The following is a 60,948-nucleotide window of genomic DNA, read 5'->3' on the forward strand; positions in this document are numbered from 1 at the left end:
GTGAAGAGGCTGTGCAGGGCCCTGACAACCGTGGCTGAAGTCACATCCGGGCAGGGGATGGCAAAAGGGAATCGGGAGTACTCATCTATAACGTTGAGGAAATAGATGTTGCGGTCAGAAGAGGGGAGGGGCCCTTTGAAATCAATACTGAGGTGTTCAAAGGGGCGGGTGGCTTTGATGAGGTGTGCCCTGTCCGGCCGATAGAAGTGCGACTTACACTCCGCGCAGACCTGGCAGTGTCTGGTTACAGACCGGACATCCTCAACAGAATAGGGCAGGTTACGGGCCTTAATAAAATGGTAGAGCCTGGTGACTCCCGGGTGACAGAGATCATTGTGGAGAGTCTGTAGCTGGTTCACTTGTGCGCTGGCACATGTTCCGCGAGACAGAGCGTCTGGAGGCTCATTGAGCTTCCCGGGCCGGTATAAGATATCATAATTGAAGGTGAAGAGCTCAATCCTCCACCTCAGTATCTTATCGTTCTTAATCTTGCCCCTCTGTGCGTTGTTGAACATAAAAGCCACAGAACGTTGGTCAGTGAGCAAAGTGAACCGTCGGCCAGCTAAGTAGTGGCGCCAGTGTCGCACCGCTTCGACGATAGCCTGAGCCTCCTTCTCGACAGAGGAGTGTCGAATTTCCGAGCCTTGGAGGGTTCGTGAGAAGAAGGCCACGGGTCTGCCCGCCTGGTTAAGGGTGGCAGCCAGGACGAAGTCAGACGCATCACTCTCCACCTGGAAGGGGATTGACTCATCCACAGTGTGCATCGTGGCCTTTGCGATGTCCACTTTGATGTGGTCAAAGGCCAAGCGGGCCTCTCCCGACAAGGGAAAAAGGGTGGATTTGATGAGCGGACGGGCCTTATCCGCATAATTAGCGACCCACTGGGCGTAGTATGAGAAAAAGCCCAGGCATCTCCTCAGTGCTTTGAGGCTGGTGGGAAGGGGAAGTTCCAGGAGGGGACGCATGCGGTCAGGATCGGGGCTGATGACCCCGTTTTCCACTACATACCCCAGGATGGGGAGTTGGTGATAAGCCGATTTAAGGTCAACAGTGGAAAACACCCGGTATTGCGCAATCTGATTGACCATGTCAGATATGCACGGAAGGGGATACGCATCCAGCTGCGTGTACCGATTAATGGTCTGACTGTAATCGATGACCATATGGTGTTTCACCCCAGTTTTGACCACCACCACTTGTGCTCTCCAGGGGTTAGTACTAGCCTCAATGATCCCCTCCTTCAGGAGCCGCTAGAGCTCGGACCTGATGAAGGTCCTGTCCCCCGCACTGTACCGTCTGCTCTTGGTGGCAATAGGCTTGCATTCGTGGGTGAGGTGTTCGAATAGTGAGGGAGGGGTGACTTGAAGGGTCAAGAGGCTGCAAGTGGGGCGCAGTGGGCAGTCTAGGAACTGTGGGTTGCAGACGGAGAGCGGGGGAAGAGGCCCGTTGTCCTGCAACGTGACACTCCTGAGATGGGTCAGGAAATCGAGCCCCAGGAGTACAGGAGTGCAGAGGTGTGGCAGCACCAGGAGCTTGAAATTTTTGTACTCAGTGCCCCGAACCGTCAGGGTCACCACACAGTACCCGAGGACCTCCACCGAGCGGGACTTTGAGGCCAAGGAAATTGTTTGTTTAACTGGCCGCACGGAAAGGGTGTAGCGGCTCACCGTATCGGGGTGGATGAAACTCTCCTTGCTCCCGCAGTCGAACAAACAATTTCCCACATGGCCGTTTACCTGGATGTCCATCATGGACCTGGCGAGTTGATGCGGACGGGATTGATCCAGCTGGACAGCTGCCACCGTAGATCCTGGAGAGTGGTCGGCCACAGTTGCCGGCGTCCAAAATGGCGGCCCCCTCGTCTCACACGCGGCCGATGGCGTCCAAAATGGCAGCCCCCTCGTCTCACACGCAGCTGATGGTGTCCAAAATGGCGGCCCCCTTGTCTCACACGCGGCCGATGGCGTCCAAAATGGCGGCTCCCTTGTCTCACACGCAGCCGATGGCGTCCAAAATGGTGGCTCCCGCGGGTCGCACGCGGCACTGTTGGGCTTCGAGGACGACTTTGCCCTGCAGACTTTAGCATAGTGGCCCTTCTTCCCGCACCCAGAGCAGAACACCTCCCTTGCCGGGCAGCGTTGTCGGGGGTGCTTCCCCAGGCCGCAAAAATAAAATTTCAGACCTGCAACAGCCGCAGCAGTCGAGTCGTTGGTGGGGCGCGGTGTGGCGTACGTCTGCGGCCCTCCTAGATACTGGGATGGCAGCGGCCGTGGTGCCCACGATGCAACCGCATGGTCAGGTGAGTAAGCCTCAAGGTTACGGGACACCACCCCTAAAGATTCAGCGACCACCACCGTTTTTGGTAGGTCCAGCCCACCTTGCTCCAGCAGTCGCTGCCGAATGTAGTTGGACGCGATGCCTGTAACATAGGCATCGCGGATTAAGTCCTCCGTGTACTGCGCAGCAGATACAGCCTTGCAATTACAGGCCCTGCTGAGTACCCGTAGTTCGTGGAGAAATTGGGCACTCGATTCTCCCGGCCGTTGTCTTCGAGCAGTCAGAAGGTGTCTGGCGTAGACTTCATTCATCTGTTTGCTATACTGGCTCTTTAGGAGCTCTAGCGCGTCCCTGTATGTCTCAGCATCGCGGATGGTGGAATATACCACATCGCTTCCCCGGGCGTGGAGCATGTGCAGCTTGTCTGTTTCGGACTGGATGACAGCGGAGGCTTCGAGGAAGGCTTCAAAGCACTTCAGCCAGTGGTCGAAGCTGTTGGAAGCTCCCACAGCTTGAGGATCCAGGTCTAACTTGTCGGGCTTCAAAATTTGTTCCATCCTATGATTTTTGTTTTTTTGTGATTAAAATTGATGCACCATCAATTCACGAGGACTCCAGCGAGTGTGAAATAAAACAGGCTTTTAATCACAAAGAACTGGAACACACCCTTGTAGCTAGCCTGGTCCAGACTGAGGCAGAGGGGAGGAACCACCACCTTTATACCTCGATCAGGTGGAAAGGGAGGAGTCTCGGGTCAGGCGCAGCAGGGGTGTGTCCAGGCATATAATATGTAGTTACAGTGGGTCACCACAGCTCATTCTACCCAATAAGTTTCTCTCGACAATGAGCTTCTATTTGTTTCTTCTCTCCCCTTCCTTCTTTCCCCCAGCCCTAAGGGATCCTTGCTGACCTTTCAATTCCCAGTTCCCACACAGGGTTTATACCCGGAATGTTAACCTGGCTTCTCTCTCCACCCGTGACTGAGACCCACACTCATCGGTTTACAGCTGGCAGGAGGCAGGGAGATGGTGTGAAATTATGGGATGGATCTGTTAGTGACCTTTAATGCTGCAGATTGTCAGCGGGGCTGAGTTTTTCCTGTTGTTACTCAATCCTGGATTCAAGAAGGGAAAGCATTTCTCAGTGAAGGTGTGGGTGAAAGTGTGGAGATGGGACATGTTGTCCGCATTGTAAAATGACACCTGTCCACCCTCATAGTCCAGGAAGTGTCAGGTCACAGCTCACAGGACAGGTCACTACTCACTGCAGCCTTCCAACCTGTATCTGTGTTTAATTATAACTTGACCAAACTTCCCAACATGCTTGACTCTCATTGTCACAATTGCCATTTGTCTGTAACTGCTCACGAGAAACAATACTTTTCACTGTATCCAAATACATGTGACAATAATAAATCAATCCATTTTACAGCTAATATTGCTGTTGATATTGTAGCTGTGGCTGTAAATGTTGTTGTGGCCAACCCTCCGGCTACAGTACTGATCGGCTGGGATGTTGACTTTAATTGGCCAACACATTACCATGGAGAAATGTGATGTAATTGGAAGTATTAACATTGAGAGGAAGGGTTAGCAGTTTTAGCAGGTGTAAAAGTGAATACATCCCCAGATCCAGGCGTGATGCATGCAAGGCTGCTGTGTGAGGCAAGGGAGGAGATTGCAGGGTCTCTGACGTAAGTTTTCAAATCCTCTCTGGCCACTGGAATGGTGCCAGAGGCCTGGGGGACATCTCATGTGGTACCATTATTCAAGAAGGGAAGTATGGAAAAACACATTATTACAGGCCAGTGAGAGGCAAGGATTAATTAAGGATAGTCAGTATGGTTTTGCCAAAGGATGATCGTGTCCAACAAATTTGATTGAATTTTTCCAGGAGGTGGCTAGGTGTGTAGATAAGGTCAGTGCAATTGTTGTTGTCTACATGGACTTCAGTAATTTTGACAAGATCCTGCATGGGAGACTGATCCAATAAGGTAGGAGCCCATGGAAACCAGTGCAAATTAGATTGAAAATTGGCTTAGTGGCAGGAGGCAGAGGGTGAAGCCTGTGTCCAGTGCTGTCCTTTACTGTTTATGATGTACATTAATGATTTAGACATTGTTCCGATTCCAGTTGGTGTCACTACTGGTCAGGAAGATTTCGGAATGGAACACTGGCTCAAAGGTTCATAACTTTTACTTTTTGTTCGAAAACATGGAGGAACAGAGTCATAGAACAGCTAGTTAGTTTTAACAAGAAAATGACATTTATTACACATGAAAAGATTGATTACAATACAATATTCCTTTACTCCCCCCTTTTGCTTCACAAGTGCATACAGTTTTCAAACAACAACAATCCACATGAACTAATTGGCCAATACCACTCAACCGATCTTCCATGAATTTCTCTCACAATCTCCCAGATGATAGTCACATGAGGGGTTCCAAGCTCCATTCCCAAAAAACAACATTTTAAAATCTTTCAAATACCTTCCTTCAGCTGTTTTCATTAAGAATCCTTTCCAGGTTTTCCAGTTTCCTCTTAAAACACAGCTTCCGCTCCACGTTCTAACAAGGAACCCAGCATCTGGTTTTCCATCTCTCCTTCCTGGTTTCCTTTGTCTTAAATGCGTTCACACAAGCTCAGGTACTCAGTCCCCAGCAGAATCCTGTTGCTTCAAACATTGGAAATAAGGATATAAAACCTCTAAAATGCTTCAAATAAGTGGCGTGTCTGTAGCCAAACACATCAGCTCTTCTCTTTCCAGGTCTGATTTTTATTTCCATAAACAAAATCCTGTTCCCAAAGACAGTTCCTCTTTGTTCCTCTAACTTCAGACTTCTTGGAAACTTCTCTTCATTTCTCTAGTTTTCTTAACTAGCTGTTCTTTAAGTTTCTTGCATTTACTTTCTTCAACCTTACTCCATAGTATGGCTTTTCTACTAGCAAAGCTGAGACAGAAGTTCCCTCTCTTGCCTTCTAAAACTAAGTGCCTCCTTTCACATTACGTAGCTCCTAAATCCAGCTAAAACTAAACTCAAAAAGCATTCCTCCCCTGAAGATGCCCCTGTTTGCTAAGCAACAACTTGTTTCAACTCCAAACATTTATTTACATTTCATTCCCTAACCTCTCTGAGCACAATCGAAGTAACTGCCCAAACACCCGAATCTAACCAAAGGTTTATCCTTCCTTACACAGCAACACTAAATTACCCCTTAGTTTAAGTAGTCTTAAAACTACCACTGGTTTCCTGACAACAAGAATCTTGGAGGTGTGATCAATAAAGTCACAGATGACACAAAAAATGTTAGTGTGGTAAATAGCATGGAAGTAAGCTTTAGATTATAGGTCGATATGGAGGGTTGGTCAGATGGGCAAAACAGTGTCAAATGGAATTTAACCCTGAAAAATGTGAGGTGATTCATTTGGGGAGGACTAACAGGGCAAGGGAATACACAACGAATGATAGGATGCTAGGAAGTACAGAGTACCAGAAGGACATCGGGGCGCACGTCGAAAGATCCCTGAAGGCAACAGGACAGGTAGAAAAGGTGGTCTTTATGAGCTGAGATATTGAATATAAGAGCAGGGAGGGTATGATGCAGCTATTGGAGTTTAAGAGCCGTGGGGTTATGCTGCAACTGTACAGGACCTTGGTGAGACCACATTTGGAATATTGTGTGCAGTTCTGGTCACCTCACTATAAGAACGATGTGGAAGCGCTGGAAAGAGTGCAGAGGAGATTTACCAGGATGCTGCCTGGTTTGGAGGGTAGGTCATATGAGGAAAGGTTGAGGGAGCTAGGGCTGTTCTCTCTGGAGCGGAGGAGGCTGAGGGGAGACTTAATAGAGCTGTATAAAATGATGAAGGGGATAGATAGAGTGAACGTTCAAAGACTATTTCCTCGGGTGGATGGAGCTATCACAAGGGGGCATAACTATAGGGTTCGTGGTGGGAGATACAGGACGGATATCAGAGGTAGGTTCTTTACGCAGAGAGTGGTTGGGGTGTGGAATGGACTGCCTGCAGTGATAGTGGAGTCAGACACTTTAGAAACATTTAAGCGGTTATTGGATAGGCACATGGAGCACACCAGGATGATAGGGAGTGGGATAGCTTGATCTTGGTTTCAGATAAAGCTCGGCACAACATCGTGGGCCGAAGGGCCTGTTCTGTGCTGTACTGTTCTATGTTCTATGTTCTATTGTTGTACCTGTAAAACCTCAGATACTTTCCACCAGTTTGCTTACTCCAAGGTTTTATCCCGGTGCCCTTATTTGCAAGGTGGACAAAGACAAACACAAGTAAAGGTTCAATAAGTTTATTAATAACACTATTAACCCTTAAATTACCCCATAAAACAAGAGGATATCCCAGATTCAAGTATACTACCCGCAAAGATGGTTTGATTAAACTGTAGGCCCGATTCTCTGAGTCTCTCTGCTCCGTCGTCACGAAGGTGAGTCTCAATGGCAGCTTCTTCCTTCCTTCCTTCCCTGGTCAGTCTTCTGGATGGTCAAGGTCGCCTCCCTCATCGAGTCTTCGCTGCTGGTGTGTCTGAGATGTGTACCTTTATCCTCCTGCCTGCCTTTCCAGAAACATCTCTGGTTTCCGGCCAGTGAGGTCCCAGGAGTGGGGATCCCAATACCCAGTGGGTTTCTTGATGTCTGCCTGACAGGACACTGGAGCCCGCCCCCAGGTGTCCATCTCCATGCTGTTGCTTACATGTAACTTGTTGCCTGAAAAGGTAACTGCAGGAACTCTAGGTGACAGAAAGTCTGGCCCGATCTGGGCTTCTAACAATAGGCCGGTGCATTTCAATGGGGTGCGATGATCTCCTGCTGGGTCCCAGTAGGGTGCAATGATCTTTGATGGGTGATTGATGAGCCAGGCCCAGACATGTTCCTGTGTCTTTGTATATTTGACTTTCATCATGCCTGAAGTTTGACTGTTTGATTTTCATCTGCCCAATTCTTTAATTTAGGATATCCAATTTAATCAGCCTTAAAACGAGGCCCTGATTATATTACCACACTGTATAAAACACTCTTTAGGCCACAGCTAGAGGACTATGTGCTTTCTGGTCACTACATTATTGGAAGGATGTGATTGCACTGGAGAGGGTGCAGAGGAGATTCACCAGGATGCTGCCTGGGCTGGAGGGTTTCAGCTATGAAGAGAGGCTGGTTAGACTGGGGTTGTTTCTCCTTACAGCAGAGAGGCTGAGGGGGGACCTGATAAAGGTGTACAAAATTGAGGGACATAGATAGGAAGAAACTTTTCCCCTTAGCAGAGGGATCACTGACCAGGGGCATAGATTTAGAGGGGATTTGAGGAAAAACATTTTCGCCCAGAGGATGGTGGGAATCTAGAACCCACTGCCTGAAAGGGTGGTAGAGGCAGGAACCCTCACAATATTTAAGAAGTATTTTAGATGAGCACTTGAAAGGCCATAGCATGCACGGCTACAGACCAAATGCTGGAAAGTGGGATGAGGATAGGTGCTTAATGGCTGGTACAGACAGGGTGGGTCAAAGGACCTCTTTCTGTGCAGTGAAACTCTGTGACTATGACTCTATAACAACAGTGTCTCCACATCAGAAATACATTGTGGATTTTTACATGCCAGACACCCAGGAGGTTGTGAAAGGTGCTATATAAATGCAAAAGTTTCTCACAAATAAATTTGAACCTCACAGTTCCTGTAAATAGTTTCACTGGAGCTGTGATCCAGAATGACACCTTGACTTTTCTGTCTCTTTGTGTTGAACAATAAATGGCTGCAATTATGTCCATGATTCTTACCCATGTTTACCAAAGTGCTTTTTATTTTGCAGTGAGTTCTGTTTGGAGCAGAGGGCAATATAATCTCAGTCCCCACCCATTTATACATTCTCCATCCTCCACTGCCAACACCCCATGGACCTTAACCTCGTGGCCAGGGTTCAATCCTCCCTCCATTTTCTAAAACTGTTTGTCCTTCAACATATTCAGGTTTTGTTTCTGCCTCTGAAAAAGTTGTCAGGACAGTAAATAGTTTTTAACAATAATTCTCGGAGTATTGTCTTGAACTTTATCGGGAAATTGTAGAACTGAAGGTGTTGAGGCATTGCAGTAACATCCAAACTAAAACTGTTTGAATCAGGAAGTGCTGAGAGTGAACATGGCTTCCAGACAACAGCTCCAGAGTTTGAGTGAGGAGGCAATTTGTCCCATTTGTCACGATTTCTTCACTGATCCGGTAACACTGGGTTGCGGACACAACTTCTGCCGCTCCTGTATCACCCAGTATTGGGAAAAGAAGGAGATAAACTCCTGCCCGGAATGTCGAGAGGAGTTTCCGGAAAGAAACCTCAGGATAAATCGGGCCTTAGCGAATCTGGCCGAGAAAGCTCGAAGATTAAAGCTGAATCGGAAAGAGAAGGAAAGTAAACTTCACTGTGAGAAACATCAGGAAGAACTGAAGCTGTTTTGTGAAACTGACAAGAAATTGATCTGTTACACTTGTAGAGATTCGCGAGAACACAAATCTCACAAATTTCTTGCAATTGAAGATGCTGCTGAATTCTACAAGGTAATAAAGTGAATATTTTATAAACTGATAGTTTTATCACATTATCAATATTTTACACTTTCATTCTGTGATTTTCTCTCCCAATCCCAGGATCAGCTGAAATCTTCCTTAGATTCTCTCACAGAGAAGAAATCGGCGGTTCTAGAAACGGAACAGAAACAGAAAGGGAATATTTCTGAAGTTAGGGTAAGGTCTCCCTGTGCTGATTTTCTGGGATCTCGGTTAGTTTTGTTCCCTTTATCGTGGGACATTAATTATGTTTCACATTTCATTGGGTAGGAACAGTCGAGCAGTCTGCAGACCCACATCACATCCGAGTTCACGAAAATGCACCAGATTCTCACTGAGAAAGAGCAGCGTTTACTCAGCGATCTCAGGGAAGAAACGAAGAGGATTCTAGAACCAATGGAGAAAAACCATCTAGAGATTCAGGAGAATTTAAATTCGATTGAGGAGAAACTCTCAAAGTTGCAGAAACAGATGGAGCAAAAAGACAAGCTGATATTTCTGCAGGTGAGGGAATATATTGCGGCTCAGTTCAGGGAAACTTCACACAGTCACTAAATAACTGATGATAACTGTGAAATTAATATAGAATTTACTGGAAAATAGTAGCAGAATTGTGTTCCTTCCTGATCAGTTTTCCTGTTGTCTCTGAACTTCCCGCTCCCACACTGTGCAGAATTTCCGGAATACTGGGCACTTCCTGGGAATGAGTTGGTCTGATCTGGACATATGGTTGGAATTATTTCCTTGCTCCATGAGTGTAATTTTGTCCTGTAATTGACATTGTAATTCAGTTCCATTCCCATGTTGTGAGTGTGCGGGTGTGTCTAATAGGATGGGTGTGAGAGTCACTGGGGGGAATTTTCTCATCCTGCCCACCACAGGAGGGAGGTGGACCTTGCAATGGTCCATTGACCTCGGGCAGGAGTTTGCGGTTTTGGGGTGAGCGCGGACAGAAAATCAGTGTGAATGAGAGTGAGGTTGACTTCCAGTATCTGACACGAAGACCATCTTTATAATATCATCAATTCTACAACACAGGAGAAACTATTCCCTCCATCCTGTCTGTGCTGGCTCAGTGAAAGAGCTCTCCAATTAGATCCACTGCCCCAGCTCTTTACTCTGATTGGGGACAATGTTTTCTTTATAAATATATCAAATCACTTCTGAAGAATTGGGATTTAATCAGCTTCTCCACCAGGTCAGTCAGCACATTCCAGATCATCACAATTCATTGGCAAAAGAAAGTTCCTGATCTCCTATTCACAATTAATTTGAAGATTTGTGTAGTTGTCCCCTATTCTCTTTGTTCCTGTATTCCTTTTAAATTTTAATATTTAGTTGGTATTATTTTTCCTCATTCTTGATTCCAAAATGTATCACTTTACAGTACATTGGTTAAATCACATTTGTCTGTATCTGTTCATTGAACCATCTTATCCACCTCCTCCAGTAATCATCCTCACTATCTGTGATTTATTTCTTTCAGGAGGTAGCTTGTCGGGAAAGAAGGTAGGACATGCTCTTTACTGAAAGTTTACACTGTCCGTTTGAAAAGCATCTCAATAATGTCGGGATTGCGAGTGGATTTGTTTCCTGTTTACAGTGCCAACATTATATTTTCAAAGGGTTATGAGTTGACTAACAGTAACTCCGTTGTGATACATGTATCTGTGTTTTCATTGTAGTAACAAGTTTTATTGCAGTGATTAATATTGTATTAAATGACAAGATGACATTGTGGGAATAACATAACCATGTTCCAAGTCCCACAGTGATGATTTACAAGCTGCAGTCTGCCTGGTAGGCAGTGACCTTCCGACTGACCCTGAGAGAGACACATGGTCCATGTTTCCATGTTGTGGGTCATTCGAACATCTGTACAGCCCCCGGCAAACCTGAGAAAGCCTCACCATAAAGAAGAACTGGGTTCTATTTTTATACTGCTCTGTCTCGTTAACAACCGCAGCAGCAACAATCTGTATTTATATAGCGCTTTTGACATATTGGAAAATCCCAAAGTGCCGCATAGGAGTGCCAGAACTTAGAAAGCAAAAATTGAGACCAAGCCACATAAGGAGATGTTGAGCCCGATTTTATCATCAAGTTGCGCCTGTTTTCGGGCGCGAAAACTTGGTAAAGTTCGGCTTGAGGCAAGTAGCACGATCCGTGCCCGCCTCCACGCCTGTTCCCTCTTTACCAATGGCTGAAAATGGCCGCCGTCGGGACCGCGCCGAAACGGGCGCATCATCAATTTAAATGTATTTGCATGCATTTAAATTGACCTAATGGGCTGCACGCCCAAACTTACTGTTACGTCCCCCTTTCCCACCACGTTCGCCCGTCCAGATTCGGCGTGAAACAGACATGGTCCGCAAAGGTCCGATTCGGGCGCTTCTGCTTCTGAGGAGGTGAGTTCAGAGCTTCCAGCAGCTCTCTGACTCAGATCGGTGGTGGGGAGGCGGCGGGGGGAGGGAGGCGGGTCAGATGGCTCTCAGGTGGCGGGGAGGGAGGTGGGTCAGCTGGCTCTCTGGTGGGGGTGGGGAAGGAGGCAGGTCAGATGGCTCTCTGGTGGGGGGGAGGGAGGCAGGTGAGATGGCTCTCTGGTGGGCGGGAGGGCAGTGGGTCAGATGGCTCTCTGGTGGGGGGGGAGGGCAGCGGGTCAGATAGCTGTCTGGCGGGGGGGGGGGCAGAGCTGCAGCGTTTCGGGTGCGTTAAGCACCGCCCACAGGCTTCTGCAGCACAATTCAGAATCGCTGCTATTTGTTCAGGCAGAGTGCGTATGGGAGCGCCTGAGAACGGGTCTAAAAGTCAGATCTGAAACACTCCCAGTTTCAAGCCCACCCAGCACTTAGAATTAAAATGGGAAAATAGGGCCCATTAACCCAGGCGAAGGAGGTTTTAGACAATGCCTTGAAGGAGGAAAACGGTAGTTCTTTGGTTGTAAGGAGCTTGATTAATGCTGAAAAATATACACTTTTTGTCAAAGCTTTTTATCTTGCGCTGATCGGGACATTTTGCAAGAATACAAATCCAAGGGAAATAACAAATTTATATTGTATTAGAAATACTCATTTGTAGCTCAGTGGATAGCCTCACAGTGCCAGGGATCTTGGTTCATTTCCAACCTTGGGTGACTGTCTGTATGCAGTTTACACATTCTCCTCATGTCTGTGTGGGTTTTCTCCGGGTGTTCCGCACTGTCCAAAGATATCCAGGTTCGGTGGATTGGCCAAGCTAAATTGCCCCTTAGTGTACCAAGATGTGTTGATAAGAGGTATGTGGGTTAAATACGTAGGGTTGCAGGGATAAGACATGGGTAAGATGCTCTGTCAGAGAGTTGGTGCAGACTCACTAGGCCAAATGGCCTCCTTCTGCAGTATAGAGATTCTATGATACGCCCCCCCAGCTCAGGGTGGGAGTGTAATCGATGATTTATCTAAGTGCACTGTGATTGATGGAGGCATTGTCATGGTGAATACAGCAGTTGATGGTGACTGATAGTTAACTTCCAAGCATTGTTTGAAATTTAAAGCAGGCAGCTTGACTTTGATTGGTCAAGGCATTGCCTGAGGAATGAACCAGCAAATGGCTGTCACATGTTTTGTTTTTCTGAAACAGGGACAACGCAGACACATGTTCTTTCTGTCTGCAACAAATTGGCCTTTTGCATTACTGTATGTCGCTTCCAGGATGCACAAATGCACCGTACTCTGACCCTGACTGACATTTGGGGCGGCACGGTAGCACAGTGGTTAGCACTGCTGCTTCACAGCTCCAGGGTCCCAGGTTCGATTCCCGGCTCGGGTCACTGTCTGTGTGGAGTTTGCACATTCTCCTCGTGTCTGCGTGGGTTTCCTCCGGGTGCTCCGGTTTCCTCCCACAGTCCAAAGATGCGCGGGTTAGGTTGATTGGCCAGATTAAAAAATTGCCCCTTAGTGTCCTGGGATGTGTAGGTTAGAGGGATTAGTGGGTAAAATATGTGGGGGTAGGGCCTGGGTGGGATTGTGGTCGGTGCAGACTCGATGGGCCGAATGGCCTCCTTCTGCACTGTAGGGTTTCTATGATTCTATGATTCTTAGACTACTTGCTGGTGTAATTCGTAGCACATTCAGGATTATGTAGCAAACCTTGTCAATCTAAAATTAATATACCAGTAGCAACATGAGAATTCGCCACTCAGAAAATGCTGCCTCCAAACAAAAATACATTCTGCCTGTCACAGAAATGAGCATCATAGAAACCTTACAGTGCAGGAAGAGGCCATTCGGCCCATTGGGTCTGCACCGACCACAATCCCACCCAGGCCCTACCCCCATATCCCTACATATTGTACCCACTAATCCCTCTAACCTACACATCTCAGGACACTAAGGGGCAATTTTAGCATGGCCAATCAACCTAACCCGCACATCTTTGGGCTGTGGGAGGAAACCGGAGCACCCGGAGGAAACCCACGCAGACACGAGGAGAATGTGCAAACTCCACACAGACAGTGACCCAAGCCGAGAATCGAACCCAGGTCCCTGGAGCTGTGAAGCAGCAGTGCTGACTACTGTGCTACCGTGCCGCCCGTAATGTTGTGTCCGAATTTCATGACAGTATGATAGCAAATATGTCAGTCATACATACAATAGAATGGTGGATTATAACAAGCAGCACATCCCTTTTACTCTTCGCAATGGGCAAGGTACAAGACTGTATCCAACCAGCCTGGCCTTGTAAAAGTCATAACTTAGTGTCCAAAGTTAGATGTGATTCTGCGATTGGACAACATTTGCTAAACGATCCGTAGTATGCTTAGAACTATAATGACAGTGTATTTGCCTGTAAAGGATGCTGCATATAATAATAAACAGGGCCCTGTTCTTTGCAGACAGCAAGAACATCTTGACACATTGCACCTGTTTCAGCGAAACAAAATAAGTGACAGCCAATCACTGGTTCATCACTCCTCAGGGCAATGCCTTGACCAATCATTGTGAAGCTGCCTGGTTTAAATTTCAACAATGTTTGGCAGTTAGCTGTCAGTCACTATCAACTGGTGCATTCTCCATGGCAATACCTCTCCCAATCAGAGTCCACTTGCCAACTAATCAGCAAACTCTTCTCATACAGTATAAATTTATTATCTTCCTTTCATTTATATTCGAGTGAAATGACCTGATGAGTGCAAGATGAAATCTTCAACAAAAATATTTCTTCTTCAGGAAGAAAGGAAGGTGGAAAATCTGAGAGGTTTAGGGTTGAAATTCCAGTTTAGGGACTCGGCAACTAAAGGCACAGCCACAAATAGCTGAGCAACTGGAATCAAAGATGATCAAAAAGCCAGAAGCTGAGGAGCTCAGGATTCTCAGAGGGTTTTGGGCCCAAATGTTACATTTTGGGATAATAAGCTAATGCCCAATTTTTAGATGTTTACGTGCTTCTAATAGTTTGACCCTTTGAGTTTTATCAACTTTGATTATAAATAGCAAGTGTGTAGGTTAAATGTATATCTTCTCTTGTAATATGTGCTATCTTCTTGAGCTCTCTACACAATGGGACCTCCAACCCACAGCTCCTCCAATGGTAGCATGAAGATACAGTCCCCAATCCATACCAGCCAGAACATGGATCCAGCCCTATGGTGTTAACACCAGTCAGATCCACACCTGCAATCCAACAAACTGGCTCACCAACAAGTCCGAGTTTCCATGACAACATGGATTTTTACAGGCATGTTCTAGACATGAGTTTTCAATAGCGATGACTGAGGGTCCAATTTTATTTTGATCACAGGCAGACCAGGAATCTCTCCCACTCTTGCTGCCTGCCATTGGTGTGAGTTGAAATGATTGACAGGCTGGATTATGAATGTACATTCCTTGGTCAGCAAGTCCTCGAGTGGGAATTGAACCTTTGCTTCTGGCTCAGAGGCAGGGATGCTACCCACTGCACCAGGAAAGCCCCAATATGTAATATCCCAGCAATAAAACTGTCACCATGCCGCACAATATTTTATTCACCAGGGGTTTCCATTCTCTGCCCTTGAATTTCCAAATTATCTTTCACTCAGTTATAGAAATAAGATTAACATTTCACTTTCCATCACATCCTCTCTAATACAAAAGTGCTGAATGATAAGAATGTTGGGATAACTCGATCATTTATATAATTTATCAATATTCTCACAAAGTTGAATTTACAACATCAACTATTTGTTCACAGGATTAGTGAGGAGGGTCATTCACTCTCAATATCTGCTGCCGCCCTGTCCATTGGAAAGTTCAAAGGTCCTTTACAGTTCACGGCATGGAGAGAAATAAGAAACTCCATTAATCCCGGTAAAACTCTTATATTAATTGTCTGTATTATAAATCCAGTTGTGTGGGGACTAAAGAAACTCCAAGCCTCACAATAAATGCTCTCATTTATGGCTGTTAATCCTTGGGAGACTCTTCATTCTCATCTTTTGCCTTTTTTGGATAGCTCTGGGTAATTGTCTGAAGCTGTCAGCACTGTGCATAAAAGTAATAAAGGATTTAATATAACCAGAGGAATGGAGCTTGTGTTTCAGGAGTCAATGATAATATGGAGAGGAGAATAGTCTGGCACCTTCTAGAATTTTGGTGACCATTTTATTCATGCTTTATCAAGAAGACAGGTAGGAATTGGAGACACTGTGTAAAAAGACATCTAATTTGATAGATTGAATAAGATCTTAGTCAAGGGAGGGACAGAGGCTGCAGAAATAGTACAATATTGCTGGCTCGCTTTCCACTATTCACACGAGTGGGAATGTGCTCAGTGATGGTTGAGGAAGGAAGTGGGAGACAGGAAATTCAGCACAACTCCTCTGGAGGGGGTGGGAGAGGGGGATGAATGTAGAGTGGGTAGTTGGAGGGAACACAAAAGAGCAATAAGCAAGTTATGCACTCCTATCTGTAGAACAATTGTTACAAAATGGGGAAACATACATAGAATTAATTTTCTTAATGTGTGGTCTAAAGTCCTCCACAACCAATGAAGTGTTATTGAGGAATATTCATTGTTGTAATGTAGGAAATGAGACAAATCAAATTCACAACATCAAAGCAGCACAAACCATGATAGCGGTAAAGTTATCTGTTTGCCTGTTTTGGTTGTGAGATACATAGGACACCAGGAGGATTAACAATTGTATTATTTCTGATAGGTTTTATTTCAGGCGACTGCCTCGACCATTTTAATCCATTCCATTAGGTGGGACTTTCACAGCTCATGCACCATCCAATGAAAGACCAACATTGCATTGAAGCTCCATGCACGTCAAATGTCTCCAATTCACACACACAATGAGGTTTCCCCAATGTTCAGTGTGGGAACACTCGGGATATACAATGTCTACAACACAAAAGCATATCCATTTTCAGCTGCTACATAATTGCCAGCCGGGCTTAGATCGGAACCAGGTACAGTGTGTGATTTCAGCCTCATGACTGCCGCAGTTAGGATGTAACTCTGAGCAACACTGGGACATAAAGCACTCCGTACTAGCCTATGTAGAATTATGGATAGTAAAAGAGAGAGAGAAAGTTGGCTCAGGGTGTCAGCAACATCAAGAGAGAGTTTGATAAGGAACTGGCAAAATTGTAAACCATAATGGATTGAATTGTTTGGGTTTGGAGAATGCAAGTTGATGGGAGGGATCTACTATTTTTGCAGCCTCCGTCCCTCGCTTGACTAAGGTCTTATACAATCTATCAAATTTGATGTCTTTTTACACAGTGGGCCTGATTTTATGGGTGCAAAATCGCGGTAAAGTTGGGCATCGGGCCTATACCACGATCTGCGCCCGATTCCGAGCAGATCGCGGCTTTACCGACACCCGATTCGGGCGCGGGCCGGGCCCGAATCAGTCGGCCCGATGATTGAAATGCATTTGCATGCATTTAAATCGACTTAATGAACCGCGTGCCCAACTCTACCGCCAAATCCCACCTCACCGTCTTCTGGCCCGATCCGCGTCCGCGCTTTTACCTACCTGCAAAATAAAAGTCTGAAGTCGCCGCTGCAGCCTCCGGAGAGTGGGGTCAGAGACTGCAACGGCTCTCTGACCCAGGCCATCCTCTGGTCGGGGCGGGAGGGGGACGGGAGGAGGAGAGGGGGTGTGACCGATCATCCCCTGGGGGGGGGGGGAGGAGAGGGGGTGTGACGTCTCATCCCCTGGTGGGGGGGGGCGGGGGGGGGGCAGTGGGAGGGGAGGGGTTGTGATGTCTCATCCCCTGGGTGGGGGAGGAGGGGGGTGTGGCGTCTCATCCTCTCGGGGGGGGAGGAGAGGGGGTGTGACTTCTCATCCCCTCTCCACCGCGCCCCCCCGCCCCCCCCCCCCCCCCCCCGTAGGGGATGATCGGTCACACCTCCTCTCAAACCCCCCCCCCCCCAGGGGATGAGACGTCACACCCCCTCCCCTCCCACTGAGGACATCACTTGCTAGACCAGCATTTATTGCTCATTGCTAATTGCCCCTTGAGAAGGTGGTGATGGTGAGCTGCCTTCTTGAACCCGCTGCAGTCCCTGAAGTGTAGGTACACCCACAATGCTGTTAGGGTGGGAGTTCCAGGATTTTGACCCAGTGACAGTGAAGGAATGGTGATATATTTCCAAGTCAGGATGGTGAGTGGCTCGGAGAGGAACTCCCATCTGGTGGTGTTCTCATCTATCTGCCATCCTTGTTCTCATTAATCGAGGTTTCAGATTTGGAAGGTACTGTTGAAAGATGCTTGGTGAGTTTCTGCAGTGCATCTTGTAGATTGTACACACAGCTACTTTGCAACAGGGTGGATGGGGTGCTGATCAAATCGGCTGTTTTGGTCCAGATGGTGTTGAGCTTCTTCAGGGTTGTTGGAGCAAGTGGAGCCTTCTAACTTGTGGATAGTGAACAGGTTTGGGTGAGTCAGGAGGCGAGCAATTTAGTGACCTCAGAGACTCTAGCTCCAGTAGCCACTGTATGAATATGGCTTGTCCACTTCAGGTTCTGGTGAATGTTTATACACAGGACGTTGATTGTGGGGATTCAGTGATGTTAATGCCACTTAATGTCATGGTGAGATAGATTATCTCTTATTGGAGATGGTCATTGCTTCACACTTGTGTGGGATGAATGTCACTTGCCACTTGTCAGCCCATGCTGTACTGTTGGTCCAGGTCTTGCTGCATAAGAACGGAACTGCTTCAGTATCTATACATTGTAATGAAAATTGTGCAAAAATCAGTGAATATCCCACTTCTGACCTTATGATGGAAGGAAAGTCATTGATGAAGCTGCTGAAGATGGTTGGGCCGAGGACACTAACCCTGAGGAACTCCTGCAGTGATGTCCTGGGACTGAGATGATTGACCTCCAACAACCACAATCACCTTCCTTTGTGCTCGTCTGACTCCAACCAGCAGAGAGACTTTCCCAATTCCAATTGACTTCAAATTTGTCAGCGCACAGTGAGACCACACTGATCGAATGATGGCTTGATGTAAAGGGCAGTAACTTTCACCTCAAGTCTTGTTCGCATTTCTTTTACCCCTTTCTCCCCTCCCTTTCCCTCTCTCTTCCTCACTAATAATGCAGCACTTTCTCTCCCCCTCCTGTTCGCTGTCCCCTCCCTATTCTCCACATCTTACAATCCTTCCCTGAACTATTTCTCCCTTTCTCTCTTTCTCGCTGTGCGCTCTCTTTAACCTTTATCTTATCCTCTCACACTCCCTGCCCTGTCCTGCACACTCTCAACCCCTGATCAGTGCTCTCTCCTTCTCACCCAATGCCATTGTTCTCCCACACCTGCTCTCTCTTTTATCTTTTCCAGCTCTTCCCTTTTCCTTCCACTCTCTCTTACAAAACCTCTTCTCTCTGTTGCTCTCCCTGCTTCCTCTCTCCTCCACATCCTGCAATCCCTCTCCACTCTCCATACTGCCCTTTCCAATCTCATGCATCATTCTCTCATCACCTCAACATCTTCACCCTAAAACTCTCACGCTCTCCCTCATCTTCCCTCCTCTTCTGTCTCACCGTTCCCACTCTCATAAACTCTTTCACTCTTTCTCTTCCCATTCTCACTCTCACTCCTTCATCACTATCTCTTGCTCTCTATTCCTCTTCCTGTGCTCCCCCTTTACCCCTCACTGACTGCTATCTCCTTCCAGTTCCAGTCTTCCACTCGCTCTCTAACTCATCTCTCCATCTCTGCGTCTGTTCTCTTCAATTCTCCAGATTCTTTCTCTCCTCTGTCCCACGCTCCCTCTCCTCCCTGACCATGCTGACCTCTTTCTTTGTCCTTTGGTCTCTTTCCTGCTGCACCTCTCCCTCTTATTCTCTCTTCCTCCTCCCTCAGTTCTCCCATTCCTCGCCTTCTTGCCCACTCTTCCTCCTCCCTCTTTACCACCCTCCCCATTGCCCCATACGATTTCCCCCTCTCTCTAAATCACTGACTGTTATTTTAACTTTCCCGCAGCTCCAGCCTTTCTGACTCTGGATCCGAACACAGCGAATCCCCGGCTCATCCTGTCTGAGGACCGGACCAGTGTGAGACTCGGAGACAAACAGCAGCTGCTCCCTGATAACCCGGAGAGGTTTAATTACTGGTACAGTGTCCTGGGATCAGAGGGATTCACATCAGGGAGACATTACTGGGAGGTGGAGGTGGGGGAGAAGACTGATTGGGAGATCGGAGTGGCCCAAGAGTCTGTCAGAAGAAAAGGGAGAATCGATACAAGTCCTGAGGTTGGATATTGGATTGTGTGGCTCAGAAACGGAGATTTATATGTTGCTCCTACCACCCGCATTGAGACCCTCTGTGTCTCTCATGTGAATCCCCAGAAGATCGGGGTTTTCCTGGACTATGAGGGTGGACAGGTGTCATTTTACAATGCGGACAACATGTCCCATCTCCACACTTTCACCCACACTTTCACTGAGAGAATCTTTCCTTACTTCAGTACAGGATCAAATGGCGGTGGGAAAAACTTGGCCCCGCTGACAATCTGCGGGGTTAAAGGTCACTAACAGATCCATCCCATAATTTCACACCGTCTCCCTGCCTCCTGTCAACAGACAACAGACAGCTCTTAAAAGGCAATTTGTGCCTCAATAGATCCCAATACCACAATGCAATACTATTTTCCCTATTTTCGCCTTGCTCTAGCTTTTGCATTCTGAAAAAAGAAAATTCCAAAATCATTGACCCCAATTATAATTTTTAAAATTCATTTACAAGATGTGTGTGTCGCTGGCTAGTCCAGCATTTCTCGTCAATCCCTCATTGCCCCTTGAGAAGCTGGCACTGAGCTGCCTTCTTGAACTTCTGCAGTCCAAGATGTGGGTACAGTGCTGTTAGGGAGGGAGCTCCAGGATTTTGACCCAGCCACAGTGAAGGAATGGCTGATATATCCCCAAGTCAGGATGGTGAGTGACTTGGAGGGGACCCTCCAGTTGGTGGTGTTCCCAGGTATCTGCTGCCCTTGTCCTTCTAGATGGTAGTCGTCCTGGTGTTATGGTGAATTTATTCCAACTAACCACAGGAGACCCAGGGACAGGTTACAATAGTTTATTCATGATTCAGCACAGAGGTAACATTGGAATGAGCAGCAATAGTAGGCAAATTCAGCCCTTTGAGCCTTCTCCGCCAATCAATAAGATCATGGCTGATCTCTTCTTGGTCTCAAATCCACCTCCCCACCTGTTCCCCATATTCCTTTAATCCATTTTTTTTTACTAGAAATACATCTATCTCCTTCTTGAAACCATTCAATGATTCAGACTCCACCGCGCTATGGGGCAGTGAGTTTCACAAATTCACCACCCTCTGCGAGAAGTGGTTCCTCCTCATCTCAGTTTTAAATCTACCGCCTCTCAACCCATACCTGTGACCTCTTGTTCTAGATTACCTCATAAGAGGAAACATTTGGTCTATGTTTTCTTTGTCAATCCATTTTAGTATTTTATATGCCTCGATCAGATCCCCTCCCATCCTTCTAAACTCTAGTGAGTATAGGCCCAAACTGTTTAATCTCTCCTCATACGTCAACCCCTTTATCCCCAGAATCAATCTGGTGAACCTTCTCTGAACTGCCTCCAATGGCACCACATCCTTCCTCAAATAAGGAGATCAAAACTGGACACAGTACTCCAGATGTGGTCCCACTAACACCTATACAATTGCAATAACACTTCCCTACTTTTTTATTCCAGTCCTTTTGCAATAAATGCCAACATCCCATTTGTTATTTTTTATTCCATGCTGTACCTGCATACCGACTTTCTATGGTTCATGAACAAAGACACCCAGATCCCTCTCCAAAGATGCATTTCGAATCTGCTTTTCATTGAGATAATAATTTGCTTTTCTATTTTTTCTGCCAAAATGGATAAGCTCACACAATCCACATTAAACTCCATCTGCCAAACTTTGACCCAATCTCCGAGCCTATCTATATCCATCTGTAAAATCTTTATTTCCTCTTCACTGCCTGTTTTCCCACCTATTTTAGTATCATCCACAATTTTTTCTATGTGACACTCTGTCCCTGCTTGCAGATCATTTAAATAGAACTACTCCAGAGCAACCTCTGGAAGAGCACTTTTCTGTGATACACTGTCACAGCTCAAAGTCACAGCTCTAACACATCTCTTTAACACAGCAATCACAGGGACAGCATTCTAATATGTCTCGCTCCCAAGTCACAGATACAAACTGCTTACAGTTAGTTATACATTGAACATTGTATTAAAATTCCAATCTTCCTTATGTAGATTTATAATTAAACCTTAACCCAAAAGCTGGTTTGTAATCGAGAAACCGTCTGTTCTTCAAACAATTAAAAAAACTTGCTGGTGAGTTCTGCTGATGTTAGAACCTTGAGATATCAGCTTTGACGAGCATATTCCCTTACTCTCATACAGGGGTGTAGGATCTATCCCCCCTCTTAATAAATCGATTAATTCACTCCTACAGTGGGCTTGGAAGGTGTTGCCTAAGGAGTCTTGGCAAGTCCCTAGTAAATGGTACACAGGGCAGCCACTGTGCGCGGTGGTGGAGGGAGTGGATGCTTGTGGAAGGGGTAGCAATCAAGCGGGCTTCTTTGTCCTGGTGGTGTTGAGCTTCTTGAGTGTTGTTGGAGCTGTACTCATCCAGACAAGTGAGAATACTCCATCACACTCCTGACTTGTGCATTGTAGATGGTGAAAAGGCTTTGGGGAGTCAGGAGGTGAGTTACTCACCACAGGATTCTATCTTTTGACTGGATCTTTTAGCCACAGTATTTATATGGTTCGTCCACTTCAGCTTCTGGTCAATGGTAACCCCCAGGATGTTGATAAACTGAGGGACAGGAATCTGAAAATGGTGCAAATGTTTACACTGACACTGCGGCATCACCACATTAGGGGTGCTGGGTAAGACCCCCTCGTGCAGATGGGATGCCTTGTTGAATCATACGATCACTCAGTCTGGCTGCCTGCTCTGACTCGATGAATTGACTTGCCAGCTGGGTCCACACCCACCGCTTCCACCATCTCCAGTGCCCACTGCAGTCGAGCTGCAATAGGTTTAACTGTAACATTGTCATTCAATTATCCTCTGAAAGTTACTATTGAAACAACTCACCCCATCCTTCAAGCAGTCTTTTCCAGATATTCACTTGCTTTGGTTCTTTTGCCAACACTGAGGTCCATCTCTGCACCTCCACTGTCACCCTGCTTCAGATAGAGTGTCCCAGTAACAATCCAGCCCAGACTGGTCTGTATGTCTCAGTGATCACACCAGGCAGTGCTCGGCCATTCTGATACCACCTTCTGATGAAGACAGAGAATTCAGACAGATGAAACACGGGCTTTTATTTCTGTATGTAAGATGTTAGTGTATCCGTGATTCTTCCAGTTTATTCACTATAGTTGCTTATTAGGATAAATGTTTAATTAGAAAGCTTACCTGTTAAAATAGAGATGCCATGCAATCCGAATACTGTCTGTACATAGATATACATCTTGTACCCTGATCACTTATGTCTGGTTCAATGTAATGTTTTGTTCTATAATGTTAAAATAAAGTGCTTTGAAACATTTTGGTGGAACTCTACCGCCTCGCCAGCCGCGGAATCGGCGCAGGCGAGGGTCCGACAATGGAAATCTCCGTTGACCCCGGGCAGGAATTTTGCCCGAGCGCGACCATTGTCACTTTAAGTGAGCTACACAAATGTAAGTTGTTGTTTTATATTTCCAATTGTATTATTTTGCCTCTGTATTAACCTAATAGACCGTTATGCCTTGCAGTTGTGTAAACTGTAGCAAAGTGGGAGGGTAGTAGGAGGAGCGGAACATGTAAATACAATATAATCAGTAGTGTGTCTCATCAAATTGAATTTACACCACAACTAGAATATTGTGTCCAGTTCTGGCCACCACACTTTAAGAAGGGTGGGAAGGTGTTTGAAAGAGGGCTGATGAGATTTACCCGAATGCTTCCAGAGATAAAGGATTTTATCTGAAGGTTAAGTTGGAGAAGCTGGAGTTGTTCTCTTTGGCGAAAGGAGATTGAGGGAAGCTTTTATAAACATGTGCAGCATTATGACAGGTTTATATTAGCAATACAAAGAAAGTCTGTTCTCTTTAGCTATTGGTTCAAGCACTCGGAGATACAAATTTAAGTGTAAGGCTCGAGATACCGGGGGGGCTGTGGGGGGGATACGAGGAAGGTCTTTTTATACAGTGAGTGGTAATAACATGGAACTGGCTGCTCACGATGGTTGCGGAACTGGAGATGGTTAATGATTTCAAAAGGAACTTGGATGAGGATTTGAGGGAATAAAATTTCCCAAAGGGAAAACCCTCAAAACCTTCAATTTCAAAGTGAGGCAGGAGTGAAGAGGCGAATGAAACTGAGTGGATTGCTGTGCAAAGAGCCCACCTGGATTCAGTGGGCTGAATGGCCTCAGTCTGCATTGCAATGGTATATAACAGCAGACAAATAAGGACAGAGCAGCAAGCAGAGGTAGCTACATTGCCATGGAAACATAGACGAGACACATTAATTGAAGCATGATAAGGAGTTAGAGAGAATTGGTGACTCGGTTCAAGGAAATTTGAGGAGGGAGCTTCTGGCAGTAATCATTAGGCTATCAAGGATACCACACATTGACAAGTGTAAAATATGTCCCTTGGTATTGCCACACCTGTACTGATAATAGATTCAACCTCAGAAAAATAATTATTCTCAAGGGTTTGTAGAGGCAAATCCTGAGTGCATCGTACATTTGGATAATAAAGTTGAAGATTATAAGTCAATGCAATTGTTTTGATTTGTAGAAATTGTCCTGAATAGAGTCCACGCTCCTTCTTACATCAGTGTAGAAAACTCCGAGACTATTGGAGGATGAGCCAGGGGTTTAGGCCAGAGGTGCAGCCACATATCAACGTGACTTTTACTCAAGGCATAAATGGTGTGATATGATTCTCAATGTAAATAAATGATCAAATACTGTTTCAAATCTCACTAATCCTCAATAAAGTTTCATCATTATCACCAGTATTGTTCAATCTTGAATCATAATGTTTGCTTAATAAAAACTTTACAGCCAACATTTCAAAATGGAAACAGCATCTCAAAACATTCAACACTTTCAATAGGGAATTACAATGATACACTTTGTATCCTATTAAACTCTTCAGGATACAACATTTAAAACCAAACTCTGAAACACAATTACAACTTTAAAAAACAAGACTAGTTTGAATATAAATTAATATAAAAAGAATAAGAACTTATAATGCTATCCAGAATCTGTGACAACCCCATGTCCCTCAGGGTTGCACAGCGAATGATGCACTTTTGAAGTAGAATAATTGTTGAAATGTAGAAAACAGCAACATGATGATGATCAAATAATTTGTATGACTAATGCTTATTGAAGGACAATATCAGAGGTTGGTTAGCTCAGTTAGCTCGACAGCTGGTTCATGACGTGGAGTGATGCTAACATCGTGGATTCAATTCCCGTACTGGCTGAGGTGTGGTAATCCTCAGGTTAAATCACCACCAGTCTGTGCTCTCTCTCAAAGAGGAGAGCAGCCTATGGCCATCTGAGACTATGGTGACTTTTCCTACTGAAGGAAAAATATTGGCCAGAACTCCAAGGATACGCAAAAGATGAGCAGAAACTAATTAGAGTCATAGAGGTTTATAGCATGGAAACAGGCTCTTTGTCCCAACTTGTCCATGCCGCCCTTTTTTTAATTTAAACTCCTAAGCTAGTCCCAATTGCCCGCATTTGGCCCATATCCTTCTATACCCATCTTACCCATGTAACTAAGCACTTTTTAAAAGACAAAATTGTACCCCCCTCTACTACGACCTCTGGCAGCTTGTTCCAGACACTCACCACCCTCTGAGTGAAGAAATTGCCCTTCTGGACCCTTTTATATCTCTCCCCTCTCCTCTTAAACCTATGCCCTCTAGTTTTAGAGTCCCCTATCTTTGGGAAAAGATAAAGACTATCTCGCTGATCTATGCCCATCATTATTTTATAGACCTCTGTAAGATTCCCCCCTCAGCCTCCTACACTCCAGAGAAAAAAGTTCCAGTCTATCCAGCCTCTCCTTATAACTCAAACTATCAAGTCCTGGTAGCATCCTAGTAAATCTTTTCTGCACTCTTTCTAGTTTAATAATATCCTTTCTATAATAGCTGTGTACAGATCTGGTCACCCTAATTGAGGCCAGATGTTGTTCAATTTTGCATCTGTTGATTTTTTTAAACTCATCCATGGGATGTGAGCTTCACTGGCTGGGTCAGCATTTATTGCCCATCCACAAGGGCATTTGAGAGTCAACCACATTGCTGTGGATCTGGAGTCACATGTAGGCCAGACCCGGTCAGGGCAACAGATTTCCTTCCTGAGAGGGCATTAATGAACCAGATGGTTTTTTTACGACAATGGTTTCATGGTCATCATTAGACTTCTAATTCCAGATTTTAATTGAATTCAGATTTCACCAGCTGCCATGATGGGATCCCCAGAACATTATCCTGGGTCTCTGGATTACTAGTCCAGCAACAGTACCACTACGCCACTGCCTCCTTCATTGTTTGGCCCACAAAGCATATTGTAGCAGCCTGTGACTGCTCGAGTAAAATAGAATCATTAAAAATGAACCAACTACAACCATAAAAAGAAATACAAGCACAGCAGCTAAAATTTAAAAAAAAACAGGACACAGAAATTGGACAAAAGGTAAGGAATGCTGGGAATACCTCGCTCCAAATTCACAGAGACAATTCTGCCTGGAGACAGGCTCTTACAAGATTCAAACTCAGTCAGTTAAAAGCCGGAGATGTACCAGAACACATCAGCAAGTGCAAAAGGACAGTCAGACATTTCCTGACAAATCACCACTCGGTACTTGGAAGGAGGAGGAATACATTCAAAATATATTCCCACTGATATCCTCCTCTCCAACTTCATAGACTTCTAGGAATATCTACACAGGAAAAACCAGCATCCGTGAACCATAGAAAAAGTGTGGCTGTTTCTATTTTAGTTGCAATACAGCAAGATACTATCACCTCTGAAATACTGTGGAAAGAATACACTCCCCTCCCGGCTACTGCTTTCCCTGTCTCTGTATTTGCTTAATATCTGCGACTTAAAATTTTTTAAGTCCTCGAGAACAAAATGAAATGGCTGAAGAAAAATATGGGAAATCAACTGTGTTTTTCTCTCTAAAGATGCCATTGGGTATTTCCAGCATCTTCTGTTTTATTCCAGACCTTTCCTGTGATTGGAATACATGACTGGCTAATACAGTAGGTGCCTTTAGATCTGAAAATACAACAAACAAAAACTCTCAGTAACAAACTGCAAAGAGCGAATGAAACGAACGACCAGTTAATCTCTTTCTTCAATGGGATGAGGTGAGGGATGAAGAGAATTTTCTTGCTCCACATTGTTCTCAAATGTGAAACATCCACTTGAGCTTAACGTGGCCTTGATTGAATTGCAAAGGGGTTGTATCTCTGCAAATTAATAAACTGGGCAAGTCTCAGGAAGCTACAAACAGCAGCGACTTCTTCCACAGCCCAAGGATATGTAGGTTGGATGGATTGGTGATGTTCAATTGCTCCTTAGTGTCCAAAGATGTGTAGGTCAGATGGATTGGCCATGATAAATTGCCCCTTAGTGTCCAAAGATATGCAGGTAAGGCGGATTAACGGGGTGAATACATGGGGCTATGAGGATTGGGTCTGGGTAAACGTTGGCACATACACGAGAGGCCAAATGGCCTCCTTCAGCACTGTACAGATTCTATATCCTTCTTACCAAAGTGAATCACTTCACAATTCTCTGTATTGAATTTCACGTGCTGCTTGTTCATCCCTCACCCCATCTCACTGAAGAAAGAGATTAACTGGTCATTCATTTCATTCACTCTTTGTCGTTTGTTGCTGAGTGTTTTTGTCTGCTGCATTTTCATTTCTAAAGTCATCCACTGTATTAACCGGTCATGTATTCCATTTACAGGAATTTACAGTGGCACAGTGGTTAGCATACTGCCTCACAAGCCCAGAGACCCGGGTTCAATTCCAGCCTTCGGTAACTGTGCGGAGTCTGTATCTTCTCCCCATGTCTGCTTGCGTTTCCTCTGGGTGCTCTTATTTTGGAGACAATATTGAGCAAAGGCTACAATTCTAAAGTTGGTACAGGAGCAGAGGACATGGGTATATCTGTGGATAAAGGAATGTGATGGGGAGTTTGATAGAGCTGTTAATAAAACCTATCTTAGAAACCTTAGACTATTAACAGGAGCTTACAGTAGAAAAGCGAGGAAAACATGTTAAATTTCTGTATAAGATTGGTTCTACATCAGCTGGAAAATTGTGTCCAGTTAAGAGTGTCACATTTCAGGAAATGTGTGAAGGTATCAGAGAGAGAGACAGGAAAGTTTCCCCAGGTTGGTCCCAGGGCTGAGAAACTTCCCTTCCACAGATTGATTGATTTTCTTTGGACAAGAGGTTCCGAGGAGATTTGCTGCAGGTTTTCAAAACCCTGAGGGCTCTGCACTGAGGAGATGGGAAACTGTTCCCATTGCTGGAAGCTTCCAGAACAAGATGGAATTGGGTTACAGTTAATTAGCAAAAGAAAGAGTGAAGAACTGAGAGAAACTTTCTCCAGCTGCAAACAAACTAATCTGGAGCTGGAAAGATTGCTGACAATTCCTACATTGTAACACTGAGAGAAACATTGTTTTCAAAGAGATTTGGATGGTCTGAAAATGTCCTTTTCTCATGAGAATAGAGACAGCTTTCCAGGTGAAGTCCCTGTGGGAGCGGATTGGCTGGAAGGCCTGTCACTCAGAATGAAGGAGGCGGGTTTCCGAGACTCTGGAGAAGCGGATTGGTCAGAGCGCCTGTCACTCAGACTGAGGGAGGCGGGTTTCCGAGGCAACAGCGAAGCGGTTTGGTCGAAGCGCCTGTCACTAAGATATGGGGGTGGATTTGAGGGGAAGCTGATTGCTCAAAACATCTGCCACTCAGCGATGAGAGAGGCGGGCCTTCGAGCCTCCCGGGAAGCGGATTGGTCAGAGCGGCTGTCACTCAGGGTGAGGAGGGCGGGTTTCCGAGACGGGAGAAGCGGATTGGCCGGAGTTCAGAATGTAACTTTCGATATCCCTGTTCTCCCATCCGGCAAGTTTGAGTGAGTTCCTTCTGCTGAATGTCAGCGACTCACTTGTTGTGACAGGTTTGTGTTTGTCTGTATTAGGAGAATGTTGGAGCAACTGAGACTCCACTTGACATGTTCTCTGAAATGGCCATAAGACCATAAGACCATAAGACATAGGAGCGGAAGTAAGGCCATTCGGCCCATCGAGTCCACTCCACCATTCAATCATGGTTGATTTCAACTCCATTTACCCGCTCTCTCCCCATAGCCCTTAATTCCTCGAGAAATCAAGAATTTATCAATTTCTGTCTTGAAGACGCTCAACGTCTCGGCCTCCACAGCCCTCTGTGGCAATGAATTCCACAGACCCACCACTCTCTGGCTGAAGAAATTTCTCCTCATCTCTGTTCTAAAGTGACTCCCTTTTATTCTAAGGCTGTGCCCCCGCGTCCTAGTCTCCCCTGTTAATGGAAACAACTTCCCTACGTCCATCCTATCTAAGCCGTTCATTATCTTGTAAGTTTCTATCAGATCTCCCCTCAACCTCCTAAACTCCAATGAATGTAATCCCACGATCCTCAGACGTTCATCGTATGTCAGGCCTACCATTCCTGGGATCATCCGTGTGAATCTCCGCTGGACCCGCTCCAGTGCCAGTATGTCCTTCCTGAGGTGTGGGGCCCAAAATTGCTCACAGTACTCCAAATGGGGCCTAACCAGTGCTTTATAAAGCCTCAGAAGTACATCCCTGCTTTTGTATTCCAAGCCTCTTGAGATAAATGACAACATTACATTTGCTTTCCTAATTACGGACTCAACCTGCAAGTTTACCTTTAGAGAATCCTGGACTAGGACTCCCAAGTCCCTTTGCACTTTAGCATTATGAATTTTGTCACCGTTTAGAAAATAGTCCATGCCTCTATTCTTTTTTCCAAAGTGTACGACCTCGCACTTGCCCACGTTGAATTTCATCAGCCACTTCTTGGACCACTCTCCTAAACTGTCTAAATCTTTCTGCAGCCTCCCCACCTCCTCAATACTACCTGCCCCTCCACCTATCTTTGTATCATCGGCAAACTTGGCCAGAATGCTCCCAGTCCCGTCATCTAGATCGTTAATATATAAAGAGAACAGCTGTGGCCCCAACACTGAACCCTGCGGGACACCACTTGTCACCGGTTGCCATTCTGAGAAAGAACCTTTTATCCCAACTCTCTGCCTTCTGTCTGACAGCCAATCGTCAATCCATGTTAGTACCTTGCCTCGAATACCATGGGCCCTTATTTTACTCAGCAGTCTCCCGTGAGGCACCTTGTCAAAGGCCTTTTGGAAGTCAAGATAGATAACATCCATTGGCTCTCCTTGGTCTAACCTATTTGTTATCTCTTCAAAGAACTCTAACAGGTTTGTCAGGCACGACCTCCCCTTACTAAATCCATGCTGACTTGTCTTAATCCGACCCTGCACTTCCAAGAATTTAGAAATCTCATCCTTAACGATGGATTCTAGAATTTTGCCAACAACTGAGGTTAGGCTAATTGGCCTATAATTTTCCATCTTTTTTCTTGTTCCCTTCTTGAACAGTGGGGTTACAACAGCGATTTTCCAATCCTCTGGGACTTTCCCTGACTCCAGTGACTTTTGAAAGATCATAACTAACGCCTCCACTATTTCTTCAGCTATCTCCTTTAGAACTCTAGGATGTAGCCCATCTGGGCCCGGAGATTTATCAATTTTCAGACCTTTTAGTTTCTCTAGCACTTTCTCCTTTGTGATGGCAACCATATTCAACTCTGCCCCCTGACTTTCCTGAATTGTTGGGATATTACTCATGTCTTCTACTGTGAAGACTGACGCAAAGTACTTATTAAGTTCCTCAGCTATTTCCTTGTCTCCCATCACTAGATTACCAGCGTCATTTTGGAGCGGCCCAATGTCTACTTTTGCCTCCCGTTTGTTTTTAATGTATTTAAAGAAACTTTTACTATCATTCCTAATGTTACTGGCTAGCCTACCTTCATATTTGATCCTCTCCTTCCTTATTTCTCTCTTTGTTATCCTCTGTTTGTTTTTATAGCCTTCCCAATCTTCTGACTTCCCACTACTCTTTGCCACATTATAGGCTCTCTCTTTTGCCTTGATGCATTCCCTGACTTCCTTTGTCAGCCATGGCTGCCTAATCCCCCCTCTGATAACCTTTCTTTTGTTTGGGATGAACCTCTGCACTGTGTCCTCAATTACTCCCAGAAACTCCTGCCATTGCTGTTCTACTGTCTTTCCCACTAGGCTCTGCTTCCAGTCGATTTTTGTCAGTTCCTCCCTCATGCGCCTGTAATTACCTTTATTTAACTGTAGAACCTTCACATCTGATTCTGCCTTCCTTCTTTCAAATTGCAGACTGAATTCTACCATATTATGATCACTGCTTCCTAAGTGTTCCCTTACTTTAAGATCTTTTATCACGTCTGGCTCATTACATAACACTAAGTCCAGAATAGCCTGTTCCCTCGTGGGCTCCATCACAAGCTGTTCCAAAAAGCCGTCCTGTAAACATTCAATGAATTCCCTTTCTTTGGGTCCACTGGCAACATTATTTACCCAGTCCACCTGCATATTGAAATCCCCCATGATCACTGTGACCTTGCCTTTCTGACATGCCCTTTCTATTTCGTGGTGCATTTTGTGCCCCTGGTCCTGACCACTGTCAGGAGGCCTGTACATAACTCCCATTATGGTTTTTTTGCCTTTGTGGTTCCTCAACTCTACCCACACAGACTCCACATCGTCTGACCCTATGTCGTTTAGTGCTATTGATTTAATTTCATTTCTAATTAACAAGGCAACCCCGCCCCCTCTACCCACCCCTCTGTCTTTTCGATAGGTTGTGAATCCCTGGATGTTTAACTGCCAGTCCTGAACCCCCTGCAACCACGTCTCTGTGATGCCTACCACATCATACCTGCCAGTCACAATCTGGGCCACAAGCTCATCTACCTTGTTCCGGACACTGCGGGCATTTAAATATAGCACCTTTAATTCCCTATTGACCGTCCCTTTTTGTTTTCGTAGTGTGGTGGACCTTGGTTTACTGAGCCTTTCCAGACACTGTGTCATATTTTGTGAGATGGGGACTATCGTAACCTCTCCTGAGTGCTGTCTTTTCGTGATTTTTTGTAATCCTAAGCAGCTACGCTTCCCACTGATTCCTTCACCTCTTGGTTCCCTGACTTTCCCGAGCAAGCCTCTCAGTTCAAGGGCAACTCGGGATGGGCAATAAATACAGTAAGAGTTTTAACAACACCTGGTTAAAGTCCAACAGGTTTATTTGGTAGCAAGATGGTATTTGCTACCAAATAAACCTGTTGGACTTTAACCAGGTGTTGTTAAAACTCTTACTGTGTTCACCCCAGTCCAACGCTGGCATCTCCACATCAATAAATACCAGCCAGCCAGCAACACCCATGTCCCACAAATGAATAACAAATACTGAGCAACTTTATAAAGTGGCAGATGGAAATGTTTCTGTTATTTTCTGCAGCTGAATATTTAATATTCACATAATTAATGAAGAAAGTTATCAAATAATAAACCTATTTCTGAAGCACTGATCTTCTTGGAGAGAGGAAAGCGAAGAGGATTTTTGATGGAGATGTTCAAAATCATGAAGGGGCTGAACAGAGTAAATAGGGAGAATCTGTTCCCATTTGTAAAGGGATCAAAGAGAGGGCTCAGGTAGAAAGTGATTTGCAGAAGAAGCAAGTGTGACGTGAGAAAAAATCTTTTCACACAAAGAGCTGTTGGTGTCTGCAATGCACTGCCTGGGAAGTGTAGTGGAGGCAGGTTCAATCAATACATTCTAGAGGGCATTAGATAATTATTTGAATAGAAACAATGTGCAGGGGTAGGGGAAAAGGGCAGGATAATGGCACTACGTCACAATGCTCCTTTTGGAGAGCTGGTATGGACACAATGGGCCAAAGGGCCTCCTTCTGCAGCACTCACAACACTCCTCTGATTATTCTATTTGATGCATTTTTAAGAAACGCTGACCTCAATCTGTACGTCCGACAGATGGGTTTCCCCAATAGATTAAAAATGGAAAATCAATAAACCAGGACTGAAGAAAGTTTCACCATAAAATGTTGAAACTTCAATGAAGAAAGAATAAGAAATGGATTTGAAAGCTGTGGACACGAGTTAAATTTAATATAAATCTGAAAGCAAAATTTAACCGATGTCAGGAATCTGTTTTTATCATTCTGTTGACAGCAGAATGAAAGAAGACAGTTTGAGAGATAAGAGAAAGATGCAGGACTAGAATTTCTCCGCTAATGTGATGTAAACTCCACCCAGTATTTTTAAAATTAGAATCACGGCTCTCTGGGTTTGCACATTATAAAGCTTCCCCCAAAAGAGTCCCTCATTCCCACGGCTATCCGAGGATCTTCCCCAAAGTAGTAAAAATTAAAGGACCAAGGTGAATTTGATGTCATTTCCAGGCAAACCATCATTATAGAATCCCTACAGTGCAGAAGAGGCCAATTGGCCCATCAAGTCTGCATCAACCCTTAAACAGAGCATCCTACCCAGACCCTATCCCCTAACTCCACGTATTTACCCCACTAACCTCTCATATCCGATATGTCTTTGGACACGAAGGGCAATTTGGCATGGCCAATCCACCTAACTTGCACATCTTTGGACTGTGGGAAGAAACCAGAGCACCCAGAGGAAACCCACGCAGACATGGGGAGAATGTGCAAACTCCACACAGACAGTGACCCAAAACCGGAATTGAACCCGGCTTCCTGGAGCTGTGAGGCAGCAGTGCTAACCGCTGTACTACGATGCTGCCCCAAATATCATTCAGTTTAGAACAGGGGGCTGAAATTTAAAAATCAGTCCCTTTGAATTGTGTGTGGAGAATTTAAGGATCCAGAGTCTGCATCAAGGTACAAATAAAAAGGACAACAATAATTTCATGTTTCTAAATTATTTTAAACCAATTCACTTGTTTCTTTAACTGCTCCTTCTATTTTCTAGTTTAATAACAGCATTTGGCTGTTGAAGCTTTGCACTAAATTCATGTCAAATATGGTGATCTATCGCCACCTCCTGCCTTGGGAGCAATATTACAGTAAGAAGTCTCACAACACCAGGTTAAAGGCCAACAGATTTATTTGGTAGCAAAAGCCACTAGCTTATTTTGCTATTTTGCCATTTAAAAGCCATTTTGCTACCGAATAAACCTGTGGGACTTTAACCTGGTGTTGTGAGACTTCTTACTGTGTTTACCCCAGTCCAACGCCGGCATCTCCACATCAGCAACATTACAGGCAGGAAGGTCACCGGGTTCCTGCAGTTCACCGCTCATTCTACCCAGTAAGTTTCTCTCGACAATGAGCTTCTATGTGTTTCTTCTCTCCCCTTCCTTCTTTCCCCCAGCCCGACAGAGGTCCTTGCTGATCTTTCAGTTCCCAGTTCTCATACAGTGTTTGTGCCCAGAATGTTAACCTGGCTTCTCTCTTCACCTGTGACTGAGACCCACACCCATCGGTTTACAGCTGGCAGGAGGCAGGGAGACAGTGTGAAATTATGGGATGGATCTGTTAGTGACCTTTAATCTTGCAGATTGTCAGCGGGGCTGAGTTTTTCCTGTTGTTACTCAATCCTGGATTCAAGAAGGGAAAGAATTTCTCAGTGAAGGTGTGGGTGAAAGTGTGGAGATGGGGCATGTTGTCTGCATTGTAAAATGACATCTGTCCACCCTCTTAGACCAGGAAGTGTCAGGTCACAGCTCACAGGACAGGTCACTACTCACTGCAGCCTTCCAACCTGTATCTGTGTTTAATTATAACTTGACCAAACTTCCCAACATGCTTGACTCTCATTGTCACAATTGCCATTTGTCTGTAACTGCTCACGAGAAACAATGCTTTTCACTGTATCCAAATACATGTGACAATAATAAATCAATCCATTTTACAGCTAATATTGCTGTTGATATTGTAGTTGTGGCTGTAAATGTTGTTGTGGCCAACCCTCCGGCTACAGTACTGATCGGCTAGGATGTTGACTCTAATTGGCCAACACATTACCATGGAGAAATGTGATGTAATTGAAAGTATTAACATTGAGAGGAAGGGTTAGCGGTTTTAGCAGGTGTAAAAGTGAATAAATCCCCAGATCCAGGCGTGATGTATGCAAGGCTGCTGTGTGAGGCAAGGGAGGAGATTGCAGGGTCTCTGACGTAAGTTTTCAAATCCTCTCTGACCACAGGAATGGTAAGAAGTCTCACAACACCCAGGTTAAAGTCCAACAGGTTTATTTGGTAGCAAAAGCCGCTAGCTTTCGGAGCGCTGCTCCTTCGTCAGGTGAGTGGGAGTTCTGTTCACAAACAGGGCATACAAAGACACAAACTCAATTTACAAAATAATGGTTGGAATGCGAGTCTTTACAGGTAATCAAGTCTTAAAGGTACAGACAATGTGAGTGGAGAGAGGGTTAAGCACAGGTTAAAGAGATATGTATTGTCTCCAGCCAGGACAGTTAGTGAGATTTTGCAAGCCCAGACAAGTTGTGGGAGTTACAGATAGTGGACATCTCATGTGGTACCATTATTCAAAAAGGGAAGTATGGAAAAACACATTATTACAGGCCAGTGAGAGGCAAGGATTAATTAAGGATAGTCAGTATGGTTTTGCCAAAGGGTGATCGTGTCCAACAAATTTGATTGAATTTTTCCAGGAGGTGGCTAGGTGTGTAGATAAGGTCAGTGCAATTGTTGTTGTCTACATGGACTTCAATAATTTTGACAAGATCCCGCATGGGAGACTGATCCAATAAGGTAAGAGCCCATGGAAACCAGTGCAAGTTAGATTGAAAATTGGCTTAGTGGCAGGAGGCAGAGGGTGAAGCCTGTGTCCAGTGCTGTCCTTTACTGTTTGTGATGTACATTAATGATTTAGACATTGTTCCGATTCCAGTTGGTGTCACTACTGGACAGGAAGATTTCGGAATGGAACACTGGCTCAAAGGTTCATAACTTTTACTTTTTGTTCGAAAACATGGAGGAACAGAGTCACAGGACAGCTAATTAGTTTTCACAAGAAAATGACATTTATTACGCATGAAAAGATTGAATACAATACAATACTCCTTTACTCCCCCCTTTTGCTTCACAATTGCATACAGTTTTCAAACAACAACAATCCACATGAACTAATTGGCCAATACCACTCAACCGATCTTCCATGAATTTCTCTCACAATCTCCCAGATGATAGTCACATGAGGGGTTCCATGCTCCATTACCAAAAAACAACATTTTAAAATCTTTCAAATACCTTCCTTCAGCTGTTTTCATTAAGAATCCTTTCCAGGTTTTCCAGTTTCCTCTTAAAACACAGCTTCCACTCCACGTTCAAACAAGGAACCCAGCATCTGGTTTTCCATCTCTCCTTCCTGGTTTCCTTTGTCTTAAATGCGTTCACACAAGCTCAGGTACTCAGTCCCCAGCAGAATACTGTTGCTTCAAACATTGGAAATAAGGATATAAAATCTCTGAAATGCTTCAGATTTGTGGCGTGTCTGTCGCCAAACACGTCAGCTCTTCTCTTCCCAGGTCTGACTTTTATTTCCATGAACAAAATCCTGTTCCCAAAGGTTCTTTGTTCCTCTAACTTCAGACTTCTTGGAATCTTCTCTTCATTTCTGCATTTACTTTCTTAAACATTGCTCCATAGTATGGCTTTTCTACTAGCAAAGCTGAGACAGAAGTTCCCTCTCTAGCCTTCTAAAACTGAGTGCCTTCTTTCACATTACGTAGCTCCTAAATCCAGCTAAAACTAAACTCAAAAGGCATTCCTACCCTTAAGATGCCCCTGTTTGCTAAGCAACAACTTGTTTCAACTCCAAACATTTATTTACATTTCATTCCATAACCTCTCTGAGCACAATCGAAGTACAGTTTTAACTGCCCAAACACCCGAATCTAACCAAAGGTTTATCCTTCCTGACACAGCAACACTAAATTGCCCCTTGGTTTAAGTAGTCTTAAAACTACCACTGTTTTCCTGACAACAAGAATCTTGGAGGTGTGATCAATAAAGTCACACATGACACAAAAAATGTTGGTGTGGTAAATAGCATGGAAGAAAGTTTTAGATTATAGGTCGATATGGAGGGCTGGTCAGATGGGCAAAACAGTGTCAAATGGAACTTAACCCTGAAAAATGTGAGGTGATGCATTTTGGGAGGAATAACAGGGCAAGGGAATACACAACGAATGATAGGATGCTAGGAAGTACAGAGTACCAGAAGGACATAGGGGCGCACGTCCAAAGATCCTTGAAGGCAACAGGACAGGTAGAAAAGGTGGTCTTTATGAGCTGAGATATTGAATATAAGAGCAGGGAGGGTATGATGCAGCTATTGTTGTACCTGTAAAGCCTCAGATACTTTCAACCAGTTTGCTTACTCCAAGGTTTTATCCCGGTGCCCTTATTTGCAAGATGGACAAAAGACAAACACAAGTAAAGGTTCAATAAGTTTATTAATAACACTATTAACCCTTAAATTACCCCATAAAACAAGAGGATACCCCAGATTCAAGTATACTACCCACAAAGATGGTTTGATTAAACTGTAGGCCCGATTCTCTGAGTCCCTCTGCTCCGTCGTCACGAAGGTGAGTCTCAATGGCAGCTTCTTCCTTCCTTCCTTCCCTGGTCAGTCTTCTGGATGGTCAAGGTCACCTCCCTCGTCGAGTCTTCGCTGCTGGTGTGTCTGAGATGTGTACCTTTATCCTCCTGCCTGCCTGCCTTTCCAGAAACATCTCTGGTTTCCGGCCAATGAGGTCCCAGGAGTGGGGATCCCAATACCCAGTGGGTTTCTTGATGTCTGTCTGACAGGACACTGGAGCCCGCCCCCAGGTGTCCATCTCCATGCTGTTGCTTACATGTAACTTGTTGCCAGAAAAGGTAACTGCAGGAACTCTAGGTGACAGAAAGTCTGGCCCGATCTGGGCTTCTAACAATAGGCCAGTGCAGTTCAAATGGGGTGCGATGATCTCCTGCTGGGTCCCAGTAGAGTGCAATGATCTTTGATGGGTGATTGATGAGCCAGGCCCAGACATGTTCCTGTGTCTTTGTATATTTGACTTTCATCATGCCTGAGGTTTGACTGTGTTTGATTTTAATATGCCCAATTCTTTAATTTAGGATATCCAATTTAATCAGCCTTAAAACTAGGCCCTGATTATATTACCACACTGTATAAAACACTCTTTAGGCCACAGCTAGAGGACTATGTGCTTTCTGGTCACTACATTATTGGAAGGATGTGATTGCACTGGAGAGGGTGCAGAGGAGATTCACCAGGATGCTGTCTGGGCTGGAGGGTTTCAGCTATGAAGAGAGGCTGGTTAGACTGGGGTTGTTTCTCCTTACAGCAGAGAGGCTGAGGGGGGACCTGATAAAGGTGTACAAAATTGAGGGACATAGATAGGAAGAAACTTTTCCCCTTAGCAGAGGGATCACTGACCAGGGGCATAGATTTAGAGGGGATTTGAGGAAAAACATTTTCGCCCAGAGGATGGTGGGAATCTAGAACCCACTGCCTGAAAGGGTGGTAGAGGCAGGAACCCTCACAATATTTAAGAAGTATTTTAGATGAGCACTTGAAAGGCCATAGCATCCACGGCTACAGACCAAATGCTGGAAAGTGGGATGAGAATAGATAGGTGCTTAATGGCTGGTACAGACAGGGTGGGTCAAAGGACCTCTTTCTGTGCAGTGAAACTCTGTGACTATGACTCTCTAACAACAGTGTCTCCACATCAGAAATACATTGTGGATTTTTACATGCCAGACACCCAGGAGGTTGTGAAAGGTGCTATATAAATGCAAAAGTTTCTCACAAATAAATTTGAACCTCACAGTTCCTGTAAATAGCTTCACTGGAGCTGTGATCCAGAATGACACCTTGACTTTTCTGTCTCTTTGTGTTGAACAATAAATGGCTGCAATTATGTACATGATTCTTACCCATGTTTACCAAAGTGCTTTTTATTTAGCAGTGAGTTCTGTTTGGAGCAGAGGGCAATATAATCTCAGTCCCCACCCATTTATACATTCTCCATCCTCCACTGCCAACACCCCATGGACCTTAACCTCGTGGCCAGGGTTCAATCCTCCCTCCATTTTCTAAACCTGTTTGTCCTTCAACATATTCAGGTTTTGTTTCTGCCTCTGAAAAAGTCGTCAGGACAGTAAATAGTTTTTAACAATAATTCTCGGAGTATTGTCTTGAACTTTATCGGGAAATTGTAGAACTGAAGGTGTTTAGGCATTGCAGTAACATCCAAACTAAAACTGGTTTGAATCAGGAAGTGCTGAGAGTGAACATGGCTTCCAGACAACAGCTCCAGAGTTTGAGTGAGGAGGCAATTTGTCCCATTTGTCACGATTTCTTCACTGATCCGGTAATACTGGATTGTGGACACAACTTCTGCCGCTCCTGTATCACCCAGTGTTGGGAAAAGAAGGAGATAAACTCCTGCCCGGAATGTCGAGAGGAGTTTCCGGAAAGAAACCTCAGGATAAATCGGGCCTTAGCGAATCTGGCCGAGAAAGCTCGAAGATTAAAGCTGAATCGGAAAGAGAAGGAAAGTAAACTTCACTGCGAGGAACATCAGGAAGAACTGAAGCTGTTTTGTGAAACTGACAAGAAATTGATCTGTTACACTTGTCGAGATTCGCGAGAACACAAATCTCACAAATTTCTTGCAATTGAAGATGCTGCTGAATTCTACAAGGTAATAAAGTGAATATTTTATAAACTGAAAGTTTTCTCACATTATCAATATTTTACACTTTCATTCTGTGATTTTCTCCCCCAATCCCAGGGTCAGCTGAAATCTTCCTTAGATTCTCTCACAGAGAAGAAATCGGCGGTTCTAGAAACGGAACAGAAACAGAAAGGGAATATTTCTGAAGTTAGGGTAAGATCCCCCTGTGCTGATTTTCTGGGAACTCGGTTAGTTTTGTTCCCTTTATCGCGGGACATTAATTATGTTTCACATTTCATTGGGTAGGAACAGTCGAGCAGTCTGCAGACCAACATCACATCCGAGTTCACTAAAATGCACCAGATTCTCACTGAGAAAGAGCAGCGTTTACTCAGAGATCTCAGGGAAGAAACGGAGAGGATTCTAGAACCAATGGAGAAAAACCATCTAGAGATTCAGGAGAATTTAAATTCTATTGAGGAGAAACTCTCAAAGTTGCAGAAACAGATGGAGCAAAAAGACAAGCTGATATTTCTGCAGGTGAGGGAATATATTGCGGCTCAGTTCAGGGAAACTTCACACAGTCACTAAATAACTGATGATAACTGTGAAATTAATATAGAATTTACTGGAAAATAGTAGCAGAATTGTGTTCCTTCCTGATCAGTTTTCCTGTTGTCTCTGAACTTCCCGCTCCCACACTGTGCAGAATTTCCGGAATACTGGGCACTTCCTGGGAATGAGTTGGTCTGATCTGGACATATGGTTGGAATTATTTCCTTGCTCCATGAGTGTAATTTTGTCCTGTAATTGACATTGTAATTCAGTTCCATTCCCATGTTGTGAGTGTGCGGGTGTGTCTAATAGGATGGGTGTGAGAGTCACTGGGGGGAATTTTCTCATCCTGCCCACCACAGGAGGGAGGTGGACCTTGCAATGGTCCATTGACCTCGGGCAGGAGTTTGCGGTTTTGGGGTGAGCGCGGACAGAAAATCAGTGTGAATGAGAGTGAGGTTGACTTCCAGTATCTGACACGAAGACCATCTTTATAATATCATCAATTCTACAACACAGGAGAAACTATTCCCTCCATCCTGTCTGTGCTGGCTCAGTGAAAGAGCTCTCCAATTAGATCCACTGCCCCAGCTCTTTACTCTGATTGGGGACAATGTTTTCTTTATAAATATATCAAATCACTTCTGAAGAATTGGGATTTAATCAGCTTCTCCACCAGGTCAGTCAGCACATTCCAGATCATCACAATTCATTGGCAAAAGAAAGTTCCTGATCTCCTATTCACAATTAATTTGAAGATTTGTGTAGTTGTCCCCTATTCTCTTTGTTCCTGTATTCCTTTTAAATTTTAATATTTAGTTGGTATTATTTTTCCTCATTCTTGATTCCAAAATGTATCACTTTACAGTACATTGGTTAAATCACATTTGTCTGTATCTGTTCATTGAACCATCTTATCCATCTCCTCCAGTAATCATCCTCACTATCTGTGATTTATTTCTTTCAGGAGGTAGCTTGTCGGGAAAGAAGGTAGGACATGCTCTTTACTGAAAGTTTACACTGTCCGTTTGAAAAGCATCTCAATAATGTCGGGATTGCGAGTGGATTTGTTTCCTGTTTACAGTGCCAACATTATATTTTCAAAGGGTTATGAGTTGACTAACAGTAACTCCGTTGTGATACATGTATCTGTGTTTTCATTGTAGTAACAAGTTTTATTGCAGTGATTAATATTGTATTAAATGACAAGATGACATTGTGGGAATAACATAACCATGTTCCAAGTCCCACAGTGATGATTTACAAGCTGCAGTCTGCCTGGTAGGCAGTGACCTTCCGACTGACCCTGAGAGAGACACATGGTCCATGTTTCCATGTTGTGGGTCATTCGAACATCTGTACAGCCCCCGGCAAACCTGAGAAAGCCTCACCATAAAGAAGAACTGGGTTCTATTTTTATACTGCTCTGTCTCGTTAACAACCGCAGCAGCAACAATCTGTATTTATATAGCGCTTTTGACATATTGGAAAATCCCAAAGTGCCGCATAGGAGTGCCAGAACTTAGAAAGCAAAAATTGAGACCAAGCCACATAAGGAGATATTGAGCCCGATTTTATCGTCAAGTTGCGCCTGTTTTCGGGCGCGAAAACTTGGTAAAGTTCGGCTTGAGGCAAGTAGCGCGATCCGTGCCCGCCTCCACGCCTGTTCCCTCTTTACCAATGGCTGAAAATGGCCGCCGTCGGGACCGCGCCGAAACGGGCGCATCATCAATTTAAATGTATTTGCATGCATTTAAATTGACCTAATGGGCTGCACGCCCAAACTTACTGTTACGTCCCCCTTTCCCACCACGTTCGCCCGTCCAGATTCGGCGTGAAACAGACATGGTCCGCAAAGGTCCGATTCGGGCGCTTCTGCTTCTGAGGAGGTGAGTTCAGAGCTTCCAGCAGCTCTCTGACTCAGATCAGTGGTGGGGAGGCGGCGGGGGGAGGGAGGCGGGTCAGATGGCTCTCAGGTGGCGGGGAGGGAGGTGGGTCAGCTGGCTCTCTGGTGGGGGTGGGGAAGGAGGCAGGTCAGATGGCTCTCTGGTGGGGGGGAGGGAGGCAGGTGAGATGGCTCTCTGGTGGGGGGGAGGGAGGCAGGTGAGATGGCTCTCTGGTGGGCAGGAGGGCAGTGGGTCAGATGGCTCTCTGGTGGGGGGGAGGGCAGCGGGTCAGATAGCTGTCTGGCGGGGGGGGGGGCAGGGGCAGCGGGGGGTGAGTCCACTGTCACCTTGCGTGCAATCGGTGGGGGGGAATGGCGTTTTGCTGCCACTCTGAGTGTGATTGGTGGGGGGGGGGAGCAGGGGGCAGGGTAGCAGGGCGGTGGGGGGATAAGGGGGTCAGTTATGTTGTGGGGGTGGGGCAATGTCTGTGGGGGCCAGGGGGAGGCATTATCCGGCCCGGGAGCGATGTGGCAGGGGACGTTTTCCTTTTTGTTTTCGCTGCACATGTGCAGTTGAAGGTGCCGATCAGAGCTGCAGTGTTTCGGGTGCGTTAAGCCCCGCCCACAGGCTTCTGCAGCACAATTCAGAATCGCTGCTATTTGTTCAGGCAGAGTGCGTATGGGAGCGCCTGAGAACGGGTCTGAAAGTCAGATCTGAAACACTCCCAGTTTCAAGCCCACCCAGCACTTAGAATTAAAATGGGAAAATAGGCCCCATTAACCCAGGCGAAGGAGGTTTTAGACGATGCCTTAAAGGAGGAAAACGATAGTTGTTTGGTTGTAAGGAGCTTGATTAATGCTGAAAAATATACACTTTTTGTCAAAGCTTTTTGTCTTGCGCTGATCGGGACATTTTGCAAGAATACAAATCCAAGGGAAATAAAAAATTTATATTGTATTAGAAATACTCATTTGTAGCTCAGTGGATAGCCTCACAGTGCCAGGGATCTTGGTTCTACTCCAACCTTGGGTGACTGTCTGTATGGAGTTTACACATTCTCCTCATGTCTGTGTGGGTTTTCTCCGGGTGTTCCGCACTGTCCAAACATATCCAGGTTAGGTGGATTGGCCAAGCTAAATTGTCCCTTAGTGTACCAAGATGTGTTGATAAGAGGGATTAGTGGGTTAAATACATAGGGTTGCAGGGATAAGACATGGGTAAGATGCTCTGTCAGAGAGTTGGTGCAGACTCACTAGGCCAAATGGCCTCCTTCTGCAGTATAGAGATTCTATGATACGCCCCCCCAGCTCAGGGTGGGAGTGCAATCGATGATTTATCTAAGTGCACTGTGATTGATGGAGGCATTGTCATGGTGAATACAGCAGTTGATGGTGACTGATAGTTAACTTCCAAGCATTGTTTGAAATTTAAAGCAGGCAGCTTGACTTTGATTGGTCAAGGCATTGCCTGAGGAATGAACCAGCAAATGGCTGTCACATGTTTTGTTTTTCTGAAACAGGGACAACGCAGACACATGTTCTTTCTGTCTGCAACAAATTGGCCTTTTGCATTACTGTATGTCGCTTCCAGGATGCACAAATGCACCGTACTCTGACCCTGACTGACATTCTTAGACTACTTGCTGGTGTAATTCATAGCACATTCAGGATTATGTAGCAAACCTTGTCAATCTAAAATTAATATACCAGTAGCAACATGAGAATTCGCCACTCAGAAAATGCTGCCTCCAAACAAAAATACATTCTGCCTGTCACAGAAATGAGCATCATAGAAACCTTACAGTGCAGGAAGAGACCATTCGGCCCATTGGGTCTGCACCGACCACAATCCCACCCAGGCCCTACCCCCATATCCCTACATATTGTACCCACTAATCCCTCTAACCTACACATCTCAGGACACTCAGGGGCAATTTTAGCATGGCCAATCAACCTAACCCGCACATCTTTGGGCTGTGGGAGGAAACCGGAGCACCCGGAGGAAACCCACGCAGACACGAGGAGAATGTGCAAACTCCACACAGACAGTGACCCAAGCCGAGAATCGAACCCAGGTCCCTGGAGCTGTGAAGCAGCAGTGCTGACTACTGTGCTACCGTGCCGCCCGTAATGTTGTGTCCGAATTTCATGACAGTATGATAGCAAATATGTCAGTCATACATACAATAGAATGGTGGATTATAACAAGCAGCACATCCCTTTTACTCTTCGCAATGGGCAAGGTACAAGACCGTATCCAACCAGCCTGGCCTTGTAAAAGTCATAACTTAGTGTCCAAAGTTAGATGTGATTCTGCGATTGGACAACATTTGCTAAACGATCCGTAGTATGCTTAGAACTATAATGACAGTGTATTTGCCTGTAAAGGATGCTGCATATAATAATAAACAGGGCCCTGTTCTTTGCAGACAGCAAGAACATCTTGACACATTGCACCTGTTTCAGCGAAACAAAATAAGTGACAGCCAATCACTGGTTCATCACTCCTCAGGGCAATGCCTTGACCAATCATTGTGAAGCTGCCTGGTTTAAATTTCAACAATGTTTGGCAGTTAGCTGTCAGTCACTATCAACTGGTGCATTCTCCATGGCAATACCTCTCCCAATCAGAGTCCACTTGCCAACTAATCAGCAAACTCTTCTCATACAGTATAAATTTATTCTCTTCCTTTCATTTATATTCGAGTGAAATGACCTGATGAGTGCAAGATGAAATCTTCAACAAAAATATTTCTTCTTCAGGAAGAAAGGAAGGTGGAAAATCTGAGAGGTTTAGGGTTGAAATTCCAGTTTAGGGACTCGGCAACTAAAGGCACAGTCTCAAATAGCTGAGCAACTGGAATCAAAGATGATCAAAAAGCCAGAAGCTGAGGAGCTCAGGATTCTCAGAGGGTTTTGGGCCCAAATGTTACATTTTGGGATAATAAGCTAATGCCCAATTTTTAGATGTTTACGTGCTTCTAATAGTTTGACCCTTTGAGTTTTATCAACTTTGATTATAAATAGCAAGTGTGTAGGTTAAATGTATATCTTCTCTTGCAATATGTGCTATCTTCTTGAGCTCTCTACACAATGGGACCTCCAACCCACAGCTCCTCCAATGGTAGCATGAAGATACAGTCCCCAATCCATACCAGCCAGAACATGGATCCAGCCCTATGGTGTTAACACCAGTCAGATCCACACCTGCAATCCAACAAACTGGCTCACCAACAAGTCCGAGTTTCCATGACAACATGGATTTTTACAGGCATGTTCTAGACATGAGTTTTCAATAGCGATGACTGAGGGTCCAATTTTATTTTGATCACAGGCAGACCAGGAATCTCTCCCACTCTTGCTGCTTGCCATTGGTGTGAGTTGAAATGATTGACAGGCTGGATTATGAATGTACATTCCTTGGTCAGCAAGTCCTCGAGTGGGAATTGAACCTTTGCTTCTGGCTCAGAGGCAGGGATGCTACCCACTGCACCAGGAAAGCCCCAATATGTAATATCCCAGCAATGAAACTGTCACCATGCCGCACAATATTTTATTCACCAGGGGTTTCCATTCTCTGCCCTTGAATTTCCAAATTATCTTTCACTCAGTTATAGAAATAAGATTAACATTTCACTTTCCATCACATCCTCTCTAATACAAAAGTGCTGAATGATAAGAATGTTGGGATAACTCGATCATTTATATAATTTATCAATATTCTCACAAAGTTGAATTTACAACATCAACTATTTGTTCACAGGATTAGTGAGGACGGTCATTCACTCTCAATATCTGCTGCCGCCCTGTCCATTGGAAAGTTCAAAGGTCCTTTACAGTTCACGGCATGGAGAGAAATAAGAAACTCCATTAATCCCGGTAAAACTCTTATATTAATTGTCTGTATTATAAATCCAGTTGTGTGGGGACTAAAGAAACTCCAAGCCTCACAATAAATGCTCTCATTTATGGTTGTTAATCCTTGGGAGACTCTTCATTCTCATCTTTTGCCTTTTTTGGATAGCTCTGGGTAATTGTCTGAAGCTGTCAGCACTGTGCATAAAAGTAATAAAGGATTTAATATAACCAGAGGAATGGAGCTTGTGTTTCAGGAGTCAATGATAATATGGAGAGGAGAATAGTCTGGCACCTTCTAGAATTTTGGTGACCATTTTATTCATGCTTTACCAAGAAGACAGGTAGGAATTGGAGACACTGTGTAAAAAGACATCTAATTTGATAGATTGAATAAGATCTTAGTCAAGGGAGGGACAGAGGCTGCAGAAATAGTACAATATTGCTGGCTCGCTTTCCACTATTCACACGAGTGGGAATGTGCTCAGTGATGGTTGAGGAAGGAAGTGGGAGACAGGAAATTCAGCACAACTCCTCTGGAGGGGGTGGGAGAGGGGGATGAATGTAGAGTGGGTAGTTGGAGGGAACACAAAAGAGCAATAAGCAAGTTATGCACTCCTATCTGTAGAACAATTGTTACAAAATGGGGAAACATACATAGAATTAATTTTCTTAATGTGTGGTCTAAAGTCCTCCACAACCAATGAAGTGTTATTGAGGAATATTCATTGTTGTAATGTAGGAAATGAGACAAATCAAATTCACAACATCAAAGCAGCACAAACCATGATAGCGGTAAAGTTATCTGTTTGCCTGTTTTGGTTGTGAGATACATAGGACACCAGGAGGATTAACAATTGTATTATTTCTGATAGGTTTTATTTCAGGCGACTGCCTCGACCATTTTAATCCATTCCATTAGGTGGGACTTTCACAGCTCATGCACCATCCAATGAAAGACCAACATTGCATTGAAGCTCCATGCACGTCAAATGTCTCCAATTCACACACACAATGAGGTTTCCCCAATGTTCAGAGTGGGAACACTCGGGATATACAATGTCTACAACACAAAAGCATATCCATTTTCAGCTGCTACATAATTGCCAGCCGGGCTTAGATCGGAACCAGGTACAGTGTGTGATTTCAGCCTCATGACTGCCGCAGTTAGGATGTAACTCTGAGCAACACTGGGACATAAAGCACTCCGTACTAGCCTATGTAGAATTATGGATAGTAAAAGAGAGAGAGAAAGTTGGCTCAGGGTGTCAGCAACATCAAGAGAGAGTTTGATAAGGAACTGGCAAAATTGTAAACCATAATGGATTGAATTGTTTGGGTTTGGAGAATGCAAGTTGATGGGAGGGATCTACTATTTTTGCAGCCTCCGTCCCTCGCTTGACTAAGGTCTTATTCAATCTATCAAATTTGATGTCTTTTTACACAGTGGGCCTGATTTTACGGGTGCAAAATCGCGGTAAAGTTGGGCGTCGGGCCTATACCGCGATCTGCGCCCGATTCCGAGCAGATCGCGGCTTTACCGACACCTGATTCGGGCGCGGGCCGGGCCCGAATCGGTCGGCCCGATGATTGAAATGCATTTGCATGCATTTAAATCGACTTAATGAACCGCGCGCCCAACTCTACCGCCAAATCCCACCTCACCGTCTTCTGGCCCGATCCGCGTCCGCGCTTTTACCTACCTGCAAAATAAAAGTCTGAAGTCGCCGCTGCAGCCTCCGGAGAGTGGGGTCAGAGACTGCAACGGCTCTCTGACCCAGGCCATCCTCTGGTCGGGGCGGGAGGGGGACGGGAGGAGGAGAGGGGGTGTGACCGATCATCCCCTGGGGGGAGGGGGAGGAGAGGGGGTGTGACGTCTCATCCCCTGGTGGGGGGGGGCGGGGGGGGGGGGGGCAGTGGGAGGGGAGGGGTTGTGATGTCTCATCCCCTGGGTGGGGGAGGAGGGGGGTGTGGCGTCTCATCCTCTCGGGGGGGGGAGGAGAGGGGGTGTGACTTCTCATCCCCTCTCCACCGCGCCCCCCCCCCCCCCCCCCCCCCCCCGTAGGGGATGATCGGTCACACCTCCTCTCAAACCCCCCCCCCCAGGGGATGAGACGTCACACCCCCTCCCCTCCCACTGAGGACATCACTTGCTAGACCAGCATTTATTGCTCATTGCTAATTGCCCCTTGAGAAGGTGGTGATGGTGAGCTGCCTTCTTGAACCCGCTGCAATCCCTGAAGTGTAGGTACACCCACAATGCTGTTAGGGTGGGAGTTCCAGGATTTTGACCCAGTGACAGTGAAGGAATGGTGATATATTTCCAAGTCAGGATGGTGAGTGGCTCGGAGAGGAACTCCCATCTGGTGGTGTTCTCATCTATCTGCCATCCTTGTTCTCATTAATCGAGGTTTCAGATTTGGAAGGTACTGTTGAAAGATGCTTGGTGAGTTTCTGCAGTGCATCTTGTAGATTGTACACACAGCTACTTTGCAACAGGGTGGATGGGGTGCTGATCAAATCGGCTGTTTTGGTCCAGATGGTGTTGAGCTTCTTCAGGGTTGTTGGAGCAAGTGGAGCCTTCTAACTTGTGGATAGTGAACAGGTTTGGGTGAGTCAGGAGGCGAGCAATTTAGTGACCTCAGAGACTCCAGCTCCAGTAGCCACTGTATGAATATGGCTTGTCCACTTCAGGTTCTGGTGAATGTTTATACACAGGACGTTGATTGTGGGGATTCAGTGATGTTAATGCCACTTAATGTCATGGTGAGATAGATTATCTCTTATTGGAGATGGTCATTGCTTCACACTTGTGTGGGATGAATGTCACTTGCCACTTGTCAGCCCATGCTGTACTGTTGGTCCAGGTCTTGCTGCATAAGAACGGAACTGCTTCAGTATCTATACATTGTAATGAAAATTGTGCAAAAATCAGTGAATATCCCACTTCTGACCTTATGATGGAAGGAAAGTCATTGATGAAGCTGCTGAAGATGGTTGGGCCGAGGACACTAACCCTGAGGAACTCCTGCAGTGATGTCCTGGGACTGAGATGATTGACCTCCAACAACCACAATCACCTTCCTTTGTGCTCGTCTGACTCCAACCAGCAGAGAGACTTTCCCAATTCCAATTGACTTCAAATTTGTCAGCGCACAGTGAGACCACACTGATCGAATGATGGCTTGATGTAAAGGGCAGTAACTTTCACCTCAAGTCTTGTTCGCATTTCTTTTACCCCTTTCTCCCCTCCCTTTCCCTCTCTCTTCCTCACTAATAATGCAGCACTTTCTCTCCCCCTCCTGTTCGCTGTCCCCTCCCTATTCTCCACATCTTACATTCCTTCCCTGAACTATTTCTCCCTTTCTCTCTTTCTCGCTGTGCGCTCTCTTTAACCTTTATCTTATCCTCTCACACTCCCTGCCCTGTCCTGCACACTCTCAACCCCTGATCAGTGCTCTCTCCTTCTCACCCAATGCCATTGTTCTCCCACACCTGCTCTCTCTTTTATCTTTTCCAGCTCTTCCCTTTTCCTTCCACTCTCTCTTACAAAACCTCTTCTCTCTGTTGCTCTCCCTGCTTCCTCTCTCCTCCACATCCTGCAATCCCTCTCCACTCTCCATACTGCCCTTTCCAATCTCATGCATCATTCTCTCATCACCTCAACATCTTCACCCTAAAACTCTCACGCTCTCCCTCATCTTCCCTCCTCTTCTGTCTCACCGTTCCCACTCTCATAAACTCTTTCACTCTTTCTCTTCCCATTCTCACTCTCACTCCTTCATCACTATCTCTTGCTCTCTATTCCTCTTCCTGTGCTCCCCCTTTACCCCTCACTGACTGCTATCTCCTTCCAGTTCCAGTCTTCCACTCGCTCTCTAACTCATCTCTCCATCTCTGCGTCTGTTCTCTTCAATTCTCCAGATTCTTTCTCTCCTCTGTCCCACGCTCCCTCTCCTCCCTGACCATGCTGACCTCTTTCTTTGTCCTTTGGTCTCTTTCCTGCTGCACCTCTCCCTCTTATTCTCTCTTCCTCCTCCCTCAGTTCTCCCATTCCTCGCCTTCTTGCCCACTCTTCCTCCTCCCTCTTTACCACCCTCCCCATTGCCCCATACGATTTCCCCCTCTCTCTAAATCACTGACTGTTATTTTAACTTTCCCGCAGCTCCAGCCTCTCTGACTCTGGATCCGAACACAGCGAATCCCCGGCTCATCCTGTCTGAGGACCGGACCAGTGTGAGACTCGGAGACAAACAGCAGCTGCTCCCTGATAACCCGGAGAGGTTTAATTACTGGTACAGTGTCCTGGGATCAGAGGGATTCACATCAGGGAGACATTACTGGGAGGTGGAGGTGGGGGAGAAGACTGATTGGGAGATCGGAGTGGCCCAAGAGTCTGTCAGAAGAAAAGGGAGAATCGATACAAGTCCTGAGGTTGGATATTGGATTGTGTGGCTCAGAAACGGAGATTTATATGTTGCTCCTACCACCCGCATTGAGACCCTCTGTGTCTCTCATGTGAATCCCCAGAAGATCGGGGTTTTCCTGGACTATGAGGGTGGACAGGTGTCATTTTACAATGCGGACAACATGTCCCATCTCCACACTTTCACCCACACTTTCACTGAGAGAATCTTTCCTTACTTCAGTCCAGGATGGAATGGCGATGGGAAAAACTTGGCCCCGCTGACAATCTGCGGGGTTAAAGGTCACTAACAGATCCATCCCATAATTTCACACCGTCTCCCTGCCTCCTGTCAACAGACAACAGACAGCTCTTAAAAGGCAATTTGTGCCTCAATAGATCCCAATACCACAATGCAATACTATTTTCCCTATTTTCGCCTTGCTCTAGCTTTTGCATTCTGAAAAAAGAAAATTCCAAAATCATTGACCCCAATTATAATTTTTAAAATTCATTTACAGGATGTGTGTGTCGCTGGCTAGTCCAGCATTTCTCGTCAATCCCTCATTGCCCCTTGAGAAGCTGGCACTGAGCTGCCTTCTTGAACTTCTGCAGTCCAAGATGTGGGTACAGTGCTGTTAGGGAGGGAGCTCCAGGATTTTGACCCAGCCACAGTGAAGGAATGGCTGATATATCCCCAAGTCAGGATGGTGAGTGACTTGGAGGGGACCCTCCAGTTGGTGGTGTTCCCAGGTATCTGCTGCACTTGTCCTTCTAGATGGTAGTCGTCCTGGTGTTATGGTGAATTTATTCCAACTAACCACAGGAGACCCAGGGACAGGTTACAATAGTTTATTCATGATTCAGCACAGAGGTAACATTGGAATGAGCAGCAATAGTAGGCAAATTCAGCCCTTTGAGCCTTCTCCGCCAATCAATAAGATCATGGCTGATCTCTTCTTGGTCTCAAATCCACCTCCCCACCTGTTCCCCATATTCCTTTAATCCATTTTTTTTTACTAGAAATACATCTATCTCCTTCTTGAAACCATTCAATGATTCAGACTCCACCGCGCTATGGGGCAGCGAGTTTCACAAATTCACCACCCTCTGCGAGAAGTGGTTCCTCCTCATCTCAGTTTTAAATCTACCGCCTCTCAACCCATACCTGTGACCTCTTGTTCTAGATTACCTCATAAGAGGAAACATTTGGTCTATGTTTTCTTTGTCAATCCATTTTAGTATTTTATATGCCTCGATCAGATCCCCTCCCATCCTTCTAAACTCTAGTGAGTATAGGCCCAAACTGTTTAATCTCTCCTCATACGTCAACCCCTTTATCCCCAGAATCAATCTGGTGAACCTTCTCTGAACTGCCTCCAATGGCACCACATCCTTCCTCAAATAAGGAGATCAAAACTGGACACAGTACTCCAGATGTGGTCCCACTAACACCTATACAATTGCAATAACACTTCCCTACTTTTTTATTCCAGTCCTTTTGCAATAAATGCCAACATCCCATTTGTTATTTTTTATTCCATGCTGTACCTGCATACCGACTTTCTATGGTTCATGAACAAAGACACCCAGATCCCTCTCCCAAGATGCATTTCAAATCTGCTTTTCATTGAGATAATAATTTGCTTTTCTATTTTTTCTGCCAAAATGGATAAGCTCACACAATCCACATTAAACTCCATCTGCCAAACTTTGACCCAATCTCCGAGCCTATCTATATCCATCTGTAAAATCTTTATTTCCTCTTCACTGCCTGTTTTCCCACCTATTTTAGTATCATCCACAATTTTTTCTATGTGACACTCTGTCCCTGCTTGCAGATCATTTAAATAGAACTACTCCAGAGCAACCTCTGGAAGAGCACTTTCCTGTGATACACTGTCACAGCTCAAAGTCACAGCTCCAACACATCTCTTTAACACAGCAATCACAGGGACAGCATTCTAATATGTCTCGCTCCCAAGTCACAGATACAAACTGCTTACAGTTAGTTATACATTGAACATTGTATTAAAATTCCAATCTTCCTTATGTAGATTTATAATTAAACCTTAACCCAAAAGCTGGTTTGTAATCGAGAAACTGTCTGTTCTTCAAACAATTAAAAAAACTTGCTGGTGAGTTCTGCTGATGTTAGAACCTTGAGATATCAGCTTTGACGAGCATATTCCCTTACTCTCATACAGGGGTGTAGGATCTATCCCCCCTCTTAATAAATCGATTAATTCACTCCTACAGTGGGCTTGGAAGGTGTTGCCTAAGGAGTCTTGGCAAGTCCCTAGTAAATGGTACACAGGGCAGCCACTGTGCGCGGTGGTGGAGGGAGTGGATGCTTGTGGAAGGGGTAGCAATCAAGCGGGCTTCTTTGTCCTGGTGGTGTTGAGCTTCTTGAGTGTTGTTGGAGCTGTACTCATCCAGACAAGTGAGAATACTCCATCACACTCCTGACTTGTGCATTGTAGATGGTGAAAAGGCTTTGGGGAGTCAGGAGGTGAGTTACTCACCACAGGATTCTATCTTTTGACTGGATCTTTTAGCCACAGTATTTATATGGTTCGTCCACTTCAGCTTCTGGTCAATGGTAACCCCCAGGATGTTGATAAACTGAGGGACAGGAATCTGAAAATGGTGCAAATGTTTACACTGACACTGCGGCATCACCACATTAGGGGTGCTGGGTAAGACCCCCTCGTGCAGATGGGATGCCTTGTTGAATCATACGATCACTCAGTCTGGCTGCCTGCTCTGACTCGATGAATTGACTTGCCAGCTGGGTCCACACCCACCGCTTCCACCATCTCCAGTGCCCACTGCAGTCGAGCTGCAATAGGTTTAACTGTAACATTGTCAGTCAATTATCCTCTGAAAGTTACTATTGAAACAACTCACCCCATCCTTCAGGCAGTCTTTTCCAGATATTCACTTGCTTTGGTTCTTTTGCCAACACTGAGGCCCATCTCTGCACCTCCACTGTCACCCTGCTTCAGATAGAGTGTCCCAGTAACAATCCAGCCCAGACTGGTCTGTATGTCTCAGTGATCACACCAGGCAGTGCTCGGCCATTCTGATACCACCTTCTGATGAAGACAGAGAATTCAGACAGATGAAAAACGGGCTTTTATTTCTGTATGTAAGATGTTAGTGTATCTGAGATTCTTCCAGGATATTCACTATAGTTGCTTATTAGGATAAATGTTTAATTCGAAAGCTTACCTGTTAAAATAGAGATGCCATGCAATCCGAATACTGTCTGTACATAGATATACATCTTGTACCCTGATCACTTATGTCTGGTTCAATGTTATGTTTTGTTCTATAATGTTAAAATAAAGTGCTTTGAAACATTTTGGTGGAACTCTACCGCCTCGCCAGCCGCGGAATCGGCGCAGGCGAGGGTCCGACAATGGAAATCTCCGTTGACCCCGGGCAGGAATTTTGCCCGAGCGAGACCATTGTCACTTTAAGTGAGCTACACAAATATAAGTTGTTGTTTTATATTTCCAATTGTATTATTTTGCCTCTGTATTAACCTAATAGACCGTTATGCCTTGCAGTTGTGTAAACTGTAGCAAAGTGGGAGGGTAGTAGGAGGAGCGGAACATGTAAATACAATATAATCAGTAGTGTGTCTCATCAAATTGAATTTACACCACAACTAGAATATTGTGTCCAGTTCTGGCCACCACACTTTAAGAAGGGTGGGAAGGTGTTTGAAAGAGGGCTGATGAGATTTATCCGAATGCTTCCAGAGATAAAGGATTTTATCTGAAGGTTAAGTTGGAGAAGCTGGAGGTGTTCTCTTTGGCGAAAGGAGATTGAGGGAAGCTTTTATAAACATGTGCAGCATTATGACAGGTTTATATTAGCAATACAAAGAAAGTCTGTTCCCTTTAGCTATTGGTTCAAGCACTCGGAGATACAAATTTAAGTGTAAGGCTCGAGATACCGGGGGGGCTGTGGGGGGGATACGAGGAAGGTCTTTTTATACAGTGAGTGGTAATAACGTGGAACTGGCTGCTCACGATGGTTGTGGAACTGGAGATGGTTAATGATTTCAAAAGGAACTTGGATGAGGATTTGAGGGAATAAAATTTCCCAAAGGGAAAACCCTCAAAACCTTAAATTTCAAAGTGAGGCAGGAGTGAAGAGGCGAATGAAACTGAGTGGATTGCTGTGCAAAGAGCCCAGCTGGATTCAGTGGGCTGAATGGCCTCAGTCTGCATTGCAATGGTATATAACAGCAGACAAATAAGGACAGAGCAGCAAGCAGAGGTAGCTACATTGCCATGGAAACATAGACCAGACACATTAATTGAAGCATGATAAGGAGTTAGAGAGAATTGGTGTCTCATAGAATCACTACAGTACAGAAAGAGGTCATTCAGCCCATCAAGTCTGTACCGATCACAATCCCACCCAGGCCCTATTCCCGCAATCCCACACACTTACCCTGCTAATCCCACTGACACTACGGTCAACTTAGCATGGCCAATCAACCAAACCCACAGATCTTTTGACTGTGGGAGGAAACTGGAGCACCCGGAGGAAACCCATGCAGACACGGGGAGAATGTGCAAACTCCACAGAGACAGTGAGCCAAGCCGGGAATCGAACCCGGGTCCCTGGTGCTGTGAGGCAGCAGTGCTAACTACTGTGCTATGTGCCTCCCTTGTTGCAAGGAAGTTTGAGGAGCAGCCTCTGGCAGTAATCATGAGGCCATTAAGGATATCACACATCGACAAGTGTAAAATATGCCCCTTGGCATTGCCACACCTGTACTGATAAGAGATCCAACCTCAGAAAAACAAATATTCTCAAGGGTTTATAGAGGCAAATCCTGAGTGAATCCTACCTTTGGATAATAAAGTTGAAGATTATAAGTCAATGCAATTGTTTTGATTTGTAGAAATTGTCCTGAATAGAGTCCACGCTCCTTCTTACATCAGTGTAGAAAACTCCGAGACTATTGGAGGATGAGCCAGTGGTTTAGGCCAGAGGTGCAGCTACATATCAACGTGACTTTTACTCAAGGCATAAATGGTGTGATATGATTCTCAATGTAAGTAAATGATCAAATACTGTTTCAAATCTCACTAATCCTCAATAAAGTTTCATCATTATCACCAGTATTGTTCAATCTTGAATCATAATGTTTACTTAATAAAAACTTTACAACCAACATTTCAAAATGGAAACAGCATCTCAAAACATTCAACACTTTCAATAGGGAATTACAATGATACACTTGGTATCGTATTAAACTCTTCAGGATACAACATTTAAAACCAAACTCTGAAACACAATTACAACTTTAAAAAACAAGACTAGTTTGAATATAAATTAATATAAAAAGAATAAGAACTTACAATGCTATCCAGAATCTGTGACAACCCCATGTCCCTCAGGGTTGCACAGCAAATGATGCACTTTTGAAGTAGAATAATTGTTGAAATGTAGAAAACAGCAACATGATGATGATCAAATAATTTGTACGACTAATGCTTATTGAAGGACAACGTCAGAGGTTGGTTAGCTCAGTTAGCTCGACAGCTGGTTCATAATGTGGAGTGATGCGAACATCATGGGTTCAATTCCCATACTGGCTGAGGTGTGGTGATCCTCAGGTTAAATCACCATCAGTCAGTGCTCTCTCTCAAAGAGGTGATCTGGGACTATGGTGACTTTACTTACCGAAGGAACAATATTGGCCAGAACTCCAAGGATGAGCAAAAACTAATTGAGGCCAGATGTTGCTCAATTTTGCATCTGTTTATTTTTTTTAACTCATCCATGGGATGTGAGCTTCACTGGCTGGGTCAGCATTTATTGCCCATCCATGAGGGCATTTGAGAGTCAACCACATTGCTGTGGATCTGGAGTCACATGTAGGCCAGACCCGGTAAGGGCAACAGATTTCCTTGCCTAAAGGACATTAATGAACCAGATGGGTTTTTATGACAATCGATTCATGGTCATCATTAGACTTTTAATTCCAGATTTTTATTTAATTCAAACTTCACCAGTTGCCATGGTGGGATTCAAACCTGGATCCCCAGAACATTATCCTGGATCTCTGGATTACTAGTCCAGCGACAATACCACTACCCCACTGCCTCCCTCATTGTTTGGCCCACAAAGCATATTGTAGCAACCTGTGACTGCTCGAGTAAAATAGAATCATTAAAAATGAACCAACTACAACCATAAAAAGAAATACAAGCACAGCAGCTAAAATTTAAAAAAAACAGGACACAGAAATTGGCCAAAAGGTAAGGAATGCTGTGAATACCTCGGTCCAAACTCACGGAGACAATTCTGCCTGGAGACAGGCTTTTGCAAGATTCAAACTCAGTCAGTTAAAAACCAGAGATGTACCAGAATGCATCAGCAAGTGCAAAAGGACAGTCAGACATTTCCTGACAAATCACCACTCGGTACATGGAAGGAGGAGGAATACATTCAAAATATATTCCCACTGATATCCTCCTCTCCAACTTCATAGACTTCTAGGAATATCTACACAGGAAAAACCAGCATCCGTGAACCATAGAAAAAGTGTGGTTGTTTCTATTTTAGTTGCAATACAGCAAGATACTATCGCCTCTGAAATACTGTGGAAAGAATACACTCCCCTCCCGGCTACTGCTTTCCCTGTCTCTGTATTTGCTTAATATCTGCGACCTGGTCAATTTTTTGAAGTCCTCAAGAACAAACTGAAATGGTTGATGAAAAATATGGGAAATCAACTGTGTTTTTCTTTCTAAAGACGCCATTGGGTATTTCCAGCATCTTCTGTTTTATTCCAGACCTTTTCTGTGATTGGAATACATGACTGGCTAATACAGTAGATGCCTTTAGATCTGAAAATACAGCAAACAAAAACACTCAGCAACAAACTACAAAGAGTGAATGAAACGAACGACCAGTTAATCTCTTTCTTCAATGGGATGAGGTGAGGGATGAAGAGAATTTTCTTGCTCCACATTGTTCTCAAATGTGAAACATCCACTTGAGCTTAACGTGGCCTTGATTGAATTGCAAAGGAGCAGTATCTCTGCAAATTAATAAACTGGGCAAGTCTCAGGAAGCTACAAACAGCAGTGACTTCCTTCCACAGTTCAAAGATGTGTAGGTTAGGTGGATTGGCCATGCTAACTTGCCCCTTAGTGTCCAAAGATGTGCAGATAAGGCGGATTAATGGGGTAAATACATGGGGCTATGAGGATTGGGTCTGGGTAAGAGTTGGTGCTTACACAATGGGCCAAATGGCCTCCTTCAGCACTGTACAGATTCTATATCCTTCTTACCAAAGTGAATCACTTCACAATTCCCTGTATTGAATTTCACGTGCCACTTGTTCATCCCTCACCCCATCGTACTGAAGAAAAAGATTAACTCTTTGGAGTTTGTTGCTCAGTGTTTTTGTCTGCTGTATTTTCATATATCTAAAGTCATCCACTATCATGTATTCCATTTACAGGAATTTACAATGGCACAGTGGTTAGCATACTGCCTCACTGCCCCAGAGACCCGGTTTCAATTCCAGCCTTGGGTGACTGTGCGGAGTCTGTATGTTCTCCCCATGTCTGCTTGGGTTTCCTCTGGGTGCTCTTATTTTGGAGACAATATTGAGCAAAGGGTACAATTCTAAAGTTGGTACAGGCACAGAGGACATGGGTATATCTGTGGATAAAGGAATGTGACAGAGAGATTGATAGAGCTGTTAATAAAACCTATCCTAGAAACCTTAGACTTTATTAACAGGAGCATAGAAAAGTTAGGAAAACATGTTAAATTTCTGTATAAGATTGGTTCTAGCTCAGCCAGAAAATTGTGTCCAGTTGAGAGTGTCACATTTCAGGAAACGTGTGAAGGTATCAGAGAGAGAGACAGGAAAGTTTCCCCAGGTTGGTCCCAGGGCTGAGAAACTTCCCTTTCACAAATTGATTGATTTTCTTTGGACAAGAGGTTCCGAGGAGATTTGCTGCAGGTTTTCAAAACCCTGAGGGCTCTGCACTGAGGAGATGGGAAACTGTTCCCATTGCTGGAAGCTTCCAGAACAAGATGGAATTGGGTTACAGTTAATTAGCAAAAGAAAGAGTGAAGAGCTGAGAGAAACTTTCTCCAGCTGCAAACAAACTAATCTGGAGCTGGAAAGATTGCTGACAATTCCTACATTGTAACACTGAGAGAAACATTGTTTTCAAAGAGATTTGGATGGTCTGAAAATGTCCTTTTCTAATGAGAATAGAGACAGTTTTCCAGGGGAGGTCCCTGTGGGAGCGGATTGGCTGGAAGGCCTGTCACTCAGAGTGAAGGAGGCGGGTTTCCGAGACTCAGGAGAAGCGGATTGGTCAGAGCGCCTGTCACTCAGACTAAGGAGGGCGGGTTTGAGAGACCGGTGTTGGCTGATTGGTTAGAGCGGCTGTCACTCAGACTGAAGAGGGCGGGTTTGAGGGATCGGGGTTGGCTGATTGGTCAGAGCGGCTGTCACTCAGACTGAGGAGGGCGGGTTTGAGGGACCGGTGTTGGCTGATTGGTCAGAGCGGCTGTCACTCAGAGTGAGGAGGGCGGGTTTCCGAGACGGGAGAAGCGGATTGGCCGGAGTTCAGAATGTAACTTTCGATATCCCTGTTCTCCCATCCGGCAAGTTTGAGTGAGTTCCTTCTGCTGAATGTCAGCGACTCACTTGTTGTGACAGGTTTGTGTTTGTCTGTATTAGGAGACTGTTGGAGCAACTGAGACTCCACTTGACATGTTCTCTGAAATGGCCGAGCAAGCCTCTCAGTTCAAGGGCAACTCGGGATGGGCAATGAACACAGTAAGAGTTTTAACAACACCTGGTTAAAGTCCAACAGGTTTATTTGGTAGCAAGATGGTATTTGCTACCAAATAAACCTGTTGGACTTTAACCAGGTGTTGTTAAAACTCTTACTGTGTTCACCCCAGTCCAACGCCGGCATCTCCACATCAATAAATACCGGCCAGCCAGCAACACCCATGTCCCACAAATGAATAACAAATACTGAGCAACTTTATAAAGTGGCAGATGGAAATGTTTCTGTTATTTTCTGCAGCGGAATATTTAATATTCACATAATTAATGAAGAAAGTTATCAAATAATAAACCTATTTCTGAAGCACCGATCTTCTTGGAGAGAGGAAAGCGAAGAGGATTTTTGATGGAGATGTTCAAAATCATGAAGGGGCTGAACAGAGTAAATAGGGAGAATCTGTTCCCATTTGTAAAGGGATCAAAGAGAGGGCTCAGATAGAAAGTGATTTGCAGAAGAAGCAAGTGTGACGTGAGAAAAAAATCTTTTCACACAAAGAGCTGTTGGGGTCTGCAATGCACTGCCTGGGAAGTGTAGTGGAGGCAGGTTCAATCAGTACATTCTAGAGGGCATTAGATAATTATTTGAATAGAAACAATGTGCAGGGGTAGGGGAAAAGGGCAGGATAATGGCACTACGTCACAATGCTCCTTTTGGAGAGCTGGTATAGACACAATGGGCCAAAGGGCCTCCTTCTGCAGCACTCACAACACTCCTCTGATTATTCTATTTGATGCATTTTTAAGAAACGCTGACCTCAATCTTTACGTCCGACAGATGGGTTTCCCCAATAGATTAAAAATGGAAAAATCAATAAACCAGGACTGAAGAAAGTTTCACCATAAAATGTTGAAACTTCAATGAAGAAAGAATAAGTAATGGATTTGAAAGCTGTGGACACGAGTTAAATTTAATATAAATCAGAAAGCAAAATTTAACCGATGTCAGGAATCTGTTTTTATAATTCTGTTGACAGCAGAATGAAAGAAGACAGTTTGAGAGATAAGAGAAAGATGCAGGACGAGAATTTCTCCGCTAATGTGATGTAAACTCCACCCAGTATTTTTAAAATTAGAATCACGGCTCTCTGGGTTTGCACATTATAAAGCTTCCCCCAAAAGAGTCCCTCATTCCCACGGCCATCCGAGGATCTGACCCAAAGTAGTAAAAATTAAAGGACCAAGGTGAATTTTATTGTCATTTCCAGGCAAACCATCATTATAGAATCCCTACAGTGCAGAAGAGGCCAATTGGCCCATCAAGTCTGCATCAACCCTTAAACAGAGCATCCCACCCAGACCCTATCCCCTAACTCCACGTATTTACCCCACTAACCTCTCATATCCGATATGTCTTTGGACACGAAGGGCAATTTGGCATGGCCAATCCACCTAACTTGCACAACTTTGGACTGTGGGAAGAAAACAGAGCACCCAGAGGCAACCCACGCAGACATGGGGAGAATGTGCAAACTCCACACAGACAGTGACCCAAAACCGGAATTGAACCCGGGTCCCTGGAGCTGTGAGGCAGCAGTGCTAACCACTGTACTACGATGCTGCCCCAAATATCATTCAGTTTAGAACAGGGGGCTGAAATTTAAAAATCAGTCCCTTTGAATTGTGGGTGGAGAATTAAAGGATCCAGAGACTGCATCAAGGTACAAATAAAAAGGACAACAATAATTTCATGTTTCTAAATTATTTTAAACCAATTCACTTGTTTCTTTAACTGCTCCTTCTATTTTCCAGTTTAATAACAGCATTTGGGTGTTGAAGCTTTGCACTAAATTCATGTCAAATATGGTGATCTATCGCCACCTCCTGCCTTGGGAGCAATATTACAGTAAGAAGTCTCACAACACCAGGTTAAAGTCCAACAGGTTTATTTGGTAGCAAAAGCCACTAGCTTATTTTGCTATTTTGCCATTTAAAAGCCATTTTGCTACCGAATAAACCTGTGGGACTTTAACCTGGTGTTGTGAGACTTCTTACTGTGTTTACCCCAGTCCAACGCCGGCATCTCCACATCAGCAACATTACAGGCAGGAAGGTCACCGGGTTCCTGCAGTTCACAGCTC

At 44.9% G+C, this 60,948-nt stretch overlaps 2 protein-coding genes across 2 annotated transcripts; both read left to right on the plus strand.

Annotated features, from left to right (window-relative positions):
- Nucleotides 1-8,424: 8,424 nt before the first annotated feature.
- LOC144496786 (zinc-binding protein A33-like) lies at nucleotides 8,425-24,386 on the plus strand. The gene is made up of 6 exons (XM_078217328.1): nucleotides 8,425-8,854; nucleotides 8,945-9,040; nucleotides 9,134-9,367; nucleotides 10,350-10,372; nucleotides 15,071-15,186; nucleotides 19,327-24,386. Exons 1-6 carry the CDS (start codon nucleotides 8,444-8,446, stop codon nucleotides 19,875-19,877), a joined length of 1,431 nt encoding a protein of 476 aa, XP_078073454.1. The 5' UTR covers nucleotides 8,425-8,443; the 3' UTR covers nucleotides 19,878-24,386.
- A 14,543-nt stretch (nucleotides 24,387-38,929) lies between these two features.
- LOC144497818 (zinc-binding protein A33-like) lies at nucleotides 38,930-50,339 on the plus strand. The gene is made up of 6 exons (XM_078219255.1): nucleotides 38,930-39,340; nucleotides 39,431-39,526; nucleotides 39,620-39,853; nucleotides 40,836-40,858; nucleotides 45,517-45,632; nucleotides 49,774-50,339. The coding sequence occupies exons 1-6, from the start codon at nucleotides 38,930-38,932 to the stop codon at nucleotides 50,322-50,324; spliced, it is 1,431 nt and encodes a 476-aa protein (XP_078075381.1). The 3' UTR covers nucleotides 50,325-50,339.
- The last annotated feature ends 10,609 nt before the right edge of the window (nucleotides 50,340-60,948 follow it).

The sequence above is a fragment of the Mustelus asterias genome, chromosome 8, assembly GCF_964213995.1.
Source record: "Mustelus asterias chromosome 8, sMusAst1.hap1.1, whole genome shotgun sequence".
Classification (NCBI taxonomy): Eukaryota; Metazoa; Chordata; class Chondrichthyes; order Carcharhiniformes; family Triakidae; genus Mustelus; species Mustelus asterias.

Bases quoted from the DNA above. Each gene is read 5' to 3' on its own strand.
- LOC144496786 (XM_078217328.1), top strand. From the start codon at position 8,444: ATGGCTTCCAGACAACAGCTCCAGAGTTTGAGTGAGGAGGCAATTTGT. The intron at 9,368-10,349 runs GTGAGGGAATAT...TATTTCTTTCAG, and splicing joins ACAAGCTGATATTTCTGCAG to GAGGTAGCTTGTCGGGAAAG. The intron at 15,187-19,326 runs GTAAAACTCTTA...ACTTTCCCGCAG, and splicing joins AAGAAACTCCATTAATCCCG to CTCCAGCCTTTCTGACTCTG.
- LOC144497818 (XM_078219255.1), top strand. From the start codon at position 38,930: ATGGCTTCCAGACAACAGCTCCAGAGTTTGAGTGAGGAGGCAATTTGT. The intron at 40,859-45,516 runs GTAGGACATGCT...ATTTGTTCACAG, and splicing joins GTAGCTTGTCGGGAAAGAAG to GATTAGTGAGGACGGTCATT. The intron at 45,633-49,773 runs GTAAAACTCTTA...ACTTTCCCGCAG, and splicing joins AAGAAACTCCATTAATCCCG to CTCCAGCCTCTCTGACTCTG.